Source organism: Brienomyrus brachyistius, chromosome 19 (assembly GCF_023856365.1).
Source record: "Brienomyrus brachyistius isolate T26 chromosome 19, BBRACH_0.4, whole genome shotgun sequence".
Lineage (NCBI taxonomy): Eukaryota > Metazoa > Chordata > Actinopteri > Osteoglossiformes > Mormyridae > Brienomyrus > Brienomyrus brachyistius.
This window is the reverse complement of record NC_064551.1, coordinates 14,652,111-14,723,387: the sequence shown is the minus strand read 5'-3', so window position 1 is coordinate 14,723,387 and position 71,277 is coordinate 14,652,111. Positions and strand designations below refer to the sequence as shown.

Sequence of the window (71,277 nt, the reverse complement as noted above, 5' to 3'; positions counted from 1 at the left end):
AAGGTTTTCCCGAGGCAGGAGCGAGGTCCCAGGGCAAAGGGAAAGTAGGTGTAGTAGGGTCTGAAGCGAGACGACAGAGACACACCGTCAGTGAGCCAATATGGGTGTGTCGAGTGAGTTCTGGAAGTTAACCCGCCGTCATACTAAATCAGATACGTAGACCTACTTTGGGGCATCAGGGTGAAATCTTTCAGGATCAAACTTCAGCGGATCCGGGAAGAACGCTTCCATCCTCCCTGCCACATAAGAGCTCATCTAGATATTTACAAGAGAAAAAAGGAAAAGAGGAGAAGCTGAACATAACTTAGCAATCATGGAATGTAAAAAGAAATCACTTAACCTACATACAGAAACAAACAACTGAGTACATAGAGAACATAATGGCTTTTCGTAAACTTTTTAATCTACAATCCAAAAAACTTAACTGCAACTGGAAGCCCTCCAGGAATGTGAATTCCTTCTATGACCACGTCTTCAGCAATCCACCGTGAGGTTCCAGGAGCTGTGGGGTACAATCTGAGTGTCTCGTTTAGGACCTGTGAATATCAACCATCAGTCATTCTCCAATAGTTACTGAAATTATGCTGCTCATTTTCTAAGCACTGGTATCATGGTGCTTTTCTGCTGTGTCTATGTTACCTGGGACATATAGGTCAGCTTCCCAAGGTCTTCATACTGAATGTCCTGCCTTACACCCAGGACATCATCCACCTCCTGCCTGACTCTACAAAAAGAAATCACTGACAGTTTCAGGCCTTTCAGGTTTCCTATATAGTCCTATGTATATATGTGGAAAGTACAATGTATTTCCCAATGAAAATGTTTCATTTTTGGATATAGCTTTTTCATACTTCTCTAGTATTTCAGGGTGCCTTCCAAGTTCCAGTACAGCAAAGGACAACTGATTGGCTGTGGTTTCTTGCCCTGCAAAAAGTAAAATAGATGAAGGTCACACTGAAACTGCTTCATACACTGATCTGACATCACAGACTCTTTCGGCATAGACAAGTACTATGTTCTGCCAAGGTTCCGTTAGGGAACAGGACATGTTCCAAAAAGCACAGTGAAGTGTCTCACCAGCTATAAAGAAAGTAAGGAAGTTGTCCAGCATTTGCTCATGATCATCATGCTCCTCTAGTTCTGTTAAAATAAATGACAAAACAAAGTGTGAATTAATAAGGTGGCATGAAGTAAGAGTCACATGATCGAGGGCTATTGTGTATCCATGTTAGATGAGTATTAATGGCAACAAGAATTGCTATTACCCATATTCCATGGAGCACTCTGAGGCATGTGAACATACCGGCGGTTTTCAGAATCTGGGTAAGGATGTCCTTTGGCACCTCCTCCCCATTCTTGATAGCATTCTTCCTCTCCCTGATACACTCTTCCCCAGTCCTACGTAGAAATCGTACGGCCTCCTTCACCTCTTTAATAAAACCCCACATCCACGGCTTCAGCTAAACATTGACAAATGGATGAGAGTGACACGTTAAAGAAAATTATCATGACATTTACGGTTTTCCACTCATTTCAGCAAATTAACCAATTTTCCTCACCTGTACCATCGGATCTCTGAAATAGTGCACCATACCCTTCAAGCATGTCTCTATGGCCTTGGGAAATGGAGACTCAGTTTCTAGCAAATTCAAGTCAATACCAAATGCGACCTGAAAGACAATTAGTGAATAAGGCGGATGACCTGGCTCTTGGGAGTTTTACATACAAAAAAATGTTCTCAGGACAGAATGAAAAATGATTGGTTCAGAGAGATAATCAGATTGTACAGGACGTGGGTGCAAGCTACTAGAGGAGACGTGACCAACTAATCAGATGTCTTAGTCCCACATCCACTACGATCTAGTACGAATGGATAGAGTGGGAAAACAAAACAAATTAGTGCCACTGTTGCATTTCAGTGCAACCTTTTACACAATTGATAAGCTTCAGCTGAACAGAATACAACATTGGGTTGGTGTTGCAGGAGTTGTGGTTTATGTTATATCTCACGGGAAGGACATCATATGTGATGGTTATTCCTCCTGTGGTGTACCTCAAGGCTATATATTATACCTAATTCTTTTTAGCCTATACCTACTCCCCTTAGGGGCATGGAATACAGTTCTATAGGAGGCGCATCCAGGTGAGGAGCATGCACTGATTATAGCGCGTTGCTGCATCCACCACACGACAAACCTCAGGGACGAGATCCTGAGTGCAAGCATGTGGCGGGCAACACCTCTGCACCACACTAGTCCAAACGGACCACTGTAAGTTATATTCTGGTGACTGGAATGCCTATCCTGCCACCAACCCCCACATTTTCCCCTGTAAGTTAGAAGACCTGCTTAATCTACATCCATGTGGTAGATGTAGATTAACATCATACCCAGGCCAAAGCAATTGCAGGTTTAGGGCCTTGCTCAAGGGCCCATTAGAGTAGAATCGCTCTGGGCATTGAGGGTTTAGAACTAGCAACCTTCCAGTTGCTGGCACAGATCCCTATCCTCAGACCCACCACTTCACCACAGTTTCATAGCGTTGCTGGTAATACAGCTCTACATATATGTCTCCAGATGGTGCTACTTTTAAAATGAACAAAGGATTTACTCTTCGGTTACACACCATCCAGAATCTTTAAACTGTCTGTGGACTGTCTGTGGGTCCCCAAAGACCAGATTGGGAGACAATACTACAGAAAAAAAATATATGTTGAATGGAGAGAGAAGGATGAGACAAATAGACACAAAGAGAGAGGTGGCAGCACCTTGGCAATGACACTAAGGGTAACACAGTTGAGCAGGCTGTGCATGTGCACAGATGTGTTGTTCTTCGCAGCTTCTTCTAGCTTCTCTACCAGAAACTCCACACGCTCATTAAAGGTCTCCATTAACCCCCTCAGGTACCTGTCACAAACAATGTCTCTCACCAACAGCTTTTGCCGAAGTACATTAGTACTGTGCCTTTGGCAGGCATCGTACATGAGCAGCTTACATTCAAGTACCCAGAAGTTTATTTTCTGGGAAATGCATTAGAGGAAAATTGCCTTTTTTTCTGTTTTTAATGTTTTCTTTTGCTTTAGGAAAATCAGCTGGGAAGAGTTTTACAGTAACTCAGGAAAAACACCGTGTACAAATAAGATAATGCAGTGGTAATGAAGGCAAATGACACAGTTATGGCCTTTGATGAGAAGGTATGAGATATATTTAAGCAGTGAGGAGAGATGTCATGGCAGACAGTGGCTGTCCTTACGTATTGCTAAAGGCGGGGTCCATAATCCGGCGCTGTTTGTACCAGTGATCATGGTCTATGTCCGTAACCAAGCCATTTCCCAGAAATCTACATTGAAAACAATTGAAATTAAATAAAAAAATTTATACTTAAAAATTATTTCATTTTTTGGAGATTTCATGTATTGTTTTATCTAATTTTTTGTAACCAGAATCAGAGGAAGTTCACAGAAAAAGAGGCAGAGTAAACAAAAAGACAATAGCATGTAAAGTTATCAAGAAGGCAAGGTAAGTGAATACAGGGTAGGGGCTCTGCTAGCAGGCCAACACTGGACGATGACACAATAACCGGTGGAAACATCTAAGGACTCGGGCAAAGTCAGAAGTCTGCTCTCACATGCCTAAGCACACAGCCAACCTTGTGACCCATTTGCACATCTCACACTACAGAGATACTAAACTGACCTTATTAATCAATTAAGTAATGATAATCCCCACCTAGGGGTGACCTACTGTGGGTAAACCCTGTGCCCCCATTCCCCGTTGCTGAGTTCCGAGACCTCTGCCAAGACTATGCTGTTCCAGCTCAAGCTGTGGTCCAGCACTCTTTGTGCGAGAAAGGTTCTAGGTCTCGTTTTGTTACGTTCTTATGTAATAAGCCCATGGAATAACCATAGTCATTGAATGATTATGAAAGACAATAAGTCATCATTAAATGAAAAGTCCCTTTAAAACTCTGCTTTAGAAAGGTATGGGCTTGTCTTTAAAGGGCACCACTTCTAGCGTTTTTAAATTACCTTGTCCCAAACAAGTTGAAGAGCTTTTTGTAGACAAAAGCATCCTTGGGGTATTTTGATGACATCAGGAATTCCTGTGGATCAAGGAAAGGCAAGAATGAGTCGCATATAAGCAGACATCTCCAAATTAACTTCATAGTGTGTTTTATAAGGACATTTAATCATTTTTACGGGTTAATTATTCAGGAATTCATATGTTCAATAAAACCTTGAGAAACACTAGAGTCTGTAGTACAACGTCTGTGCACCTTTGTGGCTTCTGGGCTTGCGACGGCTATGGCTACGGAATGCAGTATGTTGAGTCGGCAGACAGGGCCATACTTGAGAGACCTGCGCAGAGTGCCAATGCCAATATGTGATCAAGAGCTTAAGGTGTGAAAGGCAATTAGGCAATTAATCAATCAATTAAGCCCGGTTAAATATCATTGCAAAAGTAGACTGTGGAGAGTTTTCTCACCATTCCAGGAATAAATCATGCATCGACTTGTTTGCCTTGAATTGTCTTAGCATTGTAGGGCATTGTCCTAAGAAAAAGCTGAAAGGGATCCACACATAGGAATGTCATCAACCTTTATTAGTAAGGTACACCTAGAACAATGACCTCGTCCAAAGGTATTCATTATCCATCAGTCATTTGAGTCTATACAGTGGCAATCAAAATTAGAGAATGAGATGTTTTTGTAATATGCAAAGTCACTGCGTATCCAAATTCAAAGTTACTCACACATGAATAGAAGAGATGTATTTTAATCATATTTCATCTGCAAAAGCTATGCCCCATCACAAAATAAATGTTTCAAAATTAGAGAAAGATTTATTACACTTTTGGATTTTGGATCTAATCTGAAATATCTTGAAATATCTTAAATCTATTTGGCAACATTGATAGGCAATTTTTCAAGATGGTGGACCTCTCCAAGGTGACCGAACTCCCATGACGTCAGGATGATCAGATGAAGGCCGGTGGAATGACCCTCTACGCCAATGGAAGAGAAGTTAGTCGTTCCAAGAGTTTCATTTCTCAAATACTGAATATGTACAATAAAACTTTCAAAAAAGCCATTTTCAGGATCCACATGTTCTGATACTCATTATCTTTCATCCTACCATGTAGGCGTATGAGAGGCCAGACTGCTGCGACAGAGAACATACCCCACACTATCACACTTATCCCTCCCAACATTACTGATTTCTTCAGACACTATTGGTGGAGTCTTTCCTTAAGTCAATGCCACGAATAATGTTTCCCATGAAGAAATGAAGCTCTTGGAATGACTAACTTCTCTTCCATTGACTAAGAGGGTCAACCCATCAGCTTTTATCTGATCAACCTGACGTCACAGTGTTTTAGTCACCTTGGAGAAATCCACCATTTTGCAAAATTCCAACCAATGTTGCCAAATACACTGGGGTTGCCAGATATTTCAAGATATTTCAGATTAAATCCAAAAATCGCCAAGTTCAGTATAACAGTTTATTCTCTAATTTTGATCATATGCCTTCTTCAGATTTCTTGTTTAAACCATTTATTTGTGAAGTGGCACAGGTTTCTATGGGGCGCCGTTTGTAAAGGTAGCAAACATTTTGTACTTGCCACTTTTTCAACATTTAGTGCAATTTTCTGACATTTAGCTAGAAGTCAATGGTGTTGTGGATCATCAGGTTTTTTTGCTGTGTAAATTATGTTCAAAATTGTTTATCATATGTAAATATAAATGGTTTGTCTATATATAAATATTCATAGCTTCCCGATGTCACAGTGGAAGGTGTACATGATGTTGCTCCCGGCTGTATAGCAATACCATGTAACGCAGCACGAACAACTGGCAAAACTGCACATTCTATGGCCTCTAAGTGAGTGGAATTCGCCATGTTGTCCCGCATCAGCCCTAACCTGCACTCTCGTCGGTACCGCCCATTTTACGCAAATGGGCGTGGCTAATTTGCATACGTTCTCAACATTTAGAGTTTACATTTAACATTTATATTTAACATTTAACATTTAGATTTAACATGTAACATTTAGATTTAACATTTACATTTATATTTAACATTTAACATTTATATTTACATTTACATTTAAGTTTTATATTTAACATTTATATTTACATTTAACATTTATATTTAATATTTACATTTAATATTTATATATAGACAAACCATTTATATTTACATATGATAAACAACTTTGAACATAATTTACACAGCAAGTAAAACCTGATGATCCACAACACCATTGACTTCTAGCTAAATGTCAGAAAATTGCACTAAATGTTGAAAAAGTGGCAAGTACAAAAATGTTTGCTACCCTTACAAACGGCGCCCCATAGCCTTCACTGAAGAAATGTGATTAAAATACATCTCTCCTGTTCATGTTAGAATAACTTTAAATTCGGATAAGCTGTAATTTTGATTATAAGAATGTTTCTTGTTTTCTAATTTTCATTACCATGGTATGTATTGTAAAGCACAGCAAACCAAGACAACGCGGAACAAAATTCGGACAGTATGACACACAGGGAGGGTAATTTATACATCGGCTGAAGACACGCAAAGATCGGACAAGGTTCACGCATGACAGGCAGGAGCGCCCATGACGATCCGAAATACGATAAATATTATAATTACACATATAAGGGCTTTCACATTTTTCCAGCATGCTCCGGCGCAACTCTACAAATAATTATACTCAAATGCCAAAAGAGATCAGTTGCTAATGGTGAAATTATTTAGATGAAAACGGTATTTAAAACAGACTGAGTAAGAGGCTATCCTGCAAGGTAAAGAGTTTACACAAAGTTTACATAAAGTGTAATTTCTATAAAGAAAAGCGTAAAGATGATGCGGTCAGTGATCTGACTACGCTGATTATTATTAATATCGTTTTCCAAAGTCGAAAATATTATTAAGCGTCATCTTACCTGTCTCGTGGGGGTCCGGGTATATGGTCATACTTCATGTGAATGTACTTTATGTACAAACAGTAACAAGCAAATGCGATCACAAGTAATGCAAACAGGTAATAAATAACAGCGCCTATCCATCCGGCGAGGCTCTGCAACATGTTTATCCCTTTGTGTTATTTTACTTTATGTCCTGCTCTTCTGCTTCCTCTGATCATACGAAGCTGAGACCGACTGAACCCACAGCCGAGCCAAGTAATGCAAAGGTACTTGGGGGAGATGAGGAAGGTAGATACGGCTCGCACGGATTACTTTATACTACCATTAAAAAAGAAAAAAACTGCAACTAATTAATCCGTAGAATTTCTATGGCCCTTAAAAACAAAGGAATTGAAGTGAAGAGAACAAAATCGTGGTGCCCAATGACAGTTCTACATTTTAAGCATAGAAAACAAAAGCCCGTGTTCAGAAGCTGCAGTTTCTACTTTGGTCGTAAGGGGACATTTCCTGTTGTAATGTTTACCCGGTCATAAACCCTAATGCGGAGTCCATTTTAGGTAAAGTTATACTTGTCAACCCTGTTTGATGGTGGAGGGCTGTCCGCTACTGTGGCAACACCACCAACTTATACAAATACACGAGAAACCACGAGAAAGGGAACTCCCGAGCTGTAAAAGAAAGGAAGAGAGGAGGGAAACCCCTCAGACTGACCCAGAACCCCGGCACATAGACAGAGGTCTCTGGCAGAGTCCTTTCGGAGACGCGAAGAATATCCAGGTAGCTTATATAGTGGTGAAAGTAATATTTTAGTCATGACCAGGGGTGAATTAAGGTAGTTTTGTTCACCTCTCCTCGGCTTTATGTTTCCTTTAAAAAAAAACGTTTGAATGCCTATATGGAGTTGAAAGAAATTAGAAACGCTTGACCAAAGATTTCTCTACAGCATGTTAGCGGACGCTTGCGTTACTATGAGAACTTTTATCATATTATGTTATTGTTTCTCAACAAAAAATTGGACAAAAACTCTAACCGAAATAGAAGAATTTAAGTTTAAAACGTTGGTTCTCCAGCAGTAATTGTGTGCAGATTTCATGTTTGTAAATTCAATTGATAAAATTTATATATTTTTTATTTGCCTAAAAACTTTGCTTGAAGTCTGTCCTGAGTTTTAACATGCATATGATTAACTAATTAATAGTCGAAAGCAAAAATCACATAATACGGTAGTGGTCATGAAAATGTATTCAGATTGAGCATATTGATGATGCAATCACCACATAAATCATGACACACTGCTCCCCTCTACATGACAGTACATAAGCTGTTTCTATAAGTAAGTATCACTATCAGTATTGGTATCGGCAATACTGGCCCAGTATTTACTTGGTATTGGATCGATACCAAATTTTGCAGTATGGCACACCGCTATTGCAAACAACCCCAACACTTTTGACGTGGCTAATTTTGGAGCTTGTTAAGGAATAATAAAGATTTCTGACAAGAGCATGAGAGACTGAAAGCGTGAGTTTGGTGAGCTTGTGAATTGATTTTTTTCATCATTGTTTAATATGACACAGCATACGAACCCCATTGTATATTCAATTACATCACTCATTAAAACAAGAAAATGTCTGGAATTCCATCCATCCATCACTCTTCTAACCATTTGTCAGGGTTACAGAGAGGAGGCCTGAAGCCTGTTCCAGACAAGCCAGGGCAGGCGGCAGGGGAAGACTCTGTATGGCATGGAAGTTCACCAGAGGACACACACATGTTACAAGGAACACAAGTGAAGTACGCACACAGACCGCGAAGGCCAGCAGCAACAATGCTAACTAATAAGCCAGAGTACCAGCCATGCAGGAAATTTAGACTTAAATGTATTTATTAGTGGATATTTAGTAGTACGAGTATATTGAGTGGTTGATTTTTTAAGCTGAAACCTTACATGCCCCTATGAAGAATGCAGCCTGCTTCTAGCAATTAAGATCCTGACTGTAAAGTGATGATGATCTGTTGCACTGGGCGGCCCAGGCTTAAGAAGCCTGACTTCGTGATTTTATATTGCAGAGAACTCCACTGCGGGGTCTCAGAGTTCCCACATCCATGATCTCAAAGGACTGGCCGGGGAGCAGGTGGAAATGAAATCTCTGCACCAGTTTGGCCAGCACAACCTTTGCCTCCATCTGCACAGAAGGAACATGGGTAATAAATCAGTACGGGGCTCCAGGGCGTGTAGTGGTTAAGGCATTATAGTAAAATCATTAAAAGCAAAGTGAATAAAAATAATAACAATAGTAATAATAAACTCATACAGAGTATCTTTTCTTTGGCTGTATATATCTAGTCTGTCAGCCTCGTGTTCCAGTAATGTCAATAGGCCCCATTTTATTACTGCTGTTATAACGCCAAAACTACATTATAACTTTCTTGTTGTTAAACTTCCCATGTTCTATTTTAAAGGCAGAACAATGAGGCCAGGCATACGCAGTACCAAATAAACCACATCAGCTCCAATGAATGCCAACATGCTAGCCCAAAGTAAATAATGCGTGGAGATGATTTCGTGCTAAATGGGGCAATATAATGTGAGACACCAGCAGGCTGCACGTGCTGGTTAATACCATGCTAACCATGAGTAAATTATCTGAACACAATATGTCTTTAGTCTCACCTGTGAGAAGGTTTTCCCGAGGCAGGAGCGAGGTCCCAGGGCAAAGGGAAAGTAGGTGTAGTAGGGTCTGAAGCGAGACGACAGAGACACACGCACCGTCAGTGAGCCAATATGGGTGTGTCGAGTGAGTTCTGGAAGTTAACCCGCCGTCATACTAAATCGGATACGTAGACCTACTTTGGGGCGTCAGGGTGAAATCTTTCAGGATCAAACTTCAGCGGATCCGGGAAGAACGCTTCCATCCTCCCTGCCACATAAGAGCTCATCTAGATATTTCCAAGAGAAAAAAGGAAAAGAGGAGAAGCTGAACATAACTTAGCAATCATGGAATGTAAAAAGAAATCACTTAACCTACATACAGAAACAAACAACTGAGTACATAGAGAACATAATGGCTTTTCGTAAACTTTTTAATCTACAATCCAAAAAACTTAACTGCAACTGGAAGCCCTCCGGGAATGTGAATTCCTTCTATGACCATGTCTTCAGCAATCCACCGTGAGGTTCCAGGAGCTGTGGGGTACAATCTGAGTGTCTCCTTCAGGACCTGTGAATATCAACCATCAGTCATTCTCCAATAGTTACTGAAATTATGCTGCTCATTTTCTAAGCACTGGTATCATGGTGCTTTTCTGCTGTGTCGATGTTACCTGGGACATATAGGTCAGCTTCCCAAGGTCTTCATACTGAATGTCCTGCCTTACACCCAGGACATCATCCACCTCTTGCCTGAGTCTACAAAAACAAAAATCACCTAGTTTCAGGTATAGTTCTATGTATATATGTGGAAAGTACAATGTATTTCCCAATGAAAATGTTTCATTTTTGGATATAGCTTTTTCATACTTCTCTAGTATTTCAGGGTGCCTTCCAAGTTCCAGTACAGCAAAGGACAACTGATTGGCTGTGGTTTCTTGCCCTGCAAAAAGTAAAACAGATGAAGGTCACACTGAAACTGCTTCATACACTGATCTGACATCACAGACTCTTTCAGCATAGACATGTACTATGTTCTGCCAAGGTTCCGTTAGGGAACAGGACATGTTCCAAAAAGCACAGTGAAGTGTCTCACCAGCTATAAAGAAAGTAAGGAAGTTGTCCAGCATTTGCTCATGATCATCATGCTCCTCTAGTTCTGTTAAAATAAATGACAAAACAAAGTGTGAATTAATAAGGTGGCATGAAGTAAGAGTCACATGATCGAGGGCTATTGTGTATCCATGTTAGATGAGTATTAATGGCAACAAGAATTGCTATTACCCATATTCCATGGAGCACTGTGAGGCATGTGAACATACCGGCGGTTTTCAGAATCTGGGTAAGGATGTCCTTTGGCACCTCCTCCCCATTCTTGATAGCATTCTTCCTCTCCCTGATACACTCTTCCCCAGTCCTACGTAGAAATCGTATGGCCTCCTTCACCTCTTTAGTAAAACCCCACATCCACGGCTTCAGCTGAACATTGACAAATGGATGAGAGTGACACGTTAAAGAAAATTATCATGACATTTAGGGTTTTCCACTCATTTCAGCAAATTAACTAAATTTCCTCACCTGTATCATTGGATCTCTGAAATGGTGCGCCATACCCTTCAAGCATGTCTCTATGGCCTTGGGAAATGGAGACTCAGTTTCTAGCAAATTCACATCAATACCAAAGGCGACCTGAAAAACAATTAGTGAATAAGGTGGATGACTTGGCTCATGGGAGTTTTACTTACAGAAAAATGTTCTGAGGACAGAATGAAAAATGACTGGTTCAGAGAGATAACAAATTAGATTGCAGAGGAGGTGGGTGTAAGCTACTAGAGCAGACAGGACCAACTAATTAGATGTCTTGGTCCCACCTCCTCTACGATCTGATTGGTTCTCTCTCTGAACCAATCATGTTTTTGGTATTGCCCAAGGATAATTTTTCTTTAAGCAAAACTCCAATGAGCAATTACTTGAATATGAACAGACAAGGTTACCAAAGGTCATGACATGAGTATGAATGGATAAAGTGGGAAAACAAGAACACCTAAGTATGACTGGATAGAGATACATGAAACAAATCATTGCCACTGTCACATTTTAGTGCAACCTTTTGTGCAATTGACAAGTTTCTGCTGAACAGAGTACAGCATTGGGTTGGTATTGCAGATGTTGTGGTTTATGTTATATCTCATGGGAAGGACATATGTGATGGTTATTCCTCCTGTGGTGTACCTCAAGGCTATATATTAGGCCTAATTCTTTTTAGCCTATACCAACTCCCCTTAGGGGCATGGAATACAGTTCTATAGGAGTAGGAGGTAAAGAACATGCACTGATTATAGCGCATTGCTGCACCCACCACATGACAAACCTCCTCAGGGATGAGATCCTGAGAGCAGCCATATGGCGGGCCATACTTCTGTACCACACTAGTCCAAACGGACCACTGTGAGTTATATGCTGGTGCTTGGAATGCCAATCTTGCCACCAACCCCAAAGTTCTCCCCTTTACATTGGAGGACCTCCTTAATGTCCATCCATGTGGATTTACTCTGAGCTAGCCTGCTGGTGTCTCACATTATATTATCCCATTTAGCACAATGCTACAGAAAAATATATAGTTTGAATGGAGAGAGAAGGATGAGACAAACAGACACAAAGAGAGAGGTGGCAGCACCTTGGCAATGACACTAAGGGTAACACAGTTGAGCAGGCTGTGCATGTGCACAGATGTGTTGTTCTTCGCAGCTTCTTCCAGCTTCTCTACCAGAAACTCCGCACGCTCATTAAAGGTCTCCATTAACCCCCTCAGGTACCTGTCACAAACAGTGTCTCTCACCAACAGTTTTTGCCGAAGTACATTAGTGCTGTGCCTTTGGCAGGCATCGTACATGAGCAGCTTACATTCAAGTACCCAGAAGTTTATTTTCCGGGAAATGCATTAGAGGAAAATTGCCTTTTTTTCTGTTTTTAATGTTTTCTTTTGCTTTAGGAAAATCAGCTGGGAAGAGTTTTACAGTAACTCAGGAAAAACACAGTGTACAAATAAGATAATGCAGTGCTTGTTAAGGCAAATGACACAGTTATGGCCTTTGATGAGAAGGTATGAGATATATCTAAGCAGTGAGGAGAGATGTCATGGCAGACAGTGGCTGTCCTTACGTATTGCTAAAGGCGGGGTCCATAATCCGGCGCTGTTTGTACCAGTGATCGTGGTCTGTGTCCGTAACCAAGCCATTTCCCATAAATCTACATTGAAAACAAACTGAAATTAAATCAAAATTTTTATACTTAAAAATATTTAGTTTTTTGGAGATTTCATGTATTGTTTTATCTAATTTTCTGTAACCAGAATCAGAGGAAGTTCACAGAAAAAGAGGCAGAGTAAACAAAAAGACAATAGCATGTAAAGTTATCAAGAAGGCAAGGTAAGTGAATACAGGGTAGGGGCTCTGCTAGCAGGCCAACACTGGACGATGACACAATAACCGGTGGAAACATCTAAGGACTCGGGCAAAGTCAGAAGTCTGCTCTCACATGCCTAAGCACACAGCCAACCTTGTGACCCATTTGCACATCTCACACTACAGAGATATTAAACTGACCTTATTAATCAATTAAATAATGATAATCCCCACCTAGGGGTGACCTAGGTAAACCCTGTGCCCCCATTCCTTGTTGCTGAGTTCTGAGACCTCTGCCAAAACTAAGCTGTTCCAGCTCAAGCTGTGGTCCAGCACTCTTTGTGCGAAAAAGGTTCTAGGTCTCATTTTATTCGATTCGCACGTAATTAACTCATGGAAGAACCATAGTCATTGAATGATTATGAAAGAAAATAAATCATCATTACATGAAAAGTGCATTTAAAACTCTGCTTCAGAAAGGTATGGGCCGGTCTTTAAAGGGCACCACTGTGAGTGTTTTTAAATTACCTTGTCCCAAACAAGTTGAAGAGACCTTTGTAGACAAAAGCATCCTTGGGGTATTTTGATGACATCAGGAATTCCTGTGGATCAAGGAAAGGCAAGAATGAGTCGCATATAAGCAGACATCTCCAAATTAACTTCATAGTGTGTTTTATAAGGACATTTAATCATTTTTAGGAGTTAATTATTCAGGCATTCATATGGCTGCCCCCCCTCCTGGGTTGTTTCCCGCTTCGTGCCCGTAGCTTCTGGGATAGGCTCAGGACCCCCCACAACCCAGGAGGAAAAGCAGGTTGGAAAATGGATGGATGGAATTCATATGTTCAATAGAACCTTGAGAAACACTAGAGTCTGTAGTACAACGTCTGTGCACCTTTGTGGCTTCTGGACTTGCGACGGTTATGGCAACATAATGAAGCATGTTGATTCGGCAGACAGGGCCATACTTGAGAGACCTGCGCAGAGTGCCAATGCCAATATGTGATCAGGAGCTTAAGGTGTGAAAGGCAATTAATCAATCAATTAAGCCCCGTTAAATGTCATTGCAAAAGCAGACTGTGGAGAGTTTTCTCACCATTCCAGGAATAAATCATGCACTGACTGGTTTGCCTTGAACCGTCTTAGTATTGAAGGGGATTGTCCTAAAAAAAAGCTGAAAGGATCCACACATAGGAATGTTATCAACCTTTATTATTAAGGTACACCTAGAACAATGACCTTGTCCAAAGGTATTCATTATCTATCAGTCATTTGAGTCTATACAGTGGCAATCAAAATTAGAGAATGAGATGTTTTTGTTATATGTAAAGTCACTGCTCATCCAAATTCAAAATTATTCACACATGAATAGAAGAGATTTAATTTATACGCCGGCTAAAGACACGCAAAGAATGGACAAGCTTCACGCATGACATGCAGGAGCGCCCATGACGACCCGAAATACGATAAATATTATAATTACACATATAAGGGCTTTCACATTTTTTCCAGCATGCTCCGGCGCAACTGTACAAATAATTATACTCAAATGCCAAAAGAGATCAGTTGCTAATGGTGAAATTATTTAGATGAAAACGGTATTTAAAACAGACTGAGTAAGAGGCTATCCTGCAAGGTAAAGAGTTTACACAAAGTTTACATAAAGTGTAATTTCTATAAAGAAAAGCGTAAAGATGATGCGGTCAGTGATTTGACTACGCTGATTATTATTAATATCGTTTTCCAAAGTCGAAAATATTAAGCGTCGTCTTACCTGTCTCGTGGGGGTCCGGGTATATGGTCATACTTCATGTGAATGTACTTTATGTACAAACAGTAACATGCAAATGCGATCACAAGTAATACAAACAGGTAATAAATAACAGCGCCTATCCATCCGGCGAGGCTCTGCAACATGTTTATCCCTTTGTGTTATTTCTCTTTATGTCCTGCTTTTCTGCTTCGTCCGATCATACGAAGCTGAGACCGACTGAACCCACAGCAGTGCCAAGTACTGCAAAGGTACTTGAAGGCGATAAGGAAGGTGGATACGGCTCGCACGGATTACTTTATACTACCATTAAAAAAGAAAAAAACTGCAACTAATTAATCCGCAGAATTTCTATGGCCCTTAAAAACAAAGGAATAGAAGTAAAAAGAACAAAATCGTGGTGCCCAATGACAGTTCTACATTTTAAGCATAGAAAACAAAAGCCCGTGTTCAGAAGCTGCAGTTTCTACTTTGGTCGTAAGGGGACATTTCGTGTTGTAATGTTTACCCGGTCATAAACCCTACTACGGAGTCCATTTTAGGTCAAGTTATACTTGTGAAGCCTCTTTGATGCTTAACCCCTTAGTCAGAAGTTAGCTATAGTGATAAGTACACCATGTCCTAGTGTCCCAAAGTGATTATAAAAGTGCCTACTGTACAGTAAAGCAAAGACTCAACTATACAGTAACAATAGGCATATGACTTTAATCCTCATAATATTCTCTAATTAAATCACGTTTTCCTAACAAATCAGGCATTTGGGCCTATAATTAAATAATTCCCCTTGCACACTGTCCAGGATGACCAGGAATTTCTCACAGCAAGCAGCCCGAACGCCAAAGACAAGTCAAAACCTACTTAATTTAGGCCATGAGGAATAACCAAATCTCATCAGATTCTTTAATCTCTGAGTACACATATTCACTTTTAAAACTCTTGTTCAGTTTAATTTACAGGGTTCTCAGGACAAATAAAGACAGACATCAAGGTTGCCAACTTTGGTTAGAGACAAGTTTTTACAGTAATTAACATGTATGTATGTAACACTTTCATTACTCCTCCTCTGCTTGGTTGTGATTTGTTGTCGTGACGTCACGTGACTCAGCGGCGCTGAAATGACACGCGCAGACTGCAGTGGGTGACCACGTGATGGCACTGCAGACAGCAAGGGGAGCGTCGTGTCGAGGTATTTTACTGCTGTAATTGAAAACATCGCAAACTGTAAATGAAAACACCTCTCCTCGGCTTCATGCTTCCTTTTAAGAAAACGTTTGAATGCCTGTATGGAGTTGAAAGAAATTAGAAACACTTGACCAAAGATTTCTCTACAGCATGTTAGCGGACGCTTGCGTTACTATGAGAACTTTTATCATATTATGTTATTGTTTCTCAACGAAAAACTGAACAAAAACTCTAACCGAAATAGAAGAATTTAAGTTTAAAACAATAGTTCTTCAGTTATAATTGTGTGCAGATTTCATGTTTGCAAATTCAATTCATTGCAGCAATATAAAATTTATATATATATTTTTTATTTGCCTAAAAACTTTGCTTAAAGTCTGTCCTGAGTTTTAACATCCATATGATTAACTAATTAATAGTCGAAAGCAAAAATCACATAATACCGTAGTGGTCATGAAAATGTATTCGGATTGAGCATATTGATGATGCAATCACCACATAAATCATGACACACTGCTCCCCTCTACATGACAGTACATAAGCTGTTTCTATAAGTAAGAATCACTATCAATATTGGTATCGGCAATACTGGCCCTGTATTTACTTGGTATTGGATCGATACCAAATTTTGCAGTATGGCACACCGCTATTGCAAACAACCCCAACACTTTTGACGTAACTAATTCTGGGGCTTATTATGGAATAATAAAGATTTCTGACAAGAGCATGAGAGACTGAAAGCGAGAAGGTCACGCCAGATGCATCAGAATTGGCAACCCAGCAATATATTGTAGTGCCGGAGCATGCTGGGAAAATGTAAATAGCCCCTTGCTTGTGTTACTCTTAATATTTGTTGTGTTGTCCTTGCCTGTGTCTTGCATGTCTTTAGCCACTGTACAAATTACCCATTGTGTGTGTGCCTTACTGCCTGGTGTCCAACCTGAACAATAACACTGACCAATAAACAGGAGTGTGACATCAAACCTGTGGTGACATAATGGTAAACAAATAACTACTGTCATAGAAGAAAATGCCTCATAACAACGATACAATGCACTCTAAAGTCGTTAAGCTCTGAAATTAAATCAAATGCGCTATAGCTGAACGGAGAACACTATGAACTCACTCCTCTAGGCTTTTGAGAGGGGCCGCCTGCCCCAGCTTTGTGTGGGAATACGCTGCATGTTTGTTTAGGTGCTTTCATTTCCTCACTGCTGATTTGGATGATGCATGAAATGAAGCTCTTGTTTAGCTACTTTTGTCTTTCCAAAGGGCATTTCCCCCCTGCAGAGGTATACATTTCCACAGATAGTAAGAGACTTTATCTCTTTATTGCAATCTCTTAAAAACAAGGTTAATGGAATGAAGTAAGCTAGGGCTGGGACTGATGCAACAGTTAAGAAATATTCTCAAACATCCCTTAGCTGGCCGTGTGGAGAGCCACTAATGTATGCAAAAGGCGGTGTGATCATGAAGGTTTGAAGTGAAATTTAATCACAGGGGGCGTTTACACTGGTTTTGAGGAGATCCTGCATAAGAGGTCTGATTTCCGTCAGCATCCCGGCACCTGTGCGATTGAAAGTTCCTTTTTAGACCAATGAACACTCATATTCTTCAGGGAGAGCTGAGAGAGAAATGATTTTGACAGTGACAGTAATGATTTCTGCCGAACACCAACAATACAATGTTATAAGGTGGTAAAAAAAAAATTATATCGTTAAAATTCCCTTGTGATTTTTCAAACTGCCTGTCCTTCTCCTCAAGCGTGAATGAAGTTATTGCAATTGGTCTTAAAGTTAAAATCTCAAAAATGTAGAGGTGACAAGAAACTTTAAATCATAATGTCAAAACAGGACATCTACTGAATTCAGAATGCAGGTACGGGCTAATTTTAAGCTGCTGTATCAGATGCTGTCAGAAATGTGAACATGATTTGAATATCTATCTCTTTAACCTTCTTTCTGGTTCATCTGGTTTTCATACTTTAGCAGATAGCTATGTATGAAGAAGACTCTGGAGATGAGGATAAAGGCTAATGCTCCTTGAGGGGGGGGGTTTATTAAGGGAGATAATGCAAAATCAGGGTCAGTCAGGAGGTAGCAGGACCATTTGGCCCTACATGGTGGAACAAGTCTCACATGGACAGCAAGCACATGCATCTCACGTGCTCCTTGGCGTTAAGCTGTGCTAGCGAAGACTGTCCCACCCTCTCGCTGATTAGCATAACTCTCAGGTGGCTCCCCCTGCTGGCACATGCCAGATTTACAGCAGACCATTACATCCCAGTATGTAATAGGCAATAAATTGCTGTTTTTTCAATTAGAAACTTTTGGTCTGCAAAACCGATGTTCATTCTCAATGGCTGAGCTCACATCTCCTATACAATGTCTGTGTGGTAATCTGTAATTCGATTAAAGGTGAAACCAAATCATCATTAAGCGGCTGCATGTTTCACGTACAGCGCACATAAGTGGGTCAGGGTCGTGCTTCTTACATTCAGCCTTTTCAACAAAAAAAGGAAAACTTACTCCAATGCTGGAAATTTAAGGGACGCCTGTACTCCACAGTGCACTGGTGCCCGTGACACATTTTCATGCAGCAGACTAACAAATATGGTGTGAGTGAGTGGTATGTCAGTGTGTCCTACGATGGGTTGGTGTTCTATCCTGGGTTGTTCCCTGCCTTGTGCCCATAGGCTCCAGGATAGGCTCTGGACCCCTACAACCCTGAATAGGACAAGCAATTACAGAATATGGATAGTTGGATGGATGGATGGATGGATGGATATTACAAATATGAGCACTTATTCAAATTTGTGGTAGTAATATCTTTCTATTAAACTAAATTTCTCCTTAGAGTTACAATATTAGCATCAACTGAGAAACTTCTCCATTGCATTTCTTTCCGGCAAATCCAAAACCCAGATAGTAGCCAATGAGTATGTCATGAAACACATTCTTGGATTGTGACCAAAGGTTTAAGCCTCTTTAATCTGAGGGTTACTTGACATGTTTGAATACAGACGGTCTGTGCATTCAAGGATTTCTGTCAGAGACGTGAAGTTTGTTTGCTGGACCAACCTTCTTGAGTAATTTCACAGAAAGTGCTAAAGCAATATGGTATGGCATGACAACAACCTTGCGTGAGGAAATTGTTCTACCCTGATTTTTTTCTTTTATGACATGGATCTGAGTAAACAGGAAAAAAGCTTGAAAAGTATGTAGGCAGACTGCAGATGAGCGACTATAGCGTTCCTCAGTTTTGATTCATCCACAGCCAAACACCTCTGGCACTGTTTCCTGCTTGTGGCATTTAGCCTAATAACTAGCTAATAGGGTGGCTGTTAATTCTTTCATGCAACCTTCTCTAAGAACAATGGCTAGCATTGCGAAAGGCTAAACGTACAGTAGCATGTGAACCTTGTTGAGCAAGTAACACAACCTGCAGGGGTGACCCGCATGTTAAAATAACATCGGTGCTGTTGAATCACTACCCTCAACTGGATTTGACCACCCTGATGTATAACTGTAATGTGAGCAGCCAGTGCAGGCCTGATGTGTAAACAGGAACTAGGCTCCAGCTGCGCTGAATAAAATGGACGGCTAGAGGTTCTCCGATGAAGCAAAGTAGTTTGTAAGAAACTCTCTCAGGTCAGGTAGCGAGCAGAACCTCCTGGTACAGGGACAAAAGGAAAGCAGGGGCTATTTTTTATTCAAATTAAAAAGCCTGGGACTGGTACCCTGTCCTGGGTGTAACCCTACTGTGTGCCTAGTGCTGCCTTAGATAGGCTCCACCCCCATAACACTAACGTGTTTAAACGATTGGGAGATGGATGGATGGATGGACAGATTACCTTTAAGTGGATGATGGGTTTTTCACCTGACCTGACCCCATGTACCTCCATACCCTCGCACTGTTTTGCAGTTAGTGATGTCTAAGAGAAGTGTTTAAATGCAGCAGCCTACCCGAGCTGAAGCCTTTGACCATGCTAACGTGCCTCTGAGGACGGGTTGTGTTTCATAAACTGAAATGAAAATAGCAATTAGTACAGTACAAAAGACACGCCCATCATCCACTTCTTGCTTCCAGCATCGTGACATACTCTGTCATGCCGTATTCGGTGTCCAAATATCTGCTTGTTCAACAACTGCTTGTTCCATGCGCTTGTCCTCCTTGTTAGTGCATCATTTCAGCACTGCCTGTGGTGAGGTCTGCTTGGTAGGGACAGAAGACCACGACACCATGGTGGCAAGCATCAAAAGGACTTTGCTAAAACAAGTGTATTATATGGGGTAAAAAGAATACTGAATATCAGAAAGAAAAATTCAAAACACAGAATGCCACATGCGAGGCATTACAGAGACAGTCACTTTGACCTTTACTGGCTAAATATACCCAACTGACCCTATTCATCTATTATAGCGTAATTGGTTCAATCACAGCCAGCTGGCCATAATTAACTGATGATGATGGCTTGCATTACAGGCCTGTTCATCACTAGCCACGATAATGCGAATTCCCCAAAAAAATAGCTGCACCTGGATGATGTATCTTCACCACCGGTCATACGCTCTTAGGATGCGTGGAAAGCCGCTTCGTTTCCTCTGTCCAGTGCCTATGACCTCTGTGGTTATCTTGATTAAACACCAACCCTCAGGCAGTATGAGGTCAATTCTCCACTCTATCATCTATCCCTTCTGTAAGAACATTATCATTACTGTCATGTCTTCTCTCTACTGCGCATTCCCTCAAACCGCTTGGAAACAATCACAGGTCATTATTTCTTTGACCACAGTCTCTATGGTGCAATATCACAGTGTAACAGTAGATGGAGCCATACTGCTATGTTATGACTTTGGTTTTAACACACCTCAATTCAATTGGACTTTAGGGCCATACCATACATGTACAAGTTACGGTGCGCAGGAATATATTTGCACATTGTTCCTGAGTAGGAATTTCATGTTAATAGATAATATAGCAGCAAAGGAGAGCATAATACATATCACAGAGTTAGTAAACTGACAAGAGCTGGCTGGTTTCCCCCAATACCTTCCACGGTCCACGTTTTTGCTCCTTTTTTTATAGGAGCAAAAACTATACCTGCGTTTCTTGATTGTTTAAGTTAATTACTATTTGTTAGGCTACAAAAGATTTGCCTATGAGATTTTAATCTGAAATCTGTTGGTCTAAAGGGCATTGCTGTCTTCTGACCTGATTTTTATTTAGAAGGGCTGTGAGTTGATCCTATAAACTACAGAATCTTCTGTCTGATACGGGAATATCAGGCAAACAAATAAATAAGCAACTTTCTGTGAATGGCTTGACTGAAACACAGAGGACGTCGGTCGTCTGGTGTTATTTTTGTAGGAAGCCAGCCTAACAGTACGAAGGACCCCACAGTGAGAGGTGAGCCACTTCTTCCTATATACCTCTTGCTAGTTCGGTATGGAAACCCAACATTCACATAGTACACATTATGGCCAGAGAACATCACAGAGAATCTGCCTCGAGGATCAAGGGAGGGAAGTGTAAATTATGGCTGTTCTGTAAATGGCAGGGACCTCCCACATACACAAACCCTTGTGATGGGCCTGTTTCAATCATCTTTCGCATCTCTTTTCATTCTCTGGGACTCAGTAATCAGGAGAGGTGTGGCCCGCTGGCTATCTTAAAATAAGCGCTGGCCCTTTAATTGGACATGAAGGCGCGCTCAAGCCGCACACAGGCGTGTTACGCTCCCTGTTTTTACCCGCCATGCTCACTTCACACTGACCCATTTAAATAACCTTGCTTCTTCTAGAGATAAAAGAGAACAATTGGTGATGTGGGAAGGTGGGGTGGGGTTTGGGGTGAGGGATGGGGGCAGCGGGAGAGCGGATGACATCACTGGCGTTTCATTATTTTGGTGAGAGCGCTCAGCTCACTCCAGATGTGGACTGTCTAACCGAGGTGCAGACCGCACGGTCGAGGGGGCTCTCATTACGGACGAGAACCAACAGCAAAACTTGCCCCAGTGGTCCATGAGAAGGACAAGGGAAAGGGGAGCTTTAATGTTTAACTGTTCTACCATGCACAGCTTGGTATGGGTTAAACTTCATAACTACGGAGAAAGGTACGATGGATGTGCGAAAAGAATAATCACTGTACACAGTCTCTTTGAAGAACCAGGAACTTTCAGATGCCTGTAAATTACAGATAATCAATCCACAAAAATCTGCAGCAGCTCCCAGCTGCACTTGGAGCTGGAAGGGAAAACCTCTCTGGCCAGTTACCATGCTTTTTACATGATGAATTTACAGCACATCGTAGTTTGGTGGCACAGAGTTTGGCAATGTTGCCTTGCTCTTTCAGGGTTGGAAATTTGAATCATTCATCCCGTATTGTGTGCCTTGCGCTATCTAGAATGATCTCTGGGCTAGAATGGCGCTTTCCTAGAGAAGCGCTTATGGAAGATGCATGGAGGCACTACAGTTTTAATCTGTGAAAGTTTGTGATGGAAAATTCAGGCTTATAGTCACTGCTGGTGCACAGTTGATGTCACCCTCTGGCAAACCACTGGAACTCCTCCAGTCAGTTTATACACTTATTTATGACTGCAAAAGATTAGGCCCGACTCATATAGTGTCAACGGGAATAACACCATAAATGAACGCAGAATGAAAACATGTGTGATTTATTTATCCAACTAGTGACTTACGCTTGCCGTGGGTGAGCAGACTGGTATGATATGTCACCCGGCGATGGCGGAATGCTGGTCTTAGGCAAAGCCTGAGGTCAGAGAGCAGAGTGTGGAGAGCCTTGGAGGGCCGCCTTTACTACTCCTCTGAGAAACCCGGGGGGATCACGTCTCAAGCGTATTTCACTTTGCAAAAGCTCCTGAATTAAAGTCACCACAATCTTAGGGTAGCACTTACCTAACACTGCAGTGAAAGGTCTGCCTCAAAACACGCCAGCCAAACATACTTCTGAATTATAATGCGGACTACCTGCCATTTTCTGATTTTGTAATCAAAGACGGTTTCCTGGGAACTGGTTTCCCCACAGAGAAACACCCACTTCCCCTGCGGCAACCCACCATTCCAGGCATGGTCACGGTTACATTCTGTGGCTAGTTGTAATCGTTGTCCTGGCTGAGCGTATGGTGCACTCGAGAAGTTCTGCCTAATAGCGCTCCTTACGATCCACTATCTGAGCTGCCCGTATGCCACTTTTAGACCCAAGATCCATGCAAATGGATAAATAAATAAATGTAAATAAGATGGGGTGGGGGCACGGTGTGTAAGAGGTGTGCTGTCTGTTGGTCTCTCGTGGATACACAGAGGAAATCTCATATTCCTGTCAGCCAGGATGGGTAAACAGGGACCTCGAGCGGCGGGAGGTGGCCCCTGGCCGGGAGCCGCAGGCTAAGGCTGTCGGCGAACATTGCTGCTCTTTCACGAGGCAGAGTGCCGCCAGACAAGGGCAGCTCTGTGCACAGATGGAAATATGGATGGGCCTAGTTACCGGCAAGCCCTGTGCTTCCGCGTCCCATCGTAAGCTCAGGCCCCTGTGGCCGTGGTGACAAATGAAGAGGGTAACGATAAGGAGATCGATTAAGCCAAGAACTGCTCAACAACAAGCTACAAGTTTGATGTTTAGGAGTTTGATACTTTATTCTGAGGGTCGAAGTTCTTAGTGATCTGTAATAGCAATCAGACAGGTCTATGGTATCTAAGGTACATCAGAACATATGGAGATCATTTGCGGAGATGGGCCCCATTTGTTTCCTGAGCTGTGACCGTGTGCTCTCAGGCTGCAGAGAGGACCTCGCTGTTCATGTTAAGAGGCACAGCTCTTGTAGCTCTTTGTCTGTTGCTTATTGTTGTTCTGTTCCTGATCCTCCCCCCTCTGGGTGGCAGATACGCCATCTGGGAGTGTAGTGTTTTATTTTCCGAATGGGCGCAATGCGGTTGGCATGTGTTTGGACACGTTCCCGTGCCTGTTCGACCGCGCCCGCTCCTGAATTAATCATGGCATCGTGAGTCGTGGCTAAATCGATACTGTTCCATCGCGTTGTCTGTGCCTCACTGCGGGCTCAAGTTGCACCTCTGCGGGACAGCTAACTGTGACTTGTTCAGCTTATTTAAAATGTTTTCAGTTTTTGACGTACTATGGTGATCTTCAGTGTCCAGGGAAGAGCCCTGCTGCATGGGCATAGTTTAATCATTAGATGGTACCAGCGGTGTTTTGTTAATCTGTTTCATGATGGAAGTTACCTTAAAGATGCACAGCCACACTGACTGTCATTTAAAGATACTGATCACATTGATGTTCACTTTGTACTGGTCATCCCCCTGGGACTCAGACTGATCACATTAATGTTCACACCATGCTGGTCACCCCCTGAGACTCACTCTGATGTTCACACCATGCTGGTCACCCCCTGAGATTCACTCTGATGTTAACACCATGCTGGTCACCCCCTGAGACTCACTCTGATGTTCACACCATGCCAGTTCTTTCTGAAGACTCACAATGCTCACACTCATTCAAACATCCCTAAAACAGGCCTCAGTTTTTCCTCACTTCCCTGGGGAGTCACATCTGCTCAGTGCTGCTCCTGTGGCCCAGCATCAGTCATCCTGGGGGTGTGCATTTACATTCTGGCAAGTAGTGTGAATGTACACGCACCAACCCCATGCAACATCCCCCCACCTTTTTCCCGCAGCCACCCTCAGCATTAACCTCATCTGTAGAGCCACTGTCTGCCCCAGACTGCATGCAGTTGTAAACATTACACATGAGGGCTATTTAGGTATGTTTTGACTCCTATATGCTTTCACTTTCATTAACTGGCAGCAATATCTAACATAAAGAAACATCTTTCACATTTTTCTGCCTGCCCACTGTCAGCTTCATAAACAGCCTTGATGGTGTCTCAGCTTACAACATGTCAGGGAGCCACTCAGAGTTAACCTGTTCAGCCTGCATTTTCTGAAATTGTCATGTCCGGTTTCCTCCTGCAGTCCATACAATGGATGGAAGGATGGATGGATGGGTGTTTCATGCATAAATGCACCTTTAACAGTGAATTCATGTGGATTGTCCTGGAATGAAGCTAGAATCATAGAATCATAAAGAATTATAGGAAGGCTCTCTGCAAGGGGGTGTAACTGCAAGATTTAACTTAATACTGGTTTGTTAATATTGTAAATGCCGTCAGCTCTCATTTGAAATCTGTATACACATAGATAATGGACAAGCCTGCTCTTCTAAATCTGAAATCCACACAACTGAATGAATCCTGAGTGTTGTCATCTGAAATCCACACAAATCACAAAAGCTATTTGTTCTCATCCAAAATCCACATAAATCCCAGTCTAACCTGTTTATCCTTGTCCGGAATCCACACAAACCGCGGTCAGGCATATTAATTTTCATCTCAAACCCACACAAACCACGATCAAACTCATTAATTCTCCTCTGGAATCTGTACAAATCTCAGTCAGATTTACTGGCTCCCACACTGACCGCACTCGCTGAGGTCAAAGCCGGCCTGCTCTCTTCTGGGCCTGACGGCTGTCACAGCTGAATAAACCGTACCAGCCCTCATCTGGCATCCACACTTGCCGCCAGCTGTCATCCTCTATCCGGCCTTATCAGGGTCCAATCCAGGATAATTTTTTCCTGAACTCTGCGCTCGCACATGCACACACACACGCACACGCACGCACACACGCACACACACACACACACACATACATTTGTATACACATCTTTGTGGGGACAAAATCATTTCTATGGGTAAAACACTAACGCCAACAATGACAAGCTTCCCCTCCCCAGGCCTAACATTAACCATAAGTAAGCAAAAAAAAACTTGGAATTTTCATTTTTTTCATTGCAATCACAGATTTTTGTAAAAACTGAGGTTCCCCTTGCGGGGACTGAGAAAAATGCTCCCTTTAACATGAAAATAACAGATTTTTATCACACATTTACTTTTCGCCATAATACATACATAACTCCCTTACACACACAATTACCCATCATAGGGAATTTATAGACACCAATTCCCCTAATCCGCGTGTCTTTGGGTATAAACTGGAGAGCCAGGTAAAAGCCCACAAATGCTTGCAATTTCAAACCCTCAACCCCAGAGGTATGAGATCACTGTGCTGTCCAGTGAGCCACCATGCAGTGCATCATGTGCCATATAATAAAAAAATACTAATAATAAAGCTATTGGATGGTCTTATGACTGAAATTGAGAATACATCCATCCAATAGCTTATCCAGAACAGGGTCAAGACAGAGCTAACGATGGAGGAAAACTCTGGATGGGATGCCTGTTGAATTTGAAAATAACTTATTACATTTATAAAATTATAAGCCACTCTGTCATAACATGTGAAAGCAGAGAAGAGTCTTCCAGAGCATTTCCTGTAGATCTGTCGGAAAAAGATTTGCTCAGAATACCATTACATCAGGATGACATCTGTTCTTTCCTCACACAAGAAGCGTCAGTCAGTGAAGCAGTTTCCCAGTCTTGCATTCTGTCCCAACATTATTAACGCCGGGGCCAGCTGGGGAGGGCTGGCGGGCTTTCTGGCCTGGGATTCAAGCTCTCCTGTGGGAAACGTCACAGGATACCAGGGAGAAGACACATCTTGATTATCGACAGTCTGAGACCTGTTGATGTTCAGGGTGCGAGTGCAAATGCACAAGGTTGTCGCATAAGCTTACAGGTGCATTTTTCACCATATTTGCTTTTGGCCATATCAGTGGCACAGTCCAGCTGCCTTTGGCTGAAATAAACGCAAAATAAATTAAACACATGACTGTGACCCTGATTTATGAACCTGAATTCCAGACCTGAAGTCATGTAACACTGTAAATGATTACAACAAAAACATTGTTAAACAGGTACACTTTAGTCTTCGGCCTGTAAGTATGAGTTATCCAATGTGATGTGAGTTGTGAGTAGAATGTATAACTTTACTGCTTTAACTATAAATGTACAGAAGATTAGTTTCAGGTAAGCCTGCCATATTCAATGTCAAATGCTGTCCAATGTCAATGCGAATAACTGAACAGTATGACATTAACCTATAAACAGATCACATTTCTGCTCTGTTCAGAAGGAGGTCGAACGCAGCACCAGGAATAACAGCATCATACTATTGCATCTTCCTAACCAAAACAGTGAATTAAGTTACGACACACAAACGAGAGTAGAAGATGGGGCAGTGAAGACTGTGCCGTGAGGCGGGGACTTTCTCTAGCTCGGGCTCTCTGGAACGTATAGCCTGTCCCGAGAAGGCCTTTTAATTCCTATCTTAGGCTTCCAGCAGCCGCGTGGGAGGTGGCACACCTGACCCCAAACCGCTGGTGCAGGAGTCATCTGAGCACCCTTAATGTGCATGCAATTAGGTCATTATATCGCCAGATGGTGGTGACATAGCTGGACGAGTATGTAACTGTAAGCTCCTGTGGGCTGGCTGTGAGATTTACACTAAACACATTTGTCAAACGCCCCCCCCCCCAAGATTTCCCGTATGCAGGCATGTAACCTCTGTATGAGAAAGGTCAGCTCGATATGTTTATACAAATGTCAGCTAGCATGTGTTAGCAGTATTTTCACGTTTGATCAGTTTTATTTTGTTTTTGTTTGTAACGACACCTCCCCTCGACTTCCAAGGGCTGCCCTGACGGATTACCCCTCAGGAACGATTGCCATGGAAACGCAAGGCTTCTGCCCGGGGAGACGTGTCTGTGTATCAGCACACACTGCCACTGAACAGCCAAAAGCAGTTGTTTCTGCTCTGGCTTTCTAATTGAAACCAGGCAGCCATGCACTAAGGTAGCAACCCCCCCCCCCCCCCCCCAGGGCTGAAAAGTCTTGTTGGACGGCTACAGAAGCAGACTGCCGAGTCTCTGGCTCCAGTTCCCTTCACTACATCTCCTCGTCCAGGTAAATGGGGCGCGATCCAGTCAGTCAACTGCAGCGAAAGAGGATTCAAAGCCTCTCTGATAGTCTGACTGTGTTTTACTTGGACCTCCTCAACTTCACAGAACATTCTCTCCCAAAATAAAACAGCCCAAGATTTAAATTGTTATCGGTTAATTAGTTAAATTCAATTCGGTTTGATTAATCAGTACCAATTTATATTGTACTAGTTAACACCATGACAGAAACCTTGATCTTTAGAACAGCAATCTTTAGAATGATCCAGAATAACAACAAGAGACAATTATGGCAAAAGCCTTATATTCATTCCAAAACATAACATTTTACCTGGCCAGCTGGCAGAAAAAAGAAGCAGAATCAAAAGGAATACAATTTTTTTTCATGAAAGTGATGTAGTCTAATGAAAATCAATTTCCTTGATGCAGCTGAAATCCCTTTTGAAATGTGGTATTCACTTTTAATAGTGCACATTCAGTATCATAGAATAATTTCAATATTTCAAAGCTTCAGAAATCAAACAGAACAATAAATACTGTACAAGATAATATCTAATATAAGTTTTAAAAAGGCACAATATGATCATGTAGAGCAATACTGACACACATAACACCAGTAAAACATAGCATATCTTTACAACTCATTACGATATGATGGTACAGTTTATATTTACATATATTTATATATATATATATAATGTTAAAGTGCCTTTCTTAAAAAAAAAAAGTGATTTTAAAATGTGAAACGTTACCGCGAACATTTCAACTTTTATTCCTGATGAGAGCTCTATGGCATGATTTTTCGGTTCATAATAATCCAAACTAAATGCATCATTTAGACACAGCTTTGCCCGGACGGAAGAGTGACAGAACATCCCTGCTAAGATGAAGAAGCCTGCAAATTGCATTTACAGACGGTTAAGAAGTGTTTGCCAAAACAGCACCAGGAATGTTTAAACACGAGCCGTCTCAGATTCCCACTGATCCCCAACACCTTCCTAACCAAGAAACCTCAGAATACTTCTACAGAAAAGTGTTTTCCTCCAATGATGTTCCCAAATGAGTATAAAAAAAAAAGTTTGAATCGGGCTTCTGGGCTCCACCAAATATGGTGCTTTAACTGGGCCCATGTGAACTCGACACATCAATGAAACACTCAAGGATACAATTCAGCAAAAGAAAAGGTGTTTGGCGTGGACTCTGCTGTCAAGCAGGTACATATATCAGTATTTTTTCTGTAATAAAACTGGGCCTCAGGAGGCTCACAAGGGCAGAGACGCTGGTGGCTCTTGAGTGAGGTATCGTGGGGGGGGGGCTCCATAGCTTTGGGGGGGGGGGGGGGGAGAGACAACTGCTTTTCAAGACTGGCCAAAGAAAACAGAAGTGGGGAAAAGACATGTCCTCTCTCTCCCCAGGACGGGTGGTCTGCACCTCTCCCGCTTGCATTTGGATCTCATCCCTCGGCCGGGCCCCTGGATAGAGACCACACGCTCCCGTGCTCTGGCCAGAACTCGTGCCGGTCTGCGTACATGTGGAAATTCGTACCATATTTTGGCTGCAACAGCCTCTTTTTCATTCGCCGACCACTGACAGCCACACTGTGCATTTTACAGACACACAACGTGGGCACGTACCAGATAATCAGTTCTGCTGACTTAGGACTTCCTTAAGAAAGTCATTTTCCACATTATTAAATCGAATGGAAAGTTACATTGTTTAAATAGGTAGTCCTTTTCAGATAAAGCTGAGAGGCTGTTTAAAAGCGCATGTTTGAAAAATACAGAGCGAGAACATTCCACATAAACGCTGGCTAAGATAGCCACTATCTGTCAAGGAGCGCATTTCCATCTTACAATAACAACCTGCAAAAACGTGTCTCTTCGACCAGCACCAGGACTGGAGCAGATGTGGTTTCTGCAGAGCAATTTCTGCTGCGTCTCCTCATTCATGAATGAAACCTAAATCTACATAAATACGGCTCTGGTTTAGTATTGGCACACAAAAGAAAAAAGAATTTTACACACTAAAAATTGAGAAATACCGTGTAACCACCACACATTTCCTAAGAATGTATTGATTTATTTTATTGATTTAAACCTATCTGACCTAATTGTGTTAATCACTTTTCGCTTGGCACGGGAGCATAAATGCAGATGTAACTGCATTTTTTTTCGGCGTTTGTTCTGAGCAATAAAAACTGCGAGGTGAGGGACGGGAGCACATTCTGTACCAAAAATGGTCCTTAGCAGCTTAATCCCATTTAAAATGCAGGCAAGTTCAGAACCAAATAAACATTTTAAAGGCCCTGGAAAACAGTAACGCTCTGTGCCTTCCCGAAAACGTGCCCGTGATCGGGACGCTGTGCAGAAGGGGCGGAGCCACCCACATCATCATCCATCCTCATATCGTCGGTCCTGAAACAGTGTTTAATTCACCGCAAACTCTGCAAACAAATGAGTCATGGTGAAACTTTAAACAAAATAACAGACTCTTCTCTCGTATTGTCAGTGGGCCTCGTGGAGGGGAGGGGAGGGGAGGGGAGGGGGGGGAGGGGCGAGCTTTAAGGGAGGGTCACTATGGGGCATCAAACACAGCAGCAGTACTTTGAACACCTACACCGGGCCGTTAATGAGTAACACTCACACAGACATGAGTAAGAGCATTCCTCAGTAAAATGGGCAGCACCATGCCGAGGCTCATGGGAACTCAGAGTGGCACTTGTGTGTTTTTCAGTACTCGCGGGCCTCCTCCAGCTCGTTAGCGAAGACATCCTCACGCGGGTTCTCGGTACAGCCCAGTCCGTTGTTGGGTGGCCGGGCGACGTGGAAGCGGCTCCAGTCGCCCTTGCATAGCACCCAGGGCAGCACGTCCACCTTAAAGTGCAGCTCGGGCGAGAAGTCGGCACTGACCAAGTCGGGCGCCCCCGCACCCTTGCCGCGCGTCAGCAGCCGCATGTGTGCATCATAGCAACAGAGCTGTGCAGCCAGCGTGCCACTGTCGCCAGACAGCATGGAGCGCAGGCAGGAGCGTGCTGTGGGCCTGTACACCTCCAGGCGCTCTCGGGGTCCGCTGGCATCACGCCAGCGGTGCGCCCTCCGCAGCCGCTCGTCGAAGATGCTGACGGCGCTGTAGAGCGCCTCCGAGGGGTAAGAGCAGGGACAGCTGGGCAGCTCCGTCAGCACCTGCTGCAGGTACTTCTGCAGGAAGTCGCTCTTGCAGTTCAGCCATTTCTCGCAGCTGTCCACCTCTGCAGCAGGCGCATTCCCACACAGAAATCCATTACCACCATCATTTGATTACAATTCGCTATGTCTAACTAACCGTGCAGCCTGGATTTTCACTTAAAGGGAAAATATAGGCCATTAATGCACAGCTGGTGATCCAAGTCAAACATTCATAAATAACAATATTACTTTCATGATGAAGCAGTGGACCCCCTACTGATCCATACTGCCATATTTAAAGATTCAGAAATCCACCGTAATTGTGAACTACCCCGCAGCAGAGTGCAGCTGGAGTGTGTCTCCCATTGCTCTGCCTTACGAATCACAGGGCCATAAGTACCGACTGGAGGAACACAGTGACCCTCACAGCTGGGAGTGAGCGAGTGAGGGAGCGATCTGGCCACTGAGGCAGCTGAGATGGCCTGGCGGATTGATCCCTCTCTCCCCCAGCATCAAGTTAACAAACATACTGACCTGCACCGACAAAGTCGGTGCTGTTCTCAGTCTCATAGGGGATGAGCTCTGTCACGGCGTTCACATCGCCTGCAAGGCAGATGACAGCAGAACATGCAGTCAGAGCACATTGGCCTTCCCACTACAGGTAAGAGGAGACCATGTAATGAGAAGATTATGCACTAATGAATGAATTGACCATCAATCTGTTGATTGAACCAGCCAAAGTCTCCTGGCAGGACAATACGGCACCATGTGGCCATGGATGACACAAGAATGGACGGATTACAGACAAATTATGATTTACATCTTGTAGCTGAGGGTCATATATTTGCCTTGTACATCCAGGCCATGATGTGTAATTCTGAGCATTTCCTGTGATAGATGGCATCCTGTCCCTTGTCCTATTGCTCCGGGGAGAGGATGCTGACTCATTGTCACCATATAATGTTCAAACAATGGATAAATAGATGGAAAGATCACTGTCGTTTCATTTTTCATATCAGTCCTGTATTTTTAACAGAAGAATCAAGTTAAACAGTACAAATAATCCAACCCCCCCCTCCCCCCTCTTGCTTGGTGGCCATCCTAGGTAGCCCAGGGTGAGAGGCTGTGGCATTACCCATTTACCCACTATGAGACCATAACACAAATAAGAAAGTACTGTTTATTAACAACGACGGCAACCTAACCAGCTGGAGGTGTCCGACTGAAATCTCACAAACACACGTTCCAGTGGGAAATGAGCTAAGTACACTGTAATCCCCCGATTATGCCTGCATTTCCTTAGGAATATCTTATACGGGTTTAGCATTACAAGCATGTATCAGTGAATGGCAAATTACATCAGAATGGAGAAGGAAAAACCAGGGAAGATGTGAGACATGAGGTGGAGAATAGAAGGAGACGGTAAGTGTGAGAGGGAGTCAACTAAGTCACACACACACCCAGATAGTGACAGACAGACTGAGACAGACAGACAGGCAGACAGACAAAGACAGTGACAAAGAGATAGACAGGCAAAGACAGATAGAGACAGGCAGGCAGGTAGGCAGGCAGACAGTGACAGAGGCTCCGGACCCCCCGCGACCCAGTAGGATAAGCGGTTTGGAATGAGTTTGCTGCTCTGTGAGATCCTTTGGTCCTCACAAGTATAGTAAAGCTAATACACACACACACACACACACACACACACACAGCACCTGGGCAGCGCTCGAGGTCACATGTCCTGGATTCTGTTGCCGTGCAGGCGTAGCCGCATGCGCGAGTGCGCTTCTGGTTGCCTTGGCTACAGCTCACACTGCATGGCGACCAAGCAGTCCACTCATCCTCTTCCTCGTCTTCTGTGGGGGAGGAATGCAAGCACAGAGTATTGTGGGCTGGGGTGGGGGCTCCACCCTTTCGCCATAGAACAATGTACAACCCTAATGTTATTCATTCGGGATGTGCATCACCATCATTGAGGTGACGCGATACACATCTCCATGCACTGCCAATGATCCTATACATCAAAGTTATATATGAAGCAACTACTACTGTCATACAATAAGTTTCACCATTATTGCGGTATGATTCGACACAATGGGATTAAACAGAATACGATGCAATGCAAAAGAACATGATGCTTTGAAACTCACTACGGTACAGATACAGAAACAGTGTAATCAGTCTAAATATTAATCAGTCTAAATATTAAACCATTGGTCAAAAAATGTCACATTTCTAAATAATAAAGGCATTGGGCCTCTACTAATAATTATATACAAATAAATCAGATTTTACTGATGGAAAGGTGTTAGAAATTCACCCTGAGTTCGTCCCAAATTGGATCCGGTGCAATCGCATCATGAACTTGTGTCAGTGCAGTGATGCAAATCTGTCAGTCTTACCGTTCCTGTCATTTACCACAGACTCCTGTTCACATGCTAAAAAAAAATAAAAAAATTAGCCTGAATGCTCTCAGCACCTTTAAATGCGAAATGTAGCTGCAAGAATAGCAAGAGAACATCTGAAAAAAAAGAGGCGAGATCAAACGGACGGAGCTATGCAGCGCGGTGCCAGCTAATGTTTAAGAGCATCGGCGCATCGGGCAGAGGGGCCGTAAGAATGGGGAGGCGGACGATCAGGGCCTCGTCTCAACTTTATTTTCACAGCAGACTTAATGAGGCGTGACTGAAGTCCCATATTTCCCAGTAAAACAGAGTCTCGCTAATGAAGGGAATCTCAGACTCCACTCGCCCTGTAATAAATACGCCGATGGTGAACTCTCAGCTGCGGGGCAACGCTGCCAACACAAACACGTCAGTCCAGCGCTTCGCTGCTCCGCAGGAAAGCGAGATGCAGTCCCTCACCGTCGCGCCCAAGCATGCTATCTCACACCGAGATGTTACAGGGAGGCTGACGGCAAAAACACGGCCGCAGGGTCACGCCGGCATTTCTGTGTGTGGTCATTAGCTTCCAGGGGAAGCACTCCTGGATTTTTTCATGATTTGCCCATTCTGGAATATTGGGTTTATTCTTTTCTTCACCTCTGGAAAATGGTTGCAAGAAAAATGTGCTTTATTAAATGAAATTTGATTAACTGACTGATTTAGTTGGCTAAGTTAGCTTAGCTCTCCGGATAAGTACACGATGAAAAAAGCCCTGATGGATTTCTCAGAATAGTGCCCCCCCCCCCCCCCCCCAGATGCCCAATTCATGCTTGCATGTAGATGGCAGTGGAACCCAGTGAACACACAGCCAAGCGACTCTACTGGGTAAATACCCTGCAGTGGCACGGTGTCACTCAACAATACCATTAGCTCCACAACAGTACCAAAAGTTAATGGTCTGAGATGTAACAGGGTCATGAACATGAGTACAAACATAAAGCCGCGGAGATTCCTTACCGTGAAGTTTATGACACGGTCAAAATGTTATTTCAGTTTTCGTTGTTTCGTTTTCCTTTACAAACTGACATAAACTGCCTTATCCAATCTTGAATCTGGCTGAAAAAAATGCAGCATCTGTGTTGAAAAACTGTCAACGATGTCAAGATACACCCACAGAGTGAGGAAGCTTGAGGAATAAGAGAATCAAGATCAAGAGAAGCTGCAGACTAATGATACCAAGAGGATGAATGACCTGGAAGTTTTTTGGCTGAAAGGAAAGGAACCTTGACAGCAAACGTGGTCACTTGCAGGCAAAACTTGGTGCCTTTAACATAATGTCATTAACGTCCTTCTTGTTAGTGAAAACTTTAGCACTGTTATGCTGATTCTTTAAGCCTTTTCTGTTATTGTTTAAAGTAATCATCTGAATGCCAAAGTACTGTTTAGTATAAAACGCCCACCGATGCTTAATATATGGCATCCTGATTGACATTGGATAGAGGTGGAAAGTTGCAGTCCAGAAAGTACAAATCCAGACCAAGATTTTGTTTCAACCATCCACTTCAGTATAAAGAGTCACATTCACAGAGTACTCAGCCGCTTAGTTAAAATAAAACCTTGGTGTGGTTTAGTACTTTCTGGACCTAAACTTTCCACCTCTGACACTGGATCATAAAGTCAAGCTCCTTGAGGATACGCATTAATGGTGCTGGAGTCAGCTCTGACTACAGACCCCTCCGGTGTTGCACAGAGAGGGAGCCTCTGTCTCGACAGTAGAACGTTTCGGCTGCAGCCGGCTGAGCTCCCCGCCTCCACCGCCTGCTCACGTTCTCACGCCGCCATCTACGTACGCTGTAGGTCCGTGTGTAAACACACGCGTGCCGGTTTATGTCCGCGTCATGCCACTGTGTACACGCCACGCACGCGAACATGCTGCCTGGGAGGTCAGCTTACAGCCCGGTGGTGCTGACACGTATTGGCCCATTACAGACGGTCCCTGACTTAACGACTGGGTTCCGCTCCGACAGACAGGTTGCATGTCGGAATGGATGAATGTCGGAGTAGGATAATCACACTGACTTTTAGATGTGAGAATGAGACTGGGAGATGTGTGTGAGACTGGAATGGTCGCACTGCCATACAGTACAGGATTTTTCTGTGGCAACTGTTATACAGCGTGACAGCGCATTAGGTACTGTAGCACCACCTAGCATTTAGCTGCACTAAATATTTTACATACGTTCACATTTTTTAAAAACTTTGGTCATATGTGCGAGTCGTGGAAAGTCACACAGGGGTGGCCAGCATTTCAGTGTGAATTTGCCACTCAGGGGCAAGGAGCTGGTCTAGAGCCGTCCATGCTGGGTCCGTCTGAGTGTATCTGTTAGATAGATGTACAAGAGACCAGTAATTTATTCACAGATGGCTTCTGCTTCTGCTTAGCTGGTTTTATTTAGCGGCAGCAAAAAAATTGCTCAGGAAGTGTAAAATACCTATACAGAATAGCCGATTAGTATGTAAATATGTGGAATGTGGGGTCCAATTGAGGGCCTCGAGCCTCCTCATTAAGCCAAAGCGAAAACGAGCGCGGACAAAAATATCAGCTCAGAGCCGCATGCTGCCCGTGGTCATTCCTGCAGCGCTGAAGAGCATTTTCCAGTTTGGTGACCCCTTTTAATTTTACTTGCCGCTCTCACCGGCCTGGTCCGGAATTCAGGATGCTCTTTTTCCCCCACCCGTCACGGGAGGACAGCGAGGGAGCGAAAGAGAGGAGGACAGAGCGAGGGAGGGAGCAGGAGAGCGAAAAGAACACTGCGGTTATATACACAGCCTCGAAAGCCCCTGAATTCCTCAACGGGCTGGAACGGCCCCATGGCGGCGTACGTGGAGTGAGGAGGGGTCCAAAGGAGCCCCAAAATGAAAAGCACAGCTCATAATCTCGCCTCTAATTGAGGGCAAATATGAGCCATTTGTCCAGCTCTGGGGTCTCCGACAGTGAGGGACCTGTCGGGGGGGGGCTGCACAATGGCCTGATGGTGGAGTGTTCTCTCTCCATCACTAACGCAGGGACAGTCCGGACCCCCGACCCCTCGCTACCATCCCATCCTTCACTCTCTTTTCCTGATGGAGCATTTAAAAAAAATATATAAAATCCCAAATTCCTAGCCACTCTGAAAAGTCCTGGCTCAGAAGAGCCGACTTGAACCGGCTTTCTGGAATGAAATTAATATTCAGCTTTTTTTAAAAAAAGCAGAGAGTCTTCTTTGGACGTGAAGCTCTCTGTAGCTCTCCAGTTTCCCAGACTGTCTCTTTTTAACCATTTCAACCATCTGTGCTAAAAACAGCTCAGTGAGAAGCGTGACAGATGCTGAATTCTTCAGGAAAAAAAAATGCAGGCAGTTGATAGAAATCAGAAGCAGCCATGGGGGCGGACTGAGGAACGGCGTGTTCCCCTACCGGAGTCCCACCTCAGGTTCGTGAGACACCCTCCTGAGCCCTGTGCCTCCATCCTGGGGCCTCCGTGCCAATCAGACGGCACTCAAAGCCGCCTTCTGTTTCAGCCCCGGATCCAGCATCTCTGCCGTGTTGCTGATACCTCAGGCCAGATGTAACCATCTACAGAGGCAGTCAGATCTACAAAGGGGCCTCCTACACAAATAAACAGTGGCATCCTCGGTGCCAGGAAAGCCCTGAGCGTCTGACCCTGACATGCCGAGCTCCCTGCTGACGCCGGTGCATTTCGGTGGAGGGTGGCAGACTCACCGTAGGTCTCCTTGGTGTCCCATCCGTTCCTCCAGCGGCCATCCCAGTCATCCCCGACGCCGCTCAGCACTAGCTCCTCGCTGCTGTCCTCCTCCGTCGTCGTCTCCCCCAGGCTCGGCCGGCTCGAGTCCTCCTCCTCCGAGTCGGGGTAGCCCCAGAATAGTGGCCAGAAGAGTTTCTTGTTCCCGGGCAGGTCCACGGAGGAGGCGCCCCAGTCTTTGTGGCTCTCCTCGTCAAGATCCATCTCCATGTCCGCCTGTGGGTTGTCGATGACCTCGATGGTGACCTGAAAGACCAGGAATGACACTATTTGCACATCACAGTGCGAGTTGCACATCTTACTTTATTCATCTTGCACCTTCCGATCTTATGCTCTAGGACGTTTCTTAAATGCTTGGATATTTTGCAATTCATTAACAGAGCAGTGAAGTACAGCCCCTGCTGAAAGTTATTCTGAATAAATGTCAGTAACTAACATCCCCATTGCACCATTATACTGTATAATCATTATTCTGCTACGTCTATATAAATGAACTGCGCAAGATCCCTAATGATCAGTCTAACAGATGGAACCAAGAGAATGTGATTGGCTCTTACTATTGCATGCCACTGCTGTAATCAAACTAATTGCTGTAAAACCAGAGAATACTGAAGTGATCTTAGTAAGTGTTTATCTGACTTTTCCAGAACTCATGCCTGCAGGGAGTACTTTTAGTGATCACTAGCCCAACGTTCGACGCCTTAGGGAACAGGATCAATATCAAAGGCAAGTGCATTGAGTTAGGGGCCAAGGAAAGACATTTCTCACCATATTTGATGCATGAAATCAGAAAAACAGCACGGCATGCTGGGTATTGGGAAATCCTTCTACTTCCCTGCTGTATCTGAGTCTGGAGCCTACAAGATGGCCTATCTGAGTCTGCGGACAGTGGAGATGTGGGGGCCAGATCCTCTGCAGGTCGGCTCTGTAAACTAATTTCTCTGACAACCCATGACTGGCACGACCCAACACGCCTTGCAGACCCGCAGATAACAGGCGGCAGAGATGCCATCGCGACGCGCAGAAAGCTGTCTGTTTATTTCCCCCCCCCCCCCCGCGGCACAGAAATCTGATGGCAGCTACAACTGTTTACAAATCCAAGGGAAGCAAAACATAAAGCTCTGGCTTCTCCCACTCGCCGCGGGAGTGTGGGGTGAGCCGTCTGCCATCTCCGGTGAGTGGCATCCTGTCGCTGGATGTTCACCAGGTAAAAACAAAAGGTACGGTCTGCAGGATTCCCGCTGACGGTCAACAGCTTGACGCCTATCAGCACAGAGGGAATGCAGCTGCACAAACAACAAACCATTAGTGGGGTGAGAGCTCGGTGTTTACAGACTCAAAGTGTGTGTGTGTGTGTGTGTGTGTGCGTGTGTGTTTAAGTGCATGCATGCGTGATGTCACAGCTGATTCTCAGGAGCAATCCTAGGAAAGCATAGTCATGTGGGAAGCAGGTGAGCCGAAAACAATCAGAAATGTTATTTGCTGGGTAAATGAAAGCTCTGGACTCATCCCTCTTCATGCAATTACCCCTGGTCGATGCAGGTTCCACAGAGCATTTTAATAATCCATAACTTGCATGGCCGTGGTGGAAAACGCCAGGTGTTACACTAAAATATGCCCCGTTAGACTCTGATGACTCATCCAGGGTGCGAGGTGGAGAGATCTCCTCGCATGAATAGCATGCAGATGCCCTGTTTATTTGCTACACCTTTCTGAGGCTCCCTTTGACACCACCCTTTAATGATAATAACAATTTTATAATTTTATCATCCATTTGTTTATCTCCGGATACAGGTTCAGAGATATTCTGAGGTTTTCACGTATCTCTTTGTGACTCCATGAGTCACACGAACACACACATATACATACAAGTGAAAGCAAATAGAAATATCAGTGACCCAGGCCACCATATTCCTGGTGATATGTAAAGCGGTTTTTAACAAGTGGACAGCTCTCATTAAAAAGTCAATGCTTGGATTACATTCAAATCAACATAATGCATAGAAGGAATGCGGACTATAATATTTTTAGAAACCCAGCAGGACAGTAAAACATTACTTGGAAACTGTATGCCAGGAAACATCTCAACACAGCAATATGGAGAATACACGGTGGAAAGGTTCTTGTAAGAATAATAATAAATTAATGATGACGATATTGAGTAATCGTCTCACGGACTTGGTTGCTCCTGGAAACGAAAAAATCTTTGCCAGGTAGCACCTGTTTAGATAAAAAAAATCAGTGTTCAGACTGAGCCCTTGCCTCAGTTATCCATTTCAATTCCTACCTGAATGTTGGGATTCTGGGAACTGAGGTCCACATTCGCGAGATCTGGAAAATTCTTCAAATCCAGGACGAAGGGCTTCGACTCTTCTTCAGGCTCAGGCTTGGGCAGGTGTGGAGACCACCTCTTCTTGTGGTTGAAGGGGATGGTCCTTACCTGGTTGTGCTCTTGCATGGCCTCCAGGTCCTGGAGAACGTCGATGGAAGGTGTCTGGGCTTGTGCCTGATGAGAACAATGAAAAACAAACAGACAAGTACAACAGAAGATAAATTAATCCGGGGCCAATCTGCAAGGACACTCTACTGGAAGAAATGGTGTATTTCGTTATTAGGCATTAGCTATTAGGCATCAGTGAGTGAAGGTCTTAATTGGCCCACTGACGGTAATCGCTTGGCTATGAAGAGGCTTATAAAGCACTCTGCTGGATTTGCAGTACACAAGCTGTCAGAAGTTCCATGTAGACCCGCACGTAGCGAATAGTTGAGAATTTCCATAAATTCTCTTGAAGGAGCAGTTCGTGACTCAGCGGGTTAGGACTCTACACTCTTAATTGTAAGGATAATTAGTTCAAATCCTACGGTCAGCAGGGTGACTTCACCATTGTGCCCTTAAGAATGGCTCTTAATGTCCTATTGCTCCACGCACTGGCTAACATTGCACTCTCAACCGTACAATCACTTTGAATACAAGCTTCTGCTAAATAAACAAACAAAGAAATAAAATGTGAGGAAAATACTGCATTCACCTGGAGTAAAACACAAGAACATGTGGTTAGAGTCACGTGCAGTACTCTATAAAGAACCTGGGAGCGGAGCTTTGTGAAGCTTCACCACGAAATGATTAAACCCAACATTATGAGGTCCTGGATTTTTTAGGCCTACCTCCTCCAGCTACAGAGATATCTGCTTGGATAAACTGGCTATCGTCATAACTGGATCATCAGTTTATTGTTGTTATGGTGGCAGACCTTTCTGGAGCAGGAATTAAAATTTTTGCTCTATGAATGAACTGCCTGGTGGTTTACTTCAAACTTCATACTGGTTTGCTCCAGTCGAGACAGCCCTGCACCGCTTCCGCTCCCCCCCCCACCCCCTTTTACACCTCTGTCTCACAGCTAACACTCAGTTCCTACACAGAATATGCTAAGTAGCATTACTGAGCCATTGGAAAACTTAGGGCCACACAGCGAATATGCAACTGCCACTGAATTCAGATGGATTTTGGAGGAGTGGGGGTAGATGGGTTATTGATTGGGAAGGGGCTGAGAGATTGAGCAAAACCAACACAGTTTTCATGTAGAAAAATCATAAAAGAGAGAGTTCAGCACCTTATTTTTTATTTAATCCTTTCACTCGAGTTGCTTTAATTGCACCTTTTATTTTAATAACTTTGACTTTGCATTATTGTTAATTCAATTACAATTATCATTCTCTTCAAAATAAAGACCAGATCTGAACTCAGATGACTTACATTCTTTTTATTTAATTACAGCTCATCCACGGGTTGTGTTACGGTTTAGACCTGATCTTTGCTCTTTCGATTATTGTGTTGCTGACGAACTCATGTCATCAATCACCTGAGTGAAGCGTTTTAATTTTCTTTTAATTATCTTTTTATTACTTGTGGTCGGCAGACTTAATATATTTATTACTTTGTGTGAAGTTTAAGTACAAAACATTATTTATCATGATTATATTAGGCTGGGAACTCCAAGCTCACCATGACAGTGCTTTGGATGAGAGATCTGGAAAAAGCGGATGGAAGGATGTCAAGGTTGTGCTGGGGTAGCTAGTCTCCCCCCCCACACACTCTAAAATCAAACCAGTACCCCAGGGGGTGTTTACCATGTCGTCCCGCGCCCCTTCCCTATACATTTCTGAACCGAGATTTGAACACCACCCCCTTTCTCTGTCTACCAAGCCCGGATATTGAACATTGAATGTTATTGAAGCATGTAATTCGAATCTGACTCTTTCCCCTTCTCTCACTTTCCCTCACAGCAGAGGCTCCAATCAAAGGCGCCCATGTGGATCCAGCCTGTATCTCTTACGTCGACCGCTACTATGATGTCTCACCCCGAGGAGCAAGGCCTTCAACGCGGCTCCGATTTCCTTCGTTTCACTGACGCATTACAGTGATGGGACAACAAACCGTACTGCTTGAGTCTTATGTTAGAGAAATAGTCTTACGACAATAATTGCAAGGCTTCACGTCATAAGAATGAGGGTCTTTTTCCACAGGAACACTGCTGACTGCAGGATCCTGTAATGTCTGGGACTGAACCACCTGTGTACAAAGGTGGACACCTTATCCTCGATGTTATATTTACAAACTGAAAACAAGGGACAACAGCAAACAGTAAGGCTTCAGGCACCACCACAACCCTGACAAGGATAAACAATTGGAAGATAGATGGACGGATGGATAGATGGACGGATGGACACTAGCAAATACGGGGATGTAGCACATGAGACCTGACTTGCATAACACACATTCAGCCCTGACAAACATAATACAATGGAAACACCCTACCCATAATCCCCCTGAATGACTCCATGCTATTCAACTGGCTTAAGTATTACATACAGTAAATATTTTATTGGCAGCGTTTAGAGTTGCACAACAGTAGAGCCCAGATCTTCCAGTCAGGGCAACTCATTTCCTAAGCTCTTGTTAGTGTACTATGCTGCCACCAGCTCAAGAACATGAATCTGGTCATCCAGATTCCTGCCCCCTTTCATTATAAAGAGTAAATTCTGTACGCGGTCAACACTGGTGAAGGAGCGCGGATTGTCACCTATGAAGGTGGCACAGGAGGCCAATGCCAGAGACTGCTGCAGATCGTGGGTCTTGTGCATATTTTTGTACTATATCACCGATTAATTGCAACATCCCTTAGCACATATTTAATCTGAAATCGAAACTGCTCCACAAGTTAAACTCTGTCTCGGGACTAAAATATTTGAGTTAACCTGACATTCACATCTAGTTTAAATGCGTAAATACAATTCTGCAATGTGGACTAGATGTGAATGTCAGGTGAATATGCATTCCTCAATTACCAGGCAGGGTCCCTCTGCCTTTGCTTAAACTGACTACAGGATCAGAGGACTGAGCTGGGCTGCCTAACACGTCCAGACATCAGGCTACGACGCCCGCATGATATTTCAAACCGTATGTTAAGCTTGTGTCACGAAGCATTAGAGAGGCTAAATATCGACATGGGCAGCAGCACACTGAAAACTCATTCATATGCAACACGCACAGGTCAACATTTTTTAGTGTGAAAAGAAACATACGTCTTCCCGTCTGGCAGAATATTCATTACGATTTCTCAGAGGCACGACAGCTGGGTGCGCAGCCTGTGAAATCTTAGATACCATCATTTATATGGGCCTTCAACATGCATGTGGCTTCTCTTGCTCGGAGGTTGCATTTTATTTACTTGTTTATCTATCAGGGTACTTCTTGCGGTGTTTGGTAATTTAATTTTACCGGATTCGAGATGAATTGCGACGGCCTGCGGTCAGCTTGTGCCTCTGGGCGGATACAGATTAAAACTATCATATTGCGAGCAGTTTAGGGGAGATAAAATCTAGAATAAAAACTCTAACCACTAATAACACCCTCCTTCTGCATTTGGAGGGGAAAAAAAACAAACATTAAGGCAAAGGTTTTTGGATGCAAGGTCAGGCTGACCCTCCGGGTGTTAAAGACGAGTAATGAAAAACAGACAACAGAACATGATTAAGGGAAATTAACACCTTCACAAATAAAGCTCCAGCACCATCGTACTTCTCCAGGCCACTAGAAAGGCCATAACCATGGACGGAGGGGGGGATTTAGAACAGTCCAGGCTATATATGTGTATATGTGCGTCTGCCCCACCAGTGCCCCCTACAGACTGGCAGGTAAGACATTCAGCTGCTCACTCAGTGGGTTGCTTGTGTGGTACACTGTGAATGCAGCACATGAATAAAGAGGCAAGTTTTGAGCTTTTGAGTCTAAAGAGATAGATGCATATATGGGAGTCAATGTTCTATCACCAACATGCCTGTGGGGGGGCGCTCATACAGCATGCCGGCCAGGTAAATAATGTACCTTTAGAAATAATGAGCACTGCCAGGTCAAATTTATTATTGGAAGATATAAGGCAGCATCCTGCTTTAACAATGTTAGCAAGACACATGTTTAGACAATTAAAAATCCACAGACACACATTGATGGGGTCTGTGAAGGAAGATCTAGTACTCGGCCCAAATCCCTTCCCCGTCCTTAATTTACTGATGGATGGTACCCCCGACTACTTCAAACAGGTCTGGGTCCCGTCTGTTTCTCCGGCTCTGCACGCTGCCGTACAGTTTAAATTTATGGCAAGATCAAAGCCGTTCGGCCTTGATACAAAAATGCAGGGCATTAAAATGAGCTCTTTAGCAGAGCAGAGAGACATGAGCAAGCTAGCAGTCAGAGAGCCTTCTCCATCGCATTCCATCTTGTAATCCTCATCTCGCAGCAGCTTATGGAACAGAGAAAGTCCTGACACAGCCTCAATCTTTGCAGAGATCGATCATCGTCAAGATACTTTTGCAAAGGATAAAAGATCAAATAAGCCTGTTGGAAGATGTGTAAGACCGTTCCATGTTCTGGACAGCTCCTCTTCTGAGGAGACGAGCCTCTCGTTCCACCAAGAAGAACAAGGAAGTGACGGCACTGACCAAAAGGCGCTCAGACTGGTCTGGGGGTTTCCATCTAGGAGACTGAATTATTTTATTTGATTTAGGAATTCCTGTTATACCAGATAATTGAAAAAAATATATTTTTAATCAAAATATTATCCATAATTGGATTTATGATGAAGAAATTGAGGTTCTGTAACTTTTGCAAATTTTATACATTGATAGACAGACAGACAGGTAGACCAACAGCAGACAAACAGACAGTATTCTTTCTTGAAATTTTATCTTTCATTCATTGTTTTCATATAGGTTAATTCTCCTTCAGAAAATACCTACAACCTCTGGCTACACAATCAGCACCACTGCTCGACTGAGTAGACATTATTCAATAATTTCGTAATTTACACACTTTCCTATCTATTCACAGCAGGCACTATGACTAATTTTCCAGGAAAACTTCTGCTTTAAACTACCCTGAGCAGTTTCTAAACCTTGAGCGGTGTCCCAACTTCTACAAAGCTGCAAAATCAGATTAAGTTGAGCAAAATCTGGCATTTTACTCCTACATTGCAATACCTTTATTCAGTATGCAAAATTACGGCTAGTTTGGGCTGTACGTCCCCACTGCTGGGATGGATCTTGTGATCCCATGTTCAACCACGAATCTCCAGATACAGACAGTAAAGGCAGCGCTAATCCTGTCATAGTCCACGGTGTCTCAGACTCCGGGGAGTCAGCAGTTTGGAGGAATGCTATACAGCATATGAATAGTTTCTATTCATTTTAAGCACGGAGCATTTCAGTGACTAATCATCACTGTGTCATTAGTGACTGTCCTAGTCCGCTTAATGAATGGTGAATCCAAGCCCTTGGCCATGACATTACACACACTTGGCTGAACAGCCGGAATGGTACAGCATGGACAGGGTACAGCACCGACATAAGTCAGTAAGAAAGCCGGATAATCACTTTCTGGGACACCTCTGGGAAGGGGGTAACCAAACAAAGCATTACAGCTACAAAAACATATCCCATCTTTATCAAAAATGTAAAAAAAAAAAAAAAGAAAAAAAACGAATGCATGATGAGTTGATCCGTTACTTTTATCCCATTGCATTTAACTGCATTTAACAAAATTCACGATCAGATATACATAGAAAGTACGTCCAGGTGTCACACGCATCAAAAGTCAGACTTACCTCCGCGATGGCACCGGCTCTGACCACCGGGCTCTTTTGAGTTTTCTTCGTAGGAAAACCTTCCACTAAGCCGAGGAAAATTGCCACTGACACCGCCAATCGGACCAACATCTTTCCTCTCTCAGCGTATTTCTCTTGGAAAAAAAGTAAATGACAATAAGAGATTTGGATTGCGTTTTAAATCGTGCCAAGTGGTTTGGTATTTAAGTCCACAGCCAGCGATTTTGCTTTATTGATACGAATTTTCTCAGCACGTTTGCAGAATCTTTCCGTGGTTCGTGGTGCGCCAAAAGGGGACGTTTAGTTTCTGGTTCTTAAAGAAGATTATGAAACACTAAAACGCCACAGGTCCTTCAGTAAGTCTTTTAAAAGTCGTACAAACGTGTTTTGTTAGGTGTTAGCGATCAAAGGGAGCGTCTTAACTCTCTCATCATGTCCCTTCACTTCTGCCCGCCCAGAGTACGCTCCTCTGCCATCTCTCTCCCATGAGCCCCACACCGAAGCCTCAGAGAACTTTGCTCCCACAGGCAACGTGCTTTCTTTCAGTCCAACTCCTCTCTTTCGCACCGGTGCAGCGGTTCCGCGTGAACGTGGGAGGTACGCGCGTGTCCGCCGCAGATGCAGTGGCTCCTCGCGGATCTGCCTCTAAGCCCGTTCAATGTCCGCGCCACTGGAAGTTCACTGCAAGTACCTCGCGGACTGGCTCCAGCTTCGCGAGTCCGCATGCTTCAGAGCTCGTATTTCATTAAGCGTGCTGTATATATCCAGTTTGAATCCCGTTCTTTAGGTTGTTTCCGGATAGCGTCTTGCTGCAGTACGAGCTGTCCGTCCCTCACCGGGGTCCCCACCACTGTTTGCAGTTTCACCCAGCAGCACAGAACCTCATCGGCCCCTATCCCAGTGACGTTAGGAAGGAGGGAACCCGGAGATCGTGTTGCGGCTCAATTTAGGATGAATGAAAAGCCCATGCTGATCACGGGCTGTGGAGGGAAGAGTGGAAATGATGGCAATTAAAGTGCAATAAACATAAGGGCGATAGAGGGGCAGGGAGATGAGTGCGAGCCGAAGGTTTGCTGACAATCCTTCAGACAACGTGCCAAAGGCTCCCGAAAGTACCAGGTGAATGAATTTCTGCTGATGTACGTTTGGCCTTAAGACGGAAAATACGCGTCAAGGAATTTCGCTTAACTTACGCTTTAAAAACAACATTTTTACTTTTTATTTCGTTAAAATGACTCCCCGTTAATACTTAATGACAAATGATTGCAAAAGCCTGCAGCGAAATAGGTAAACGCGTTTTAGTGGTTTTGCTTAATTGTAACCACAACTTGCTACACATTTGTACTAACGTGTTTATGTAAATAAAACTCGAGAAGAAAAACACATTTCACAAGAATATAGTAACTTAAAAAAGTTTTTCGACAAATAGCCTCCCATAACATTCTGAATGTAATGACATCTAATCTTGCTGGGGAACAGCTATAAGACATCTGTCTGCGGAAGAGATAAAAACTAAGTATGTCGAAGTAATACATAAAGAAATAACCTGAACTTAATGGAAAAACTCGCTAAAAACTTCTCGTAACCCCCATCCGTTTCTTAAATATGAGGTCCCTGATTGTTACACAGACATTGACAAGTAAAGTTGCAGATAACCAAACCATTCGTTCTTTGTGTAATTTCTTTACATAATCATTCAGTATAAAGTAAACAAATAAATACATATGTTAAATAAAAGAAGTACTTGCGCGTAGTTTGGTCATTATTATTTATTTTCTTGGAACTGAAACATTACAAACAGTGGATTAACCAGTGCATACTTTCCACACAAAAAGTACGCCCTTCGTTTGCATTACTGGTAGCAATTCCAATGTAATATTAGAAGAAATACAGGTATATTTCAGTCCAATAACCACACCTCGAGTCACACTGCAGGGCTTCGCCTGTATTCACTCTGCTTGATCATGGTCGTGTTGAATGTGTCATCAGCGTGGTATTTGTCTGAGCGTAAATATATGTAAAAACGAAATAATTAAAAATCATTTACACAAAACCCAGAACAGCTATTTGATAAAAAAAAACAGAGCACGTGAAGAGGGGAGAATGGAATGACTAATATCATTCATACGTGATATATCTTAATGTTCAGATATACGTTTTTCAGTTTATTTTAGATTCTCCGCGAGGTTTGAATTTAAAACTGCAGCATATTATATACGTATATATCCCATATTATATGATATACAGATTTATAAACCTTTTGATGGCTTCTCTTGTCACTACCGACACAATTTACAATAAGATGCGAAGGACGCTTCGATAGGTCCGCTTTACAAAACCAGAAAATCAGACGACTGTATTTCGAAAGTGGCGATTAAGAAGCTAATCACGGAATGCATTCAGGTGTCAGCTATTAAGACGGATTGCGGAAACGGCGATGTGCAGGACTCGGTTTTTCAGCACCGAGTCACCGTGACTCAGCGGCGTCAGTAACTACATCATACATGCATTTTATTCTTAAGAAGCGCCAACGCCGAAATGACACTTGTCAGTAGTACTTGCACTGTCCACTGAGGTCATGCACTGCCTGGACATGCAGCCGGTTTTAAAAAGGAATCAGGAGCTGCCTCTTTGAGACGTTTCTCGCCCGGAAGGATAAAAAAACAAAAAAAAAAAACAAAAAAAAGAATATAGAACGAATAAAAGAATAATAAATAATTATGTACAAGTATTATCTGTGGGTAAAATACAATCACAAAAAGGCAGATGGAATATCAATGCTAATTGATATACATTCCTTCAGTTATTGAGGCAGACAGTACTAATAATAATAATAATAATAAAAATGTACGGCCTTTTGGTAAGGGCAACGGTGCAGATATGCATCTGACGTTTTGAGTGCAAGTGAAAAGGGGGGGGGGGGGGGGGGGGGGAGAAAAAAGCAACAATCTAGAACATTAAGACAAAGAAAGCACTGTGTGACCAAAGAGAAAACTCTTGTGTTGATCGGAGAGATTGCACTTAGCCCTTATTAGGGCCAGAAAAGTCATCTAATTACACTGACCATAGTTTTAGAACATGCTGAAGGCCTCTCTGATAGTCATGCATGGTTATGCACAAATCTCGGTCAGGAACGGCCCTTGTAAGCCCATCTTGATGTCACGCTCTGTTTGCTATCCCCTAACATCAGAAAATAGTTTGACTAGACCAACATTTTGACTGGCAAGTTAAGATGCAGATCATGACTAAAACAAAGATTTTAAAAGTTTGAATGGAAAAACCCAAAATAAAACATGGAAAAGGGGTTTTCCGGGAAACATTCCTTCAAATATTATAGCGGGTTATTTTGTCTGTGTACTGATGCTGTGTATTTGCAAAAATGGTTATATTCAACTGGATGTCATTATTTTAGTTTTTGTATTTTTAAGCCAAAGAGGTTTCAAGATATTACATTTGCACAAAACACAGCAGAAGTGATAAACAGGTGAATTTTAACTTCTGGTCATTAACAGGGTCCTTCAAGTGCTTTCCAAAGGACACAATAAGTTACGGAAATGGATCCCCGTGATTATAAAATGAGAAGGATAAAACAGACTTCTGTTGTCCCTGCCTCACCTTTACAAGCCGTGTGTGTGTATGTGTGTGTGTTAGGGTTAGGGTATAAAACAGTGAGTGGTTCTACATCGTTCCTATTCCTCCAGGGCACTGCAGGGAAACGCCCCGTTTAGAAGGGGGAGGGGCTCAGTTTTCAATCCCATCGTATGAGGTGTCGTCTGAGGACCAGTCTGCCGTCAGCAGGGCCCTGTGTCTGGAGTACTTCAACTGCAGAAGGTCTCCGACTTCGCTGATTGTGCTCAGCGCCTGCGAGGGCAGAATCCCAGGGTTAAGCACAGATCAAACCAGCATGGAGCAAAATATACATATGCACGGCATACGTGGAGCTCACTAACATCCTCAAAATATCTTAGAGGAGCTACAGTTGGTGCCCTGACTTTGGGAGATTACACAGATAACTGCTAAATGTGTGGCTAAAGTGCAGATCTAAGAACGATTCATTGATGTACAACAAGCATCCATGGTTTGATGACATCAAAAGAGGCTGGACCCATTTGGCCCCAGGCATAGAGAGGGGGGGTGACGTGACGGTCCTCATGCAGCACCAGGGAGGCAGACCACGCGGGACGGCAGCAGAGGACACCTACGCACTTAGCGAGGCCGCAAGCCATGTGCGAGCAATTGGCCTTTTGTTCTGATCCGGTTCCACGAAGCATAAACCGTTTCATGAAATGATGTGTAGAAGAGAGGTCATGGAGGGAGCCATATGTATGGGACCTCCCAGGTACAACAAAGACGACCGCGTTACAACAGTGACCCTCTGGAGGAACGGAGCGTGGCTGGAGGGCAGTGTGGCACCGTAGGAACGAACATCCTTGGAGGAGCCTGATTAGAGTTCCCTTTGATCTCCTGCCAAAATGGCAGAAGCCTGAAGTCTTTGCTACGTAAACTCGGGTGGAATACTGTAAATATATTAAGGCTGTACACAGCCTGCCCGGTCTCCATGGTGCAGATGTAGATCTCTGATATTCTCAGAAATAGAGCTCTTTCGGAACAGACCATATGGTTATAAATGCACATGGACACGAGTCAGCGTGAAAGACCTTATACAACTTCAACACAGCGCCTGTTTATCAAATAATGGAAAAAAGCCACGTTTGCTTTAAGTTCACTTTACCAAAGGAAAATACATTTACGTGATTTGTACAATTAAAAGGTCAAAACTAACTGGGTAAACAGGGTCTAACCAGACAAGCAATGCTGTTGAAATAAAACAACATCATGCTTTAAATAAAAATGTTGTGAAGGAAATTCTTCGGAGATGTCAGTACACCACAGAGAAAGCAGCTATCATAGTTCGACTTGATAAGGTCCTAAATTAGGGCAAAGTAACAGCACCTGATCGAAGCTCAGAGGCTGGGCTTCATCAACACCGAGCGACAAGGAAACTGGTACCGAGGAGGGAACGCTGCATTGGAATAAGCAAGCCGAAAGCAGCCGACTCACCACGTCCAGCATGTCGCGCGTGTGGGCGGCGGACACGCAGAAGCGAGCCCGCGATTCGATTATGGGCGTGGCCGGGAAGCCCACCACAACCACTCCGATGTTCCTCTTCAGCATCTCGCGGCTGAAGGCCCTGCAAGGAGAGACAGAGCGATCAGTGACGGAGAGGGCCGTGGGCCCTGTGCTTTGATTGCGTTGGAATCGGCATTGTATGGGGGGGGGGGGGGAGGGTAGTCAGAACTTTGCCTTTGTACAGTCTGACACCGTTACATCCACCATTCATATTTTACTCCCACTGCTCTCCTTCTGTCTGTCTCTACTTCATTTTCCCTCCAATAACCATCATAATCAATCAATCAGTCCATCCATCCATCCCTCCCGCCATTCCAGTCCAGGACCCTTCTGCTGCTAGATGACCCCCAGTTTCCCAGAACCCACCTGGGAGATACAAACCCTTCAGCATTCCCATATCAGCACTCTTACAATAGGGAGTCCAGATAGACCCGTTTGGGGGTTGTGGATTAAACGCAGCACGAGTCCGAGCGAGGGGGCCCCCCCCAGGTCTACACCTACCCAATCTTGGCCGGCATGTAGAGCATGACGGGGACGACGGGCGAGTCGTTATTCCCATATATGATGAAACCCATTTCCCGGAGCTTCCTGCGGAAGTACGTTGTGTTGTCGGCGAGCCTCTGGATGCGCTCCTGGCCTGCAGAAAGAAGGCAGGAATGTCAGCGTCCATGCGGCCGCTCATGGGCTTCATATACAGTACCCCGGGGCACAGCGGAAAGGGGGATGGCGGTGGGGGCACAGATTATGGCCGCTGGCACTCAGTCATACACATTATGGTTTGGCGCGAGTAGATTCAAAATCAAATTTTAGCCATCCACAGGTAACATTAGCATGAACAAATAAAAAGGAAACGGCTCAACTTCAGCACGGGAAACGTCATCAAAACCGTCCATAAACATTTGTGCACCTATTTTCAACGGGACGTTTACACATTTGGAATTCATTCCAAGGCCGCCTTTTCTCCCGATTCCCCTCTGTTTTTCATTATAACATCCCAATAGGCTGTGCCAGGCTCCACAGCTTTCCCACAATGCCCCTCTTCGCACATTCGAGAAAGGCTATATATTAGCTGCTATATGCAAGCCGTCCTTTTACATTCCGCAATCAAGACGGAGCTGGATGCCAAATAAATAAATAAATAAATAAGCAAATAGACAGAAATATCACTAAGACAACCCAAAGCCAAGAAACACAAAACACTAACGACATGTGCTGTCAAAGAGGTGTATGACAACACGTCTGGAATAATATTCACGTAACCTTCGTGTGGATGAAGGAATTCAGCCGGCTGCAGAGTGATCCGCTCACAGAGCTTTTCCAAGGGCCCGTTTACACTTGTTTAACATTCCCTGCGCTCCGCAGAGTCGGATCAAAGGGGCCTCAAAGTCCCTTGCTGCCCGAGCGCTTCCATGTCGGCCTGGTTACCGCGCTTTGACATCCGGATGACGGGGCACCTACGTGTCATGGCACAGATGTGGGCGTAGCAAGGTCACCCAGGCACAGGCCTCGAGTGAGCGGGCACGAATTCTTCGCCACTGCGTGCACGCACGCATGCGTCCTGCCCTGGCGTGTTCCAGTGAGGACGCCACGCAGGTCAAGATGGAAGTGAAAACAAAATGGTCTGAGATATAAAATTACCCCAGAATGAGGCCTATTGAGGCTCAGGGCAGATTTTAAAACCAAGTGAATACATCAGTCAGCAAGAACCACAACTTTAAACGCTCACAATATAACTGTGCATTAACCACACTGTGGGAAAATAAATCTACTCTTAAAGAATTTCAAAAATAGCACTTTTAAAACATCTAAAACCATAAAAAAAATAAATTTTATATAAATTATATCTTATAAAATCATATAATAAGATACTTTCTCATGTAAATTGTTCTGGGCACTGAAACCTGGCTATGAAACAAATAGCCCAACCCTTGTGCACCATCAGGTCACAATCAGGGATGACCGCCTTGCCAGAATTCAGCACAGTAGATAACGGCTAGACGATCAAGCCAGAATGGCCATGGTGGGAAAACGGCTACCGTGGAAGAAAGACTCCAATACATATTTGAAAGGGCAGACACTGGAGGATGACTCCAGATATGAGCTAGGCCCTGCAACGTCACTTCCTGTCCGGTTCTCCAGCATGCTAGGCCCCGCAACATCACTTCCTGTCTGGTTCTCCAGCAGGCTAGGCCCAGCGACGTCACTTCCTGTCCACTTCTCCAGCGTCGAGCCAAATCAAAACACTAAAACACATTTCTCTTTGAAGGCGAACTGATTAAATCCCTGACATGCATCTGAAAGTAATAAAAATCTTTGGTGAGGTGAGGAGGGGCTTAAGGGTTTGTTTAAATTCTGATGGGTCCCGAAAGGGTACCCTCCAAAGTAAATCTCTACTGAGGGGGTGAGGGGTGGGGGTTGAGGTACAGGGTCACGCCCTCAACAGTCAGTTTCACAATACACACTCTTAACGCCTTCCAGACACCGGCACTGGGTGAAGATTGAGAAAGAGAGACAAGGAAAGAGCTTCCAGATGTGGGGGCCGGCGTCCCTTTCAAGCGGACGGCTCTCCCCACTTCCTTGTAATCTAGCGGGAGATGATTACAAAGGGCCGCGTTCTAGGGTCCCGAGCAAGGTAAATAAGGGGTGAGAGCTTGGGGGCTGGGGGCCGCGTAAGAGTGAACTCGTGAAGGAGGACAGGAAGTGCGACTGGCAGTCATACAGCTGAGGCCACAATTCATCTTCTGGGCTCCTGAGCGCCCCCCCCCCCCCCCCCCCCCGCCTTTCTGACGCACGTTCAAAGCAGCCGTAAAGAATCTCGGCGGGCGGCCCGCACCAGAGCGGCCGCATGTGACCCGCGTCGACACGCACGCCCGGCTCTGCTTCCCGCCAGTCTCCAGCTTCCTTCTCAGTGACCATTTCTTCTGCTCCGCTCGCAGCCACAGCCCTGAGGTGCATTTTGGGAGCGTGGGAAAACGACAAGCTCTGAGACGCAGCGCCGTGCGTTTGTGCGTACCTCTCAGAACAAACGACTGCACTAAATCAGTACTGACAGCACAGTACTCTATTTAAATCTTAGGAGGGGGCAGGGGCGGCGCCACAGGGGGAAACGGTGTGTCGCTCGCGGTTGCTGCGGTGAGCATTGTGCTCGGCTCATGTGAACCTTAGTGACTATCTCTGAGCACACACCTGTAACCTGCTTAAAAGCAATCAGATCCAGGACCAGAGTTAATGGTGTTGCTAAAAATCACCCAGGCCAGGGGGTGTGGGGGAGAGGGCTACCAGCTACTCAAACTTCTAAAATGATGATTCAATTAATAACCAGAAGTAGTTACTGACATATTTTGATATACAAATACAGCTCCCCTAATTTCTTCCACAGCGATGCAAGCTCACTTTCTGGAATAGCAATGGCAAACACGACCCCCTAAACCCCCCCCCCCCCCCACTTGCTTGCTTAAATCACGGTGACACTGCTGGTGCTGCAGACACCTCTGACAGCTGGGGAGGAGGCGCAGATCAGCCTCTCGGAAGGGGCTCCCCTGAGAATTCAGGCCCCAAAGTGGGTCAGGGAAGGTGTCGAGCACCCAGGGGAGATAAACAGGAAATCACTCTCCCCCGTGACCCCCACGTCGCAGTCCGTGGCCCCCCTCCCCCCAAAGCTTCTTTTTAACAAGGTGACCCCTGACGACCCCACTCTGCTGTGCCTGTCCCAGTTCTCACTGCAGACCTACAATGCACTTCCTAGGCAATTAGCACCGCATTTGCTAAACAAGATGTGGTTTGCTTGCTAACCGTTACATATGGGGGTGGGGGGCTTTGTCCATGTCTCGCCCCCCCACATGCAAAAAGCCTTTCCTGTTACAGTAGGAAGACCTAGGCCAAAGATGGCCACTCCCCTAGACTCCACAGGTCAACATGCCTGTCCCCTGCTGCAGCTGCCCACACTGGCCCAGTCAGTGCGTGTCCGCAATGGGAATGTATGTGACACGAGGAAATATCCCAGCTCACGGTGCAAAAACACTCATCCACTACACAGCATCCTTTTGTCTTACCAACATACCCCACCCGCGGGGCAGGCTGCGCTGAAACTGGATATCACAAAGGCAAAAAACGGAGAGCGCATTCCCCCGTGGAGACTGAGGCTGCAGAGGGGGGGCATGGTGGTTAAGGAACTGGCAAGCAGGCTGTGGTTTTAAATCCCCCGTGGAGCCTGTAATTCCACCCTTGTAAAACGCACTTTGCTTACAGCAGAACTGAAAGCTGCGCAGCTGGAGACGAGGACACAGCGGGGACAGAGCTGCCCGCAGCCGTCACTAACCCCCGGCAGAGCCGCTCTGCTGGAATTCCCTTTTCCTGCTTCTCCTTAGATGTCGCTTAAATTACGCACGGCCCACGTAGCGTTTGCACGGTTTAACGACCGTCCACCTCGCACTGCCCCCGCTGGATTCCAGCCAGGCTACAGCAGTGACACCCCTGAACACCAGCATTCACTCCCACTGCTCTATCCCCCGCCTCATGGGGAGAGGGGCATTATCAGATAAGCAGGGCCATCTATTGAAATCTGAGACCAGGAGTGTTTTTTTTTTTTTTTTGGGGGGGGGGGGGGGTCTTTATGGATCCTCAGCTGAAGGCCAAGGCTGAGGCATTGTGGGTATAACATAATTTCAGGCATGTTTACACAGCCCTCGCTAATCCGAAACCCTGGAAGTAACAGCTGCTTACAACAATTGAGACGCTTATTTGCTTAGCGTATGTTTGTTAGCAGTTCATATCTAATCCATGTATTCAATAAATGCCACAGGAACTTTCTGTGGATTATACAGATTTGATTACATTGACTGGTGTCAGATAGACACTAGAAATACTATGTGTATCGTATTACGAGGAACTACATGAAGGTATTATGGATACAACAAAGATAACGGAGGTTTCATGGGTAACAAAGTCTGATATCGACACTTCTGCAAGGAGGAACCCTTTGCAGACTGAGTGACGTTAACTGAAACTAACTGATGTCACCTGGGTAGTTAAGATTTATTTAAACAACTGATGGATAACACACTCAGCGAACTAATCAGTCATATATTTATGAAACGCAAAATGCCAACACAACAGATTATAACCAAAGTGTACTAGATACGAGGTCTTTGCGATCCAAATTGCTTGAAAGGTCTGTACTGCCATCTAGTGGTTGCAGAATCACTGGCACGGTACGCAAGACCCCACATTTGCCCCTCCACTGACACCCACAGTAATAAAATCACAATAACAAGCTCCCCTGCCTGTATTTCAGACTCACCCACTGTGGTCCCATCTTCTCCCATGATGCACTTCATAGAAGTGATGATCTGTTCCACCACTGGGGGCGACATTGAGGTGGCGTAGACAGCACTGTGAGAGTGTGTGCGGAGGTAATCTATCAGCTCCTAGAGACACAGGGTAGGAGGGAATGTCACACAGCCAGGACCTTGACTTTATTACAGACCATGCAGAGTGTGAGTGATGTTAATTCATCACCAGGGAAGTCTACCCGCACGCAGCCCAGATTTTCGGTCTAGTGGACTTTTTGTACGTTGACTACTCGCATGCGAGGAATTGATACTCGGCTGGTCTAGAGGAATACCACCGTTGTACACCTAAACCAGCCCGCAAACATGGATAAAGGTAGTACATCAGGAGCGTGAAAGGGCATTTGAATTTTTATAATATATTAGTCATTATTTGAAGAAATTTTACTTTTAATTGTACAATTTTATCACATGCTAGTCTTGGTCAGTATTAGGAGAATGAGGTATAACAAGATATTTTAAAATCTTGTGAGAAATCTTGTCGCCAAGATTCTAAAATACCAGAAGAGTGCCGTTTTGGAAAATGTCTGGGCGGTACGACGGTAAGAAATATTAGATACCGCCCAACCCCACTACAGGCTGGGCCCTTCACTGCACAGCAGCCTAAGCCTGCTATGTGCAACAGACTGTGAAAGGTGAAACCTATAACTTTGTGTACTACTCTCTCAAGTGAGGAAAATGATGAGAAAACAATGTATAACACCACATTTTATTTGTTTGGCTACTCACAGGATAGGAATGGCAGCCAACAGGTGGGAGCCTATTCTCAGTTTATCACTTGTGACACATTATTTCACCAGTTTGCTGCTGATTACCATTTACCATTCTGGCTGGCTACATAAATCCATGGAATCCTGCCCTAGTGGCAGATCCTTTACTCTGTCTTAAGTAACAAGGGGCCATTAGGCAAAACAAAAACATGCATGTTGGATAACTAATACTAGCCTATAGACATTTTTTTAAGATTGACAATTAGCTGAAAAGTGGCCCAGTTCCTGCCTCTAGGGGACTGTGTATCTTTTCAAACATGGACCCAAAACTTCTCCCGTCACTTGGCTAGTTATGTAATGACAACGCTGTCCTATGTGATGGCTGAGGCTAGAGACAGGGTTGGAACCAACTACGGGCGATGACATTCACTGGCTGTGTGTGTTACGTACCCAAGACAAAGAGAACAGCGCATTTGGGCTATATGATTAGCAAGTCTGTACTAAAGTTTCAGACAGAAGTTTTAATGACCCTCCATCTGGCCGTTGACCTTCTGAGTCCAGCCAAACCTCGCCATTCCCCGCCCCTTACCTTCTTCCCGCCGATGTAGCCCCCGGCGGCTCCAAAGCTCTTGGTGAACGTTCCCATCAAGATGTCGACATCACGGGGATCCAGACCGAAGTAGTCGATCACGCCTCTCCCATGGGGGCCGAGGGCCCCGATGCTGTGGGCCTCGTCCAGATATAGGTAGGCTTTGTACTTCTTCTTCAAAGCGATGACTTCTGGTAGACGCACGATGGAGCCCTCCATGCTGGTGGTGACAAGGGGGTTCAGGGTTACATGTGATAGTCAGGCAGCCCGGATGGTACATTAGAAAAAGGTCACAGACCGGACCCCCAGAACCTGCAGGACATTCAGCGGACATGGGTTAATCAATGAGGTCCAGAGAGTGCTAGAAACCCCATCCACTGCGGCCTCTATAGACATCATCACCCACATTCCCATGACACCAGAGAAATAAGCTTCTACATCCAAAGGCTCCAAGTAAGCGTGAAATGAAGAGCATCGGAGCATCATTCCAGGAATCATATGTCTACCAGAATAGGCAGCCATAGCAGTAAAGCATGTACCGGTGCAGTAAGAACATTCATCATGGCGTGAGACTGCAGTGACGAAGACACATATCATTCCCACGTACTTAAAGGCAATGTCCCAGGTTCCACATTTACATTTACTGCATTTGGCAGATGCCCATAGCCAAGCGACTCACATACGTGCTTAGAAGGTTCATCGGTGAATACATTTTGATACTGGTTCAACAGAACCTTGCTAAAGAGTACTATTACCCTAAAAACTCCTACTACTGTTGGCAAGTAATAAATTTTTTAATAATGATGAATATAATCCAAAAAGTGCTAATCCAAGAGGTAGGTTTTCAGTCGTCGATTGAAGGCACCCAGTGACTCAGCTCTTCGGACGTCTGGTGGAAGTTCACTCCACCACAGAGATTTAGCACCATGTGCTGTATGGAGACCAGGAGTGTTTCCTGCTCCCACCATGGCTGCCCAGCCCCCGCTGCCCTATGCCGTGTATCTTGTATTCCGCAGTACCTGTAGATGCCCTCCACCACGATGAGGATCTTCTTCCATGGCCGGTGGGTTCTGGGCTGGCCGTGGACGATGGCGTCTCGCAGCAGCTTCTCCAGACTCTGCATGTCTGAGACACAAAGAGAGACGTGGCTTTTAGTCCCCAGACACCATCCCAGCCCCGGAGCCTGAGTCTGCATGGCTGTTCCAGCAATGTCCCATGTGTCTACTTGACCCTTGACCCTGATCTTGTATCAGCTGTCAGTCATCACTGGCGAGCAGTGTGAGGGCATATCGAGAACCTGTCTATCAAATCAGGGACACAACCCACATTATATTTAGCTGTTAACACCACTGTATGGAATCCAACCCAACCACTCATGGAGAAGACAGGCAGGGAATACAGGGAGCTTCCTCTCCATTTACATGTCTTCATGTGACCTTTGATGACAGCTGGCACGTAAAACATGTCTGCAGTGTACAATATAAACCCAACTCAGGTTTACATAAGGGGCCTCGGGAGTAGACGGGGGCGCCTGTGTGACCGCAGGCAGCGGGAGAACGGGGGGGGGTATATGCGGATGTCGGGGTTATGTGACGGGGGAGGAGAGGGGCTCACTGTTGTGCTTGAAGACACGAATGGTGGAGCCCGACAGCCTGGCCCCCAGAACCAGGGAGGCGTGGTTCAGCTCATCACTCAGGATCAGACAGCCCTGGGGGGGACAGAGGTCACGTTACCATCCAGCGACAGGCCCAAAATCCTGCCTTTAACCCAGCACTGGGAACCACCCAAAACAGCACCCCCCCCATAGAGGGAACCACACAGTAAACAAGAGCACCACATGAAATCTCACTACATCCCGAAAGCTGCACAGAAGCCATCACCACGATCTGACATGATGTTTACAGGAACTGAGGGCCATCCCCGGGAAAGTCCTCCCTTCCGTCAATTCAGCGCCGAAACAGGAAGCTGAAGTTGTGAAACCATGAGACTCAATGACATGTTTCCTGCTGAGATTTTGGCCCTCGCACCCCCAACCTCTCCCACAGGGTCGAGGTCAGCTAGATGAGTCGAGGTGACCTGCCGAGTCAGAAGCTTGTGGAACAGCCTGATCTCTGAGGGCCATAAGAGGAACTGCTGAAAGGCCTCCAAGGTCTCCGTGAGGACACAGCTGATTATCGTCAAACCCCAACTTCTAACACCTATTAACAGCCATGCTGAAACTTTGGAGGAGGACTTGCGGCAATAAAGGAGGGATGGGTGAAGAATAAATTTGAGCTGTAACATATTGGCCATGTACTGTTCAGTATATCATTTTTGGTTCAGTACATACAACGAATCAAATAAATACATTTACTGACATGGACAGAACCAAAATTCACAAGTGGGTGTTAAACATGGAAAACATTATGATAATTGTGGCTGTGAGTTGGTCGTGGCTAATGCTGGTTAGTCTCAGTTATAATCAGTGGTTCGGGAACATTTTGGCTTCCCAATGAATTACAGCAGCACTGGAGAGAGAGCAGTTGATCGAGACCAAGACTGTCACTTCTGTTATACTGATCATGTATTCAAGACGACATCATCCATGCGTGGCAGAAACAGCCTCTACAACAGTCTCCCAGAGCCACGTAAGGCCATATTAACAGGCACATTGCCTTTGTTTTAAAACTGCTCCTAATCATGTTCCTGTTTGCAGTCTTAGTAAAAATTTATTTCGAAACAGATTCTGCTCTTCCTGCCGTACCGAAATTGCACTGAACTGTGAACCCAAAGCTGAGATTTGTACTGAACTGTGAATTTCGTGTACTGGTACATCCCTAGGAGAGATGAAAGTACAAAGGAAGTATTGAGGAAAAGCAGGCAGACTTTAATAAACATAACAGAGACCAGAGCACAAGAGAGTCAGAGACAGGCCAAGAGAGGAGTGTCTACCTTGCCGGCGAGAGCTGGAATGTTCATGGAGTTGGTCGCAAAGCCCATTCCGAAGGCCATGGTGGCCTCCACACCCAGGAACCTGGCCACCAGCTTCTCCAGCTCTTCGTGTTTGTCCAAGTTTCCTGAGGAAACCCACACATTTAAGGAAAGGCGGAACGACTCTGCAATTTTTGTAATTGACAAAAAACAACAATGAAATAAAAATCCAATCTGCTTCTGTTACGCGTATGTGAACTTTGGGGCTGCTCTACATATGGGAAGCTTGGCCTGATGTGTGGGGTGTGGATGGAAATCACTAAACCACAGCTCGCATGTTTTGTCACACTGATTTGCACTCAGGATGGGCCTGGACTCAGAAACCGGCAAAACCTGTTATATTCCTTTCTCGACATGCAGCCCGCATCGCTCTGAAAAACAACACGCATTCCTCTCAGGGAAATTCTTCGCACTCACATCTGCAAAGCCATCGGCCTGAGATTTGCTCTAATGCTCTGAAAACGGTCCCCGAACACTTGTTCATAAATGGACAGAGAACCAGCGCAACTTGGCAATGGCTGAAGTTAGGCAAAAGCGCGACCCAGTGCTTTCTGAAAGGCTCAGCGACACCGGGGCATTAATCGACGTACCCATTTCTTGCCGGGTGCTGCTGACGCCAACACCGTACTCCGCGGTGGCCTTGGCGGCGGCCTCGAGACACGCCCCCGAGTTCTCAGCAAATCCCAGGTAGTTGTACGAGCCCATGTTGATGACGTCTTTAATCACTTTGCCCATGTGCCTGGATACCAGGAAAAGGGAAATACCAATCGCGTTGAAATAGCTTCTAACTCACATTCCTGGCATTCTCAAGATGCAGAGCTGATAAATAATTAATTTTACTACATCTAAATTAGGATAAAATTATTCTTGGCATAGTGTGGGAACGCTTGCTTTGAAAACCGACACCACGAGTCAGCTAGTCAGCTGACATGGAATCTTGTGGGTTACTGTTTTTAACATGTATGAGCTGTGTCATAACTCCGTCTGAATTTCCCTAGCCATGATTCTCCATCTAAAAGAAAGTCAGCTCATTAGGACCGACTGAAAGAAGAATTTTAGCAGCCAAACAAAGCCTCAAAATAGTTCAGTACAAGTGCCTTAAATTCGCTTTTTTACCATTGAAAAATATAGAAAAATTCCCAACACCATGACGTACAGTATCCGTCTGAAAGGGCTCTGATCATCATTAATGCTGGTAACTGCTAAGGAGTCCGACCAGCTGGCTTATACCTAGACACTCACTGAAAGGTCCAGTTGTAGTCATGAGAGAGCCGCTCTACCAGGTCCATCCTGGCCCCTGGAACACTGCAAATAGGCCTGTTCCAGCTGTCCCTGATTCGCATGTACAGGTTCCTGGTGTAGAAGTTCTCAAAGTCCTGATAGAGCGGGACAAAATCCTGCAGAAGAGAACATTATTACCCTAAGGTGAGATATGCCAGACCCATTTGAACTTATCTCAGGGGTGCAACAAAACACCAGATCGTGGCTTCTTCACAGAGTTGTGTGTCAGCAAAAAAAAAAGTGGAATGAGAGATAGAACAGAGAATGCATCATCAACTTTTTGAGGAATGCAGAAACAGATGGCAAGGATAATTAAACACACATCTGTCACTAGAACTTCAGCTATTCAGACTTCTATGTCGCATCAGACAAACCACACAATGAACAGCACATATCCAAGAAGCAGCCTATTTAACCGGTGTGGGAGCAACACAGAAAAGAGGGCCGACTGCAAGCAAACAAGGGGAAAGATGCAGAATGGAAGAATAAACTTGGGCACACCCCTGAAGCCGTACGGGTTGGGTGTTGGATCGGCGCCAGCCCTTCAAAGCTGTAACTATGTGCATTATAGCCACCCAGGCAGTACCACGACTCTGGGTTCACAGTTATTAACAACTGTACTCTCTCTCAATAAACCAAGTCACCGGCCTGTCAACATTCCTTCCTTTGTGCGTTTCGTCACGTGATGCATCTGATGGAATGGGCTGCGTCTCCCTACGTGCGCTGAAGACCGAATGTGGGACAAAGTCAAACAAAGCGAGCTGACACAGGACAACGCCATCCAGCCCCTACCCTTTGCTCCTCCCTCTCTCGGGCGATGTGGCACTTCTCGATCTTCCACTCCCTCAGAAAGTCCCTCAGGTACCCGAAGAGGGTAAGGATGCCATAGCCCATGTAGGTGAGGACGGCCACCAGCATGGGTGTCTCCTCAAAGGACTCATCGAACGGCCTGCTGTATAGACCTCCGTTGCAGGTGACGACATGGTGACTCTGGAAAGACGAGAAAACCATATTCGTGTAATTTGATCTGCCGGACCTTACGCACCAAATGGAGCACCAATGAAACATGGCAGCCACAGGCTGCAGAGCAGTAAAACACTCTGTGTGGTCTGGTTAAATAAGAAACACACACCATACAACTTTGAGAGGAGTGTAAGGTGCAGGAACTTAGAGTCAGTAAAGGTGGAACTGGACATCTGTATTTAGGATAGGTCACCTTAAAGCCAAAATGGATTTTAGAACTGTACAATCATAACTTAACTTTAAAACAACTCCCAAAAAAACCCTCAAATCATTACTACAATATAACAGAATCCCAATAGAAGATGGGGAATGTATTTGCTTGAGAACAAAATATATCCATTTTAAAAAGGAAACACTGTTTAAATTGTTTAAGCGAATACGGGTAAATTCAAAGTTGCAAAAAAGGGTTCCGAAATGTTAATATTGTTACCAAACAAGGAAGAACACAAGGAAATTCTTTTTCAAACACAGACCCAAGTTAGTGATTACAAAGCTCTGGCTTAGCGACTTCATGTGACTAGTCATGCCTTGTGCTGAAATGCCTCTGTGAGTAATCAATGGCGTTCATATCGACACAATCAAATTGCAGCCTATTTACTGGAAACAAACACTTCCTCGGCAACCTGGAAGCCTTCGTCACAGAACCAAAATATGTAAACTGAAGTGTCTGAAGTTACAGTAAATCTTATTCGATGCCTCCGCGTTGACAGACCCACAAGAAAAGCTTAGTGGATCAGTGCTAAAATTTGTTTAAAAGAAACAGAAAAATGTTATTCTGCTGCCGGAGAACTAGAGGTCAGGCATTTGTGCAGCACTAAGATCGCTTAACGACCACCCTCAAATGCCATTCCTTGTCATACTTTTCATTCGTGGGGCCTCCCTGTTTATCGGAGGGGTGTGTCTGTGATTAGTCTGAACCCAACTGCTGATCCTCAGCAGATCGTGAGGAATGTGCGGCCGCGGTTGCATTGCTGGAGTCCTACCCAGCGGGGCTCACAGCCACTCCTAAGCGTTCCACCCCACAAATTCCTCACTGGCAGCACTGGATGGCCGAGGGATATCCCCACCTAAAGGATTCCAAGGAGTCTCTCCACCCTCCCCCAGCACGCCCGCCCGCGTCTGACTGGAAAAGTGGTGTAAATGTAAACAATCCCAGATCAGGTCCCAAACACACACCACCGCGGTGTGAAACCACGGGATCGCAGCTTCCATTCGAAGCTAACACCGCCACGGGTGATCGTGCGGAGAAATACAAGTGTACACCGCAGTTTCACCTTTGTATAAGCGTTAAAGATCAGCCGAAGTGTGTCACAGGGCTGTGTTATTGCCAGGGATCCGTAGTTACAGAGTTAAGTGCAACTCGAGCTGCCAAGTACCAGATACACCTCGGTTACCAGCCCATCCCATGTTTGTACTAGCGCTAGTTAGTCGGCTGTAAGGATGTAGAACACGCATCAATCACGCTGGCTAGGCTAGGCTAAGCTAAGCTAGCCTAGCTGCGGCAGCACCGGTATATCGCCGAGAAGTGTGTGTGGGGGGAGTCTGAAGTGCTGCCATTTTCCCCCCACACAACCCAGGAAGCAGGACAGGGCGGGCGGCGGTGACCGAGGCGAGCTCTCGTAAACGCCGCCCGAACGGCCCCGGCTGGCCTCACACGCTCCCGGCCAAAGTATCTCAAAAAAAGTGACAGGCCCTCCTCACCTTCTCCTTGGCGTGGCAGTGCTTCTGCTGGATGAGGTGCGCGCTCTTCACGTAGCCGTTCCTCCCCGGTTTCTTAGCGCTCGAAGCCCTGTGACAAGCGTCCCCGTTTGCCGGCTTGTTCGCTGAGCTTTCGGTCATACTTAAAAATTTACAAAAAAAAACCGACACATACGCTCACCCAGTAAACTATTCCGGCAGAACACGACAACTCGCGCTACCGAAGGAGACGCACCGATGTCCCCGCCTTCCCTCGCTCGGCATTGGGAAACTCACTACGGCGAGCAACCTGAGAACACCGGAAGTCGACGCCCTTGGCAACCTGTGGCAGCCAATCAGCCTCCGAGTAGCAGACAATAGGGCGGGGATAAAAGGGCCAATGTAATATTTAGCAAGGGAGTGGCTCGTGCAGTATGTGACGGGACTTTTTCTTAACCTGCAGTAACATTTCTGTAGGTGAAGACCTTACAGACCCACCGAGAAGGTCACGTCCCGTGACCTGTGACCCGCAAATGGCTCTGCAAATGCGATTTGAAAGACACGTGTAAAGTTACGCGACTTTACACTTAACGATGCCCACTGTTTATTTCTATCAGGTATGCGCCAATAATATGAAAGCTGGTTTAAGTAAAAAAAGAAATTATATGGAACAAATGTAAAATGGTAAGATTTCGACCTCACCCCACCAAAAAAAAGGAAGTCGTATATTTCTTTAAATTATTAGTATGCTAGTACAAAATGTCATCCCACCCACCACCCCTGAATTATTTAAATTCAGTAAAATCCAGATGATCAGATGTCGAGCATTTAGCAGGAAAGTTCTCATAAATATTCAAGCTATGGCCATGTATTTAAAGTATGGTGCGAGTAGGATTTGCATAAGTATTTTTAGACGCACCAGGAACATTAAATATTTGTTCTCAGGATCTGGTGACAATTTTGTGCATTTAACATGCAGAAAATGATTGCAAAATATGCACAGATAATATAGGGTAGAATCTTAACTTCAGCATTAACCACGGGAATTGACTTGGGTAGTTATCTAGTGGAAGCCAGAGGAGAAGTGTTTAATAAGTATATTGTGGAGCCAGGCAGACCCAGACATCACTGGTGGCTTTTGCGGGGAAAAGCAGTTCTTTTTATTTCAGCCCTGAAAAGGACTGTTTTCAACCCACAGTTAAGCAAGAACAAATCTCACAATGCAGGAGCAAGTGTTTCTACACTACAAACATGAGGTGGCATACAGGCTAAGTGTTCACAAATCCATCAGAGACATGCAAGGGACGGGCAGGAATCAAGTGCAACACAGGTAAGTACACTGCGACAATCAGGAACACCCCACAAGTATTTACAACACACGACCAGATGGTGGGGGCGGCATGGTGCTGCAGTGGTTAGCACTGTCACCTCACACCTCTGTCGCTTCACACGTGTGTAGAGTTTGCATGTTCTCCCCATGTCGTCGTGGGGTTTCCTCCGGGTACTCCGGTTTCCCCCCACAGTCCAAAACATGCTGAGGCTAATTGGACTTGCTAAATTGCCCATAGGTGTGCATGTGTGAGTGAATGGTGTGTGAGTGTGCCCTGCGATGGGCTGGCCCCCCATCCTGGGTTGTTCCCTGCCTCGTGCCCATTGCTTCCGGGATAGGCTCCGGACCCAGTAGGATAAGCGGTTTGGAGAATGGATGGATGGGATAAGCGGTTTGGAAAATGGATGGATGGATGGACCAGATGGTGGACGAGTGCTGGGCTGAAAGCAGGCACTGGAGATGCTGTGCTGCTAGGGGGCACTAGGGGAAGTCAGGGTATTAGCAGCAGCTGGGGACTGGGTGTTCTTTGGGCGATGCGTTCTCAATGCACAATGTCTCAATGCACAATGACAAACTGGGCCCCGGGACAAGTCTGTACCCGGCACACAACATCCGACAACCATCCCAACACCAGACATGTTCCCTGCCAGCAGCCTGACAACTTCAGGGAGAGTCCCTTCCTCCAGCAAAGGTTATATAACCACACTGCCGTGATGATGTCCAACGTCGGAATGGCAGTGCAAGTTATATGCCTGCTTCTGCTTCTGCTCTGCCATGGTCAAGTGGCCCTGGATACCAGCAATCGGAGTGTGAATCGGCACACAGTGCTCAGGGTCACAGAAGTGGAGCGCAACACTTACCAATACCTGGCAATGGGCCGCAGTCCCCTGATTGCCATTGGCAAATTGCAACAATTTGGTTTTCTCTCGGTCATGTGTCTTAGCCATTCTGATGCTTAGTCACACAGTAACTGAACTGTAGTGATGTCACCTTGTCATGTGGCAAGTTTGACGTCATACCTTAGCTGGGGACTTGAATCATTAATCTAGCAGACTGATCATCTTGCCTGGAAAGTTGTGTTGACCGTCCGTGGTCTCTTGTCCCCCTCTGCGCCACACCTGTTATGGCCTGCTGTAATCTCTGTTCTGCGTCACAGTAATGGGGTTGGTTTGAATGACAGCTAATTGATTTTATTGAATCTGGATCATACTTTGTGAGCCTGTGTGTTTTTAATTGTGGGAGGGGGTAGTAGGGTTAGCAGGATTCAGGTTTGGAAAGACCTTGTTTTTTTCTTTACCCCCTCTGTCCCTCGAGGCGGTTTCATGTACATCTTGTTTGTTAATCCTTTTCCTCTCCAACGTTCATGCCAGAGTGTTTGGTAACGCAGCTCCTCTTACATAATCCGTATGCTCTCACACGCAGAGCCGTTTGTTGTCCTTTTCTGTTAAGATGTCTCCATGGAAAATGGCTTGATGGCTTCTTCATCTGCGACAGGAGCTGCAAACCGAAAGGTTCCGTCGGCTTCAGTCCCAGGAGGAGCCTTGTGGTTGTATCCCGGAGCGAAGCTCTTAACCCGAACGACCTCTGGATAAAATCCAGCTGTATAAACTAGTGTAAAATAGTGTATGGTATAAGCTACATAAGCCACCTAAAGCACCTGCAAAGTTGCTGGGTTATGAAGTCCCCCTGGCCAGGGGGGGGTCAGCCAGAAGCCACACGCTCAGAAGCAGCCAAACAGAAAAATGTGGGGACAATCTGGCTCTGCTAGAGAAGTGGATGCCTTTCAGATATCGCTTTCCAACACCAGGAATCTCGGTACAGAAACCTGTTGATAGTTTTATTTTGTAGGGAGGGTAGGGGTTTGGATTAGAAAAGTAACAAAGTGCAACCTGGGTGGTGTTAATGGTCTGACCAGCACATGCACTCACATAGTACATCTACATAAGACACAGACTCTTGGTAATTTCCTCTGTGTGGTTTTGATGAGAATTCACCGATATAATAGTCATGGTCAATCAAATACGGTGGAAGAACGGCTTTAAGGCGATTTATCTTTCCTGGCAAATGAGCGTCAGATCACGCTGCCCCCATACTGTCCTGTATTAGTAATCTTCAAGCAGAAATAGCCTCAGAGGATCAGATCTTAAATTAATTACGATAAACCCACAGCCGTTTTTGCTGTGAAGAAAAATTAGGCTATATCCTGTCGAACGCTGAGGACAATCCGTGATATATATATATATATATCTGGGCACAGCATGTACTGTACAGTGTTGATAGGAATGACTGATTCACTGATCGGTGCATTTTGCCATTTGCTACCGTTCCAAACCGCACATGTTGCACTATTTAAGTACACATCTGCATCTAATTTAACAAGTCGAGACTGATTAAGCAACTATAATGAATTTCAAGCCATTAATCCAGGCCAAGAATTCGCCGAACAGCTGAGGCCAAACAGACAATAAACAATTTGATCGGATCAGAGTGTTTTGCCACAGTAGAGCCCCAGGCCAGTCTAATCAAAGTCAGATCTTCCTTCTTACACCATTAGAAATTTTCTCCACATAATTTACGTCACTGTATAAGTAAGTGTCCCAATAGCTAGCACACTTATCTTATCTTTAGACAAAGAAAAATCCTATTACAGCCTCAAGGGGAATTATGTTGCTAGATATTAAAAAAGTTTTGCTTTCGTTTGTGGATTTGTTGAACTATTCCAAACACTTTATCATCCACACCCAGAGAGTGGTCACAGTACCCCTGTAGCATCTCACACAGGGAAAATAAAAATCTCTGCTCAGGGACGGTGTTTGTCATGCAGCATCGCTCAGAGAGCCGAGCTCACACCCAATAGTCTTGTGGATTAACCTGTATTTATGCTGCTCAGATGATTTACTTGAGTCTTTGGTCGCTACATATCTGGTGGGATTGTAAGAGACTTTATAGGGGCGAAGTAGACAGAGATGCTAAGGTTGACTGGCGCGTGGTAGCACTCGGCACGCTGCGTAATCCCTTCCTAACGGAATGAGCTACATAACATTCCATCAGGACGCTTCTGAAAGCTTTCTGAACCAAGTCCGCATTTGGACCGCTGTGTGGCACATCTTGCTTTTCAATTTTAACATTATCGTGATCATTTTCTGTAATTATACAGCTACTCGGATGTGTGCAAAAATAAAGTCCTGAAAGATTGCGGTGCTCTGCTCTGCATTCCGGTCACACGCATCCTGCATCCAAAGTGTCCCATGGCATATTTTCTCATGAAGAACACCCTGAGAAATAAGCATCTCCTTCATCTGACAAACAAGGTTGTCTCCCCACCGTCCGATAAGGATCACAAAAACAAGCTTCTGCTCAGTGATTTAGGCGACTTTTTTTTTTATTCTATAAACAAAGCAAAAAGAAAGAAGAAGAATTCTTGTCATGAAGTTACTCTTAAATTGTCCTCTCATCTGTGGCATCGTGGTTTAAATAATCATTTGGGGTGAGTGTCACTACGCGCAATCGGTGCCGGAGCTGATAAGACAACAAAGGGAATCGAGTCCGATACAGCCACCTAATTACTGTAGCCCTCTCTCGGTATGCCTGGCGCTGGAAGATAAGAGGCAGGGGACCCTGTGTTGTATATTTAACAGACAAAACAAGAGGGAGAAAGGGTGCTTTGTCTTCCCTTAGCTGAACCAGGTTTGCAAGTGCTGCTGGGTGTGGGGACCGACCTGAGGGTGCGCTGTGGTGCCTGAGGAGGAGACAAAGCAGGGGGACCGTCATCAAATTATTGAGGCTACTGGGTTCCAGAGTACTAGGCCATCTGACCTCTCTTTCCCTTTACTCATAGTATTTTTGCTATAAGCTATTATACTGATAACATGCTATTAGAAAACATTTTCAGTTCATCAATACATCACCAGAATGACAGCAATAATAATCATCGTGATTGTTTGTTGTCATGCCCAGCTCGTCCGCTCCTCGTGTGTGCCATGCCCCCTGATTACCCACGTGTGATTCCCTGATCGTCTCCTGCTGTGTCCGATTACTTTGATTAGTCCTGTCCTATTTTAAGTCCTGGTCTTACCTGTTTCCCTTGTCTGTCATTGTGGTTAGTTGTGGATCTATGTTTCCTGCTCCCAGTACCCCAAATAAACCCCGAGTTTTGCCCCGATATTTGCCTGTTCGCCTGCTCCTTCCCAGCCGACCCGCACGATCGCCGCTTTGTCCGCCAGAGATCGTGACAGTTTGTAGTTCTTATGATGTGGCGATCTAAAAATGTATGGTATGACATCATAACGATGTTACCAAGGTAACCTAGTGTGAGACTCCCACCATAGGCACATACATCAAAGGCATTAATTCTACCAGCATCGAGAATAAAACAAGGCCATAAGAATCACAATCCAATGCCCCCCCCCCCCCCCCCAATCACACACACCTGAAGCCTCCATTCAAAATGGCATCGGTCAATGGATCATTCCAACAAATGTTGTGATGGTTCTTACAGGGAACCTACACTGGACCCAATTCCCACCTGTAGGGATGCTGCACGATGGTTCTCATCCGGTTCCTAACGGCAATGCAGTGATTTCACCAGGGCTGGCCTGTGATGAGGCTCAGATGTCAGTGTCTCTTGCCAAAAGCAGTGACCTCAACAGCATTACCAAGAAGCCAAGAACTTCTGAGGAGGCCTCTTGGCCAGCTACCGCATAAGTATCTGTCACGCCTCAAGAATCGTAACTTAATTATGCTCTTCCGCCTTCTGTCGCTCAGGGAAGCAGATTCTGCCTTGCTAAAAAAAACACGCACAATGTCCTCACATTTGTCCCAGCAGTATTCTGTTTGTAACTAACTTATGAGATATTGAAACTGCTGGACTGGACCTGAAATCAATAGCTGTGGAGACTATAGGCATCAGAGTATCGGAGAGCATTGTCTTACATTCATGAGACACAATCTCACACTTCAAATGAAAAGAAAACTGAGCTTATGCCCTTTGAAAACATTGTCCCAGACAGGATTAGGCAACATGTGAAAGATAAATGAATAGAAAAGATATTTATAGTAGAGTGTGAAACAGTGACAAAAGAACTAATACTGTGTCATCTAAAAGTGATGTTTGTTCATCACTTTTGCCAAACAATGATATTTGAAATATCAACCTCTGTCTTTTCAACTTTGATGGCACTTTTTAAAAGTCTGGTTTCAAAAAAATTTAATCTGAATCTTGAGTAGCTAACCTGAACATGACCACGGTGTTTCAGAACATACCAATGCACACTGATAAAGTGCTACCATCAAGCCTGGCACTTTTCACAGTGAAAACACGGCCTTCACGTAACAGGGGAGGAACTTACCAGCAAAGCAAACAATAGCCTTTCCTGGCATTCCCACGAGGGGCTCTAGCATGTTCCATTCAGGTTGGAATTCCTCTCCACTTCCTGTTTGTTTGCCATGCATTGGAATGTGCCGGAAAAGTCACCATGGAGTGACCTGTATGTGACACCAAAGATGAAAAGTAAATGGTGAGGCATCAGTGTCATTCAGCTGATTCAAGTGTTTTGACTGGTAGTTCTGCATATTTTCTTTTTATTGTCATAATTTTTTCGACTGACTCATTCAGTTCTGTTCTTGTCATTTTGCTGTTGATTGCAATTGTAGTCAATGGTTCCCAAAGGTATGCTAGAGATAAATGTTTCCTGTTTTATGTTATTGCAAAGGTGTTACTAATTAAAAAGCACCAAATTAGACTGCTTGTTAATGAAATTTTTAACACAGAACAGCTCTTTCAGAACTATAATTTGGGCTTCAGTTTATTACTACTTGGAATCAT

The 71,277-nt window shown here is 44.6% G+C and overlaps 3 protein-coding genes and 1 long non-coding RNA gene across 7 annotated transcripts in view; 1 reads left to right on the top strand and 3 right to left on the bottom strand.

Moving 5' to 3' along the window:
• The window catches only part of LOC125714652 (cholesterol 24-hydroxylase-like), a 16,072-nt gene extending 811 nt beyond the window's left edge, over nt 1–15,261 (bottom strand). Inside the window, exons 1-15 of one of the 3 annotated variants that reach the window (XM_048985426.1) lie at nt 14,759–15,260; nt 14,081–14,158; nt 13,880–13,961; nt 13,513–13,586; nt 12,743–12,829; nt 12,258–12,396; nt 11,159–11,269; nt 10,903–11,059; nt 10,677–10,739; nt 10,451–10,523; nt 10,255–10,339; nt 10,041–10,151; nt 9,782–9,870; nt 9,605–9,671; nt 8,474–9,116 (exon numbers count right to left, since the gene is read on the bottom strand). In XM_048985426.1, coding sequence (XP_048841383.1) covers nt 8,967–9,116; nt 9,605–9,671; nt 9,782–9,870; nt 10,041–10,151; nt 10,255–10,339; nt 10,451–10,523; nt 10,677–10,739; nt 10,903–11,059; nt 11,159–11,269; nt 12,258–12,396; nt 12,743–12,829; nt 13,513–13,586; nt 13,880–13,961; nt 14,081–14,158; nt 14,759–14,901 — 1,509 coding nt within the window. In that variant the 5' untranslated portion in view covers nt 14,902–15,260 and the 3' untranslated portion in view covers nt 8,474–8,966. Of the gene's footprint in view, nt 61–166; nt 256–425; nt 537–639; nt 725–851; nt 925–1,077; nt 1,141–1,303; nt 1,461–1,559; nt 1,671–2,767; nt 2,907–3,252; nt 3,340–4,027; nt 4,102–4,275; nt 4,358–4,484; nt 4,563–6,948; nt 7,444–8,473; nt 9,117–9,604; nt 9,672–9,781; nt 9,871–10,040; nt 10,152–10,254; nt 10,340–10,450; nt 10,524–10,676; nt 10,740–10,902; nt 11,060–11,158; nt 11,270–12,257; nt 12,397–12,742; nt 12,830–13,512; nt 13,587–13,879; nt 13,962–14,080; nt 14,159–14,758 lie in introns of those variants that run through there. The other 2 variants (XM_048985428.1, XM_048985427.1) reach the window with 2 other exon arrangements.
• Nucleotides 7,466–9,242, top strand: LOC125714654 (uncharacterized). Its single transcript, XR_007383818.1, has 3 exons — nt 7,466–7,707; nt 8,604–8,724; nt 9,001–9,242. It is a non-coding gene; the product is annotated as an uncharacterized LOC125714654 (long non-coding RNA).
• Nucleotides 15,262–30,423: 15,162 nt separating the features above from the next.
• LOC125714536 (isthmin-2-like) lies at nt 30,424–46,105 on the bottom strand. 2 transcript variants are annotated; one of them, XM_048985230.1, is made up of 7 exons: nt 45,819–46,105; nt 45,396–45,529; nt 39,524–39,742; nt 37,197–37,482; nt 32,766–32,906; nt 31,585–31,653; nt 30,424–31,133 (listed from the first exon to the last, which is right to left on the bottom strand). In XM_048985230.1, the coding sequence occupies exons 2-7, from the start codon at nt 45,504–45,506 to the stop codon at nt 30,616–30,618; spliced, it is 1,344 nt and encodes a 447-aa protein (XP_048841187.1). In that variant the 5' UTR covers nt 45,507–45,529; nt 45,819–46,105; the 3' UTR covers nt 30,424–30,615. The 2 variants fall into 2 exon arrangements, with proteins under 2 accessions (XP_048841187.1, XP_048841188.1); XM_048985231.1 differs by having other exon boundaries at nt 32,766–32,903; nt 45,396–46,105.
• Nucleotides 46,106–47,149: 1,044 nt separating this feature from the next.
• LOC125714535 (serine palmitoyltransferase 2-like) lies at nt 47,150–64,416 on the bottom strand. The gene is made up of 12 exons (XM_048985229.1): nt 64,148–64,416; nt 62,216–62,413; nt 61,385–61,539; nt 60,733–60,881; nt 60,104–60,228; nt 58,787–58,880; nt 58,192–58,297; nt 57,173–57,392; nt 55,825–55,951; nt 51,027–51,162; nt 50,457–50,586; nt 47,150–49,256 (listed from the first exon to the last, which is right to left on the bottom strand). The coding sequence occupies exons 1-12, from the start codon at nt 64,283–64,285 to the stop codon at nt 49,137–49,139; spliced, it is 1,698 nt and encodes a 565-aa protein (XP_048841186.1). The 5' UTR covers nt 64,286–64,416; the 3' UTR covers nt 47,150–49,136.
• Between the last annotated feature and the right edge of the window lie 6,861 nt (nt 64,417–71,277).

Coding starts and splice junctions, on each gene's coding strand:
- LOC125714536 (XM_048985230.1), bottom strand. CDS start 45,506: ATGTTGGTCCGATTGGCGGTGTCAGTGGCAATTTTCCTCGGCTTAGTG. Junction 37,483..39,523: donor CCCAGAATCCCAACATTCAG/GTAGGAATTGAA, acceptor CTGGTCTTTCAG/GTCACCATCGAGGTCATCGA. Junction 31,134..31,584: donor CACCGACTTTGTCGGTGCAG/GTCAGTATGTTT, acceptor CGCCTGCTGCAG/AGGTGGACAGCTGCGAGAAA.
- LOC125714535 (XM_048985229.1), bottom strand. CDS start 64,285: ATGACCGAAAGCTCAGCGAACAAGCCGGCAAACGGGGACGCTTGTCAC. Junction 62,414..64,147: donor ACTGCCACGCCAAGGAGAAG/GTGAGGAGGGCC, acceptor TCGTCTTTCCAG/AGTCACCATGTCGTCACCTG. Junction 60,229..60,732: donor CAGCACCCGGCAAGAAATGG/GTACGTCGATTA, acceptor GGGTTTCCTCAG/GAAACTTGGACAAACACGAA.